Genomic DNA, 72,089 nt, shown 5'->3' with positions numbered 1-72,089 from the left:
CCTATAATTACCCGTTTTCTCTCTCCCTCCTTTTTTAAAAAGTGGTGTTACATTAGCTACCCTCCAGTCTATAGGAACTGATCCAGAGTCGATAGAATGTTGGAAAATAATCACCAATGCATTCACTATTTCTAGGACCACCTCCTTAAGTACTCTGGAATGCAGACAATCAGGCCCTGAGGATTTATCGGCCTTCAATCCCATCAATTTCCCCAACACAATTTCCTGCCTAATAAGGATATCCTTCAGTTCCTCCTTCTCACTAGACCTCGGTCTCCTAGTACATCCGGAAGGTTATTTGTGTCTTCCTTCGTGAAGACAGAACCAAAGTATTTATTCAATTGGTCTGCCATTTCTTTGTTCCCCATTATTAATTCATCTGAGCCCGACTGCAAGGGACCTACGTTTGTCTTCACTAATCTTTTTCTCTTCACATATCTATTGAAGCTTTTGCAGTCAGTTTTTTATGTTCCCAGCAAGCCTCCTCTCGTCCTCTATTTTCCCCCTCTTAATTAAACCCTTTGTCCTCCTCTGCTGAATTCTAAATTTCTCCCAGTCCTCAGGTTTGCTGCTTTTTCTGGCCAATTTATATGCCTCTTCCTTGGATCTAACACTATCCCTAATTTCCCTTGTTAGCCAAGGTTGAGCCACCTTCCCTGTTTTATTTTACTCCAGACAGGGATGTACAACTGTTGAATTTCATCCATGTGATCTAGAAATGTTTGCCATTGCCTATCCAACAGCAACCCTTTAAGTATTATTTACCAATCTATTCTAGCCAATTCACGTCTCATACCATCGAAGTTACCTTTCCTTACGTTCAAGACCCTAGTCTCTGAATTAACTGTGTCACTCTCCATTTTAATAAAGAATTCTACCATATTATGGTCACACTTCCCCAAGAGGCCTCGCACAACAAGATTGCTAATTAGTCCCCTTTCATTACACATCACCCAATCTAGGATGGCCAGCTCTCTAGTTGGTTCCTCGACATATTGGTCAAGAAAACCATCCCTAATACACTCCAGGAAATCCTCCTCTACCGCATTGCTACCAGTTTGGTTAGCCCAATCTATATGTAAATGAAAGTCGCCCATGATAACTGCTGTACCTTTATTGCACACATCTCTTATTTCTTGTATGATGCTGTCCCCAACCTCACAACTACTGTTTGGTCGGCCCTCTTGCTATAGAGAGCATCAGTGACTTCCCATATCGATGTATGGGCTGCTAACTGCGAGATGTTGCATATGTCCACAGTGGCAGTTTGGAAGGAGCCAGTGGGATATAAGTTCAGGGTGATAGTCACCTTGGAGGCCATGTTCAGGGCTGTCCTCGCCCCTGTCTGTGGCTCCAATTCTGCCTGCAGGAGATTACAGAGCTCAGTCATGACTTCCTTCCAGAATCTCAGTCTGTGCAGTCAGTGATCATCATTCATATCAGTGTATGAGAATTGCTGGTGGAAAATCCTTTCTCAATATGGCCTGTCGCCCCCTACATCTGTGCGACCATCTTGCTCTGTGAGGTGGCTCATTGGCTTCTCTCTGTTGCTCTGCAGCCTCCTCCATCTCTGCAGGCTACTGCTGCCCAGCATCTGGCTCCACTGCAGGCTGCCTTCTGGCCTGCTGGCCCAGTATCTGGGTGTGGGGCATCGACGTACCTGACTCTCTTTCTTGGGGGAACGCCCTTGCTGAGGGCCTTCATGTGGCACCTCTCTTTCCTCCTCTCTGTGGCCATCTCCCTTACCCTCTCGAGGCTGGTCCGCCATGATGGCTGCAGCTCTTGCCCGTTGCCTCTGCAGCCGTTGTCCCCGACCCCGCCTTCTTCTCCATGCCTTGGCGGCACGCTCAATGTGCGGGAGGCGTTGGCCTTCTGCCACTGCCCCCATATCTAAGCCCTCCACAAGCCCAGCCTCCTCAAAGTGGCCTCCCTCTTCTACAGGTGTAAGGTGCCTCCAGCACTTGCAAAGCAGTGTGCACTGTATCCTTGCACTGCTAGTGAAACAGTGCGAAAAAGTCTCCGACACAAATTCCATTGAATGCAACACACCTTTAAGGCACTCCGGCGGTGTGCATCAGGGACTACGCACCACCTGAAAAAAACAACTCTTGGCACCGCCCAGCGGTCAGACGACTTTTAGAGGAAAATGGGACATCCGGCCCGGGACTTCGGGGGTGTGCGCAGTGATGACACACTTAGGAGTGCTGGCCAGCACCCCCGCAGATGTGGAGGGAAAGTGGTGCGGAGCTGTACACCGCTGCAATACCAGGGCAATTGGGATATTGGCGGCCATTTCATGAAAGCTCAATGCCCACTGCATTTCGCAGCATGGCCGCCGATTTGTGGTGCTTACAGGCTTTAAGGAAAGGGGCAATTTCAGCCCCAAGGTGTCTTCCAGGAGCCATCCTTCCAGACTGGCTTCAAACTTAAATAACCTGGGAAGGGAGGATTGCCTTTAAAATCCTTCTTCTTAAGCAGTCACCGGAATCGAGCATGACGTACTTTCATACTAAAATGAGTTCTAAGGTGACTGATGAGACCAATACGGGATCTACAGTCTCTGTCACAGCTGGGCCAGCTGGTGGTTGGAGGGACAGGTGCGGGGGGGGGTGCTTGGTTTGTCGTACGTTCCTTCCACTGTTTATACTTGGCTTCCGCATGCTCCCGGCAACAGCCTTAAAATAAAGGTATCATGACTGCTGCCGAGGAAGCAGGCACTCACCATCGTGATCCTGTGTTGCTGGTCACTACCCACCCAGGCACTGATGGAGTCAAACCCCTTGCAGTGCATGAATGCCATGCGACTGTGTATAGAAATGCAGACATCCACATGGGTGCCATTAATAACCTTCTGGACTTCGGGCAATCCTGCACAGCATAAAAATTGTAATATTTTTTCATTCTGCTGCTGCTTTTCCCTGGGAAAAGTGATGAAGGTCTTTGCCCTGAAACAACATGGCGCTAATCTGCTCGATTCATATGTTCACTGCAGATTGACGGATGCTGTAGACATCCCCTGATAGTTTGGAAGAAGACGTAAATTTTCAGTGCTGTGATCACCTTCACAGCCAATACAAGGCCATCAGTGCTCTCCGTCGGCTAGGTTCCACAACTCAGTTGCTGCCTACCTAGTAAGATAAGTCATAATCAATGCATTTACTGAGGCCTTACGCTAAACATCCGTAAGACAAAGGTTCTCCACCAGCCTGTCCCCGCCGCACAGCACTGCCCCCCAGTCATCAAGATCCATGGCGCGGCCCTGGACAACGTGGACCACTTTCCATACCGCGGGAGAAAATTATCAGCAAGGGTAGACATTGATGATGAGATTCAACACCACCTCCAGTGCGCCAGTGCAGCCTTCAGCCGCCTGAGGAAAAGAGTGTCCGAAGACCAGCCCTCAAGTCTGCCATAGGGCTGTAGTAATACCCGTCCTCCTGTATGGCTCAGAGACATGGACCATGTACAGTAGACACCTCAAGTCGCTGGAGAAATACCACCAACGATGTCTCCACAATATCCTGCAAATCCCCTGGGAGGACAGACGCACCAATGTTAGTGTCCCCGAACAGGCCAACATCCCCAGCATTGAAGCACAGACCACACTTGATCAGCTCCGCTGGGCAGGCCACATTGTTCGCATACCAGACACGAGACTCCCAAAGCAAGCGCTCTACTTGGAACTCCTTCATGGCAAACGAGCCAAAGGTGGGCAGAGGAAACGTTACAAGGACACCCTCAAAGCCTCCCTGATAGAGTGCAACATCCCCACTGGCACCTGGGAGACCCTGGCCAAAGACCCCCCGAAGTGGAGGAAGTGCATCCGGGAGGGCGCCAAGCACCTCGAGTCTCATCGCCGAGAGCATGCAAAAATCAAACGCAGGCAGCAGAAAGAGCATGTGGTAAACCAGTCCCACCCACCCCTTCCCTCAACGACTATTTGCCCCACCTGTGACAGGGACTGTTCTCGTATTGGACTGTTCAGTCAACTAAGGACTCATGTTTAGAGTGGAAGCAAGTCTTCTTCGATTCCGAGGGACTGCCTATGATGATGATGATGGTAAGATTGGGCTTGCAAATGCAGTTGTCCGAGCACATCATTTGTAGGTGTGCCTGGATTTGTACAGAGAGCTTTGTACATAAGGGCAACCTGTGTTGCACTCAAAACTCTTAAACTTTTTCTTCCATCGCCATAAAAAAAAACTATGAGAGAGGAATATGACCTAAACATTAGAGCCAAGCCTTACATGAGTGAGGTTAGGCTGGTAGAAGTTTGGAACTCTCTTCTGCAAATGGCAATCGATGTGAGATGAATTGTCAATTTTCAATCTGAGATTGATCGATTTTGGTGAACCAAAGGTATTAAGGGATATGGGCCAAAGGTGGGTATATGGAGTAAGGTCACCGATCAGCCATAATCTCATTGAATGGCGGAACAGCTCGAGAGGCTAATTGGCCTACTCTTGTTCTTATGTTTCGAACAGAAACTCTAATACTCATTTTAATAATTTTGACCGCCGTAATAAAAAATCCAGTCGCACAGCTTTAATAGTCACTTCCTGGAAACCAAATGTACCTGCCCGTTATTGCCAACTTTATATGGGCAAACTGAGGGCATAGCACATTCTCATAGAGAAAACTGGGGAATCATTTCCATAGAAATCAGGGCTTTAATGAAACATAGAAACATAGAAAATAGAATAAGGAGTAGGCCATTCGGCCCTCCGAGCCTGCACCATCATTCAATATGATCATGGCTGATCATGCAACTTCAGTACCGCATTCTTGCTTTCTCTCCATAACCCTTGATCTCTTTAGCCGTAAGGGCCATATCTAACTCCCTTTTGAATATATCTAACGAACTAGCCTCAACAACTTTCTGTGGTAGAGAATTCCATTGGTTCACAATTCTCTGAGTGAAGAATTTTTCTCCACATCTCGGTCTTAAATGGCTTAACACTTATCCTTGGACTGTGACCCCATGTTTCTATGAGATCCCCTCTCATTCTTCTAAATTCCAGTGTATATAAGCTTAGTCGATCCAGTCTTTCTTCATATGTCAGTCCTGCCATTCTGGGAATCACTCTGGTGAACCTTCACTGCACTCCCTCAATAGCAAGAATGTCCTTCCGCAGATTAGGAGACCAAAACTGTACACAATATTCAAGGTGTGGCCTCACCAAGGCCTGTGCAACTGCAGTAAGACCTCCCTGTTCCTATACTCAAATCCCCTTGCTATGAAGGCCAACATGCCATTTGACTTCATCACCGCCTGCTGTACCTGCATGCCAACTTTCAATGACTGATGTACCATGACACCCAGGTCTCGTTGCACCTCCCCTTTTCCTAACCTGTCACCATTCAGATAATATTCTGCCTCCCTGTTTTTGCCACCAAAGTGGATAATCCCACATTTATCTACTTTATACTGCACCTGCCATGCATTTGCCCACTCACCGAACCTGTCCAAGTCAACCCACAGCCGCTTAGCATCCTCCTCACAGCTCACACTGCCACCCAGCTCAGTGTCATCTCCAAACTTGGAGATATTACATTCAATTCCTTCGTCAAAATCGTTAATGTATATTGTAAATAGCTGGGGTTCCAGGACAGAACCTTGCGGTATCCCACTCGTCACTGCCTGCCATTCTGAAAAGGTACCGTTTATTCCTACTCTTTGCTTCCGGTCTGCCAACCAATTCTCTATCCACTTCAATACATTACCCCCAATACCATGTGCTTTCATTTTGCATACCAATCTCTTGTGTTGGATCTTGTCAAAAGCCTTTTGAAAGTCCAAATACACCACATCCACTGGTTCTCCCTTGTCCACTCTACTCGTTACATCCTCAAAAAATTCTAGAAGATTTGTCAAACATGATTTCCCTTTCATAAATCCATGCTGACTTGGACCGATTTTGTCACTGCTTTCTAAATGCGCTGCTATTACATCTTTAATAATTGATTCCAACATTTTCCCCACCACTGATGTCAGGCTAACCGGTCTATAATTCCCTGTTTTCTCTCTCCCTCCTTTTTTAAAAAGTGGGGTTACATTAGCTACCCTCCAATCCATAGGAACTGATCCAGAATCTATAGAATGTTGGAAAATGACCACCAATGTGTCCACTATTTCGAGGGCCGCTTCCTTACGTACTCTGGGAGGCAGACTATCAGGCCGTGGGGATATATCGGCCTTCAATCTCATCAATTTCCCGAACACAATTCTTGATTAATAAGGATTTCCTTCAGTTCCTCCTACTCTTTAGACCCTCGGTCACCTAGTATTTCCGGAAGGTTCTTTGTGTCTTCCTTAGTGAAGACAGAACCAAAGTATTTGTTCAATTGGTCTGCCATTTCTTTGTTCCCCATTATAAATTCACCTGAATCCGACTGCAAGGGACCTATGTTTGTCTTCACTAATCCTTTTCTCTTCACATATCTATAAAAGCTTTTGCAGTCAGTTTTTATGTTCCCTGCAAGCTTACTCTCATACTCTCTTTTCCCCATCCTAATTACACCCTTTGTCCTCCTCTGCTGAATTCTATATTTCTCCCAGTCCTCAGTTTGGTCAGAAGCCTGCAAGCAATGCATATTTCTCAGCCCCCTGTATGCACATTCCATATCTGAAGCACAGCTTCTGCTTGCTGGAAAATGCATCTGATAGTTTTATCATTGCTCTTGTACACACCATACTGAGCTGATCACACCTCCCTCCATATCCGTTGGAGTGACAGGAGTGATGGTGAACCTGTCACATCTGGTGCCATATTAGTACTAGCTGGGAATACAACTGAAACTGCACCGCCACAGCCTGCTCAGTCTAACCACATAAAAAACAGTTTAGTGGTTTTTTTATATGGCAGTTAACTAGAGGTCGAACAGTAATATCTGTGATTTGGGTATTAGCAACACCAATTAAAGTATTCTGCTCCTTTAGAAAAAGAAAGACTTGCATTTCTATAGCGCCTTTCATAGAAACATAGAAACATAGAAAGTAGGTGCAGGAATCGGTCATTCGGCCCTTCGAGACTGCACCATCATTCAATAAGATCATGACTGATCATTCACCTCAGTAACTCTTTCCTGCTTTCTCTCCATACCCCTTGATCCCTTTAGCCGTAAGGGCCATATCTAACTCCCTCTTGAATATATCTAACGAACTGGCATCAATAACTCTCTGTGGCGGGGAATTCCACAGGTTCACAATTCTCTGAGTGAAGAAGTTTCTCCTCATCTCGGTCCTAAATGGCTTACCCCTTATCGTTGGACTGTGACCCCTGGTTCTGGACTTCCCCAACATCGGGAACATTCTTTCTGCATCTAACCTGTCCAGTCCCGTCAGAATTTTATATGTATCTATGAGATCCCCTCTCATTCTTCTAAACACCACTGAATACAGGCCCAGTTGATCCAGTCTCTCCTCATATGTCAGTCCTGCCATCCCGGGAATCAGTCTGGTGAACCTTCACCACACTCCCTCAATAGCAAGAATGTCCTTCCTCACATTAGGAGGCCAAAACTGAATACAATATTCCAGGTGAGGCCTCACCAAGGCCCTATACAACTGCAGTAAGACCTCCCTGCTCCTATACTCAAATTCTCTAGCTATGAAGGCCAACATACCATTTGCCTTCTTCACTGTCTGCTGTACCTAGATACCAACTTTCAATGACTGATGTACCATGACATCCAGGTCTCGTTGCACCTCCCCTTTTCCTAATCTGCCGCCATTTAAATAATATTCTGCTTTCATGTTTTTGCCACCAAAGTGGATAACCTCACATTTATTCACATTATACTGCACCTGCCATGCATTTGCCCACTCACCTAACCTGTCCAAGTCACCCTGCAACTGCTTAGCATCCTCCTCATAGCTCACATCGCCACCCAGCTTTGTGTCATCTGCAAACTTGGAGATATTACACTCAATTCCTTCATCTAAATCATTGATATATATTGTAAATTGCTGGGGTCCCAGCACTGAGCCCTGCGGCACCCCACTAGTCACTGCCTGCCATTCTGAAAAGGACCCGTTTATCCTGACTCTCTGCTTGCTGTCTGCCAACCAGTTCTCTATCCACGTCAATACATTGCCCCCAATACCATGTGCTCTAATTTTGCACACCAATCTCTTGTGTGGGACCTTGTCAAATGCCTTTTGAAAGTCCAAATGCACCACATCCACTGGTTCTCACTTGTCCACTCTACTAGTTACATCCTCAAAAATTTCTAGAAGATTTGTCAAACATGATTTCCCTTTCATAAATCCATGCTGTCTTGGACCGATCCTATCACTGCTTTCCAAATGCACTGCTATTTCATCTTTAATAATTGATTCTAATATTTTCCCCATTACCAATGTCAGGCTAACCAGTCTATAATTCCCCGTTTTCTCTCTCCCTCCTTTTTTAACAAGTGATGTTACATTAGTTAACCTCCAGTCCATAGGAACTGATCCAGGGTCGATAGACTGTTGGAAAATTATCACCAATGCATCCACTATTTCTAGAGCCACTTTCTTAAGTACTCTGGGATGCAGACTATCAGGCCGCGGGGATTTATCGGCCTTCAATCCCATCAATTTCCCTAATTTCATGACCACCGGATGTCTCAAAGCGCTTTACAGCAAATGAAATACCTTTAACCAAGTATAATGCTCTTTTGATACTCTTTAACCAAGTTTTTGGTGATCCGCCTTAATTTCTTCTTATGTTGCTCAGTGTCAAATGTATCTGTTTTGTCTTATGAGACTCCTGTGAAGCACTTTGGGACATTTTATTACGTTAAAGGTGCTCGAAATAAAAGTTGTTGTTGGTGTTGTTGTTGGAGTGTAGTGTGGGAAATGTAGCAGCCAACTTGTGCATAGCAAGCACCCACAAACAGCAACGTGTAAAATGTTTAATCTTCAATACCTCCAGATCGCCTAAATATTGAGCCAGATCACATTTTAAAGATCGTATCAATGATTTACAATTTGCGAAAGCCTGATTTATAAAATATTGCTAAGCCAAAATATAAATTATATTTTTTTTATACCCTACTGCTGTCGTATGTACTGTTAGAAGACAGATTAAGAGGAAAACTAAATGGCTCTGTATGTGTACACTTAAAGAAGTTTTCTTTTATCTGATCAGGAGATTTGATTGTATTGGAAGTGTTGTCAACCCCACAGTGATATTAAAGGTTACAGAAATAAATAGATTCCAGAATGATGTACCTTATAGACTATATATAGATACCCTAGTGAGTCTGCAAGGACTTGCATGTGGCAGCTAAGGCTTGATGTGTTAAGTCTACTCACGTCTATGAGTTTCAGCTGTTTGCAGTGAAGCTCTTGTCAAAAAGAAATCACAGGAAGTGAACTGTTTTTCCTCAGAGGTCTTTTCTGTCTTCTCGTAGAGAATTCTGCAGGGATGCTGTGATAACCTGGGATTGGATGTTATATTTGACCCAGAATCCATGTTAGCGATTATATAACAAAGTAATAAGTCACGGGGCATCGGGGGTAAAAAGAAAGTCACCATGCCCTTTTCTGGAACAGTTTCTGTGAAGTTTAAAAGAGTAAACGGAGCCAAAAAATAACAGCGGGAGTATTTTCTGTCATAAAGATGTAGCTGCTGTATGTTTTGAAGCCCTGATGAGGGAAAGCTTACAGCACTTCAGTCATGTTGGTGTACAATGATTATTCACATATTTAGCTATTCCCTTGATACTCAAACCATTGATTACGGACTGAACATTCAGGGCAAGATTTCTCTTGTGCGATATTTGCAGTGAAATTGTGAAGAAGTCTTGAAAGCATGTGCATGCCATTTTGCTATGAATATTGAACAGAGGAAATCTTCCCCATCAGTCTTCTAAAAAGGTTAATTTATTCAAAACTCCTGTTTAAATCGAGAAACAATGTGATAAATAGAGGGTGTAGGTACAAGATACACACACTGCCCTTACAATTAAGCTGTGGGATACTAACATCAGAGTACCGAAAGCTCATCTTACATGAGTGAATGCATTCATTAAAATAGCTGGGAAAGGTATTACATATGAATATGCTAGGCATTCATACCCAGGTAACCACAGAATGCTTTTGGGATCATTCATTTCTTCATTGATGAGGGAAAAGACCATAATTAAAAGGTATTGAAAAGCGACTCTTCTTGTTTGGCAAAGCTGTTTTTTTTCTGAAAACACACAATGCAATGACACAAACCACTTCAAAACGTTTCACTGTGGCACATGTGTATTTTATAAACCATTATACAGTTTTCTTCTAGTTTTCTCTTGACAGAAAATAATAGCGAAGACTTTTTCATGAAGGCAGTGGTCTTTTAATTAAGGGGCTGGATTTTCAGTTGCGGGCTTTTTAGGACGTCAATGGCAGCGAGTGGGTAAATTTTGCGTTGGGAAATGGTTTGTGACGGCAGCCAACAAATTCGGTTGCTGCACCCTGTGTGTGGGGTGGAGCGCAAAGGGAAGCGTTCCACACCTCTCTTAGGGGCTGGGCTATATGAGCAACTGAAAATCTGTTGCTAAAGTGCCAGCTTCGGAGCGTTCTAAGAGAGGCCTCCCTGCAAAAAAGAAATCGGGACAAAAACAGAAAAAACATTCCTGATAAAGAACTCCCCCCAAATTAAGGGGAATCGCAAAAAATCCCAAAGAAATATCAATTTCACTTACCTTTCTCAATCATTCCTTCCCTTAGCGCGTGGGACAGCTCTGACTGCCAGCTTTCTCTTGCAGTCTCATTACGGGGGCCGCTCCAAGTAAATATCACATCGCTGTTGAAACCGAGGGCATTGCACACCAGTGCGACGCTCCCAGGCAGTATGCTCAGCGCCGCCACAAAACCAGGCAACAAATTTCCAGGCAGGGTGCTGGAAGCTGAACACCCAGGTGCTAAGCATTTTGTGATGCATTACTGCCCCTCTGGGACACTAACAAAGGCACAATCCAAATGAAAATCCAGCCCAAGGTCTTTATTTTCAGGTGAAATCATGACCTTGGTCTTTAAGGAGATGAATGGAGATCGAGATATTTTGAAGTTGACTGTTGGATAAAGAAGAGATCATGATCAGAAAGGTTACATGGCTCAGATCAGAAGCCATTTATAGTTTAGGTTAGATTGCACGGAAGGGTAGGACCAATCACAGAAGCTACCTTATTGCCCTCATATTGAGGCAATCCACCATCTTAACAATATTTTACCCAGTATGGCTTCTGGGTGATCAAGGCTATCCAGTGCAACATGGTGTATGACGCTTGTGTTCTATTTCAGGACAGCAGCTGAGCACAGGTACAATGAGGTTCTGGCATCCATCAGAGGAATCATGGAGCACATCATTGGCACACCAAATGAACACTGCAGATACCTGGACAAATTCTACAATACTGGTCAGGTAACATTTCAGGGATTGCTGTTATGTGACATGTGCTGCACAACTTTGTCCAGGAAAAGTATATTATCAGGGAGGCCCCAGAGCAGGAAGTCCACTAGGGAACAACAAGGGACCAGGAAGGGTAACAGGAAGTGTATGAAGAGGCTGCAGCACAGAACCTTATGCCAACTGCAGGAGCCATCTGACAAGCTCTCATCCAGTATACCTCTTAATTCGGAAATGTAGACAAAGCATTAATAGTGGCCATGGGGAGGCAGCGCTCAATAACAAGTGTATAACTAGAATGGGCACAGATGATGATATTGTCTCCCAGGGTTCCAATCCACCAGCCACTCTGCTGCCTACAATGGTGCTAGAAAACACACCAACTGCCCAAACAATAGTGGAAAGAGCGCAACCTGCAACAAGTCAATAATGGGGCTGTCAACATCTTCCCACTGCCCTGCTCTTTTATCTTTTATAACTCAACCTCTTGCAGGTCGGGGGGCCATGATGTTCCAGGACCCGCTTAAAACCTGTTCAATCTCTAACTACTTCCAGTTCTGATGAAAGAACATCAAGCTGAAACGTTCGCCCTAATATTTACGGGGAGATGGGGAGGGAGTGGGGTTGGGGGTGGGGATATGTAGCGGTGGGAACATTAGAATATAAGAACATAAGAATTAGGAGCAGGAGTAGGACATTTGACCCCTTGAGCCTGCTCTGCCATTCAATAAAATCATGGCTGATTTTTACATCAACTCCACTTTCCTGCACTGTCTCCATATCCCTTGATTCTCTTAGTATCGCGAAATCTATCGATCTCTGTCTTGAATATACTCAAAGACTGAGCCTCCACTGCCCTCTGGGGTAGAGAATTCCAAAGATTCACCAACCTCTGAGTGAAGAAATTTCTCCTCATTTCAGTCCTAAATGGCTGACCACTGATTCTGAGACTGAGACCTCTGGTTCTAGACTCCCCAGCCAGAGGAAACTTCCTCCCTGCATCTACCCTGTCAAGCCCTGTAATCAAGCCCTGGGAAACCCATAAATACAGGTAATGGTGAGGTCTTGCCAGACTTAAGAACGGAACTGCATTTGAATTTTTTTCCTCCATTTCCCGACCGGCAGCCGGCCAGATTGAGAGGATGATTGGCTGTCAGGTGGGAAGGTCTGCACTGGAAGACCGCAGCCTTTGAGCGGAGAGGAGGGAAGGTGGAATCGTGAGGGAAGTGGGGAAGACATCATGGGGCGAGATCGCAGTGGCTTGGGATCATGGGCGTGGGCAGGGTTGGCGGATCTTGGGGGTGTCAGCAGATTACAGGGGCGAGTGGTCCACCACAACCTGTAAATTGGGGGGCTGGGGGATGGGGGAAGCACTCCTGCTGCTCCTGGCTTCACAAGCACTGCCAGAAAAACAAATACCTGCTGCATCCTGCTGTTTTTGCCTCAATTCAGTTGCTGGGTTTCCTGAGTCCTGGGAATCCCAGCCTGCAACCGTTAAATGTCTGTTAAAATTTGCGGCTCGCAGCCTCATTGGCATAATTAACTTACTGACCCGCCCCTTGAGAGCAGGTTACTCACACAAGCCCCTCCAACCAAGCCCGGTTAAACCGGAAGTAGACGCGCTCAAGGTGTGTTGGGGTCGGCTTTCAGATTTTTCAGAATTTAACCATCTCCCATCCCTCTCCCCCCATCCTGGGGAATTAAATTCCCTCCATTAACTCTATTTCTCCCTTCACAGATGCTGCTTCACCTGCTGAGTGCTTTCTGTTTTATTTGAGATTTCTCGTAGCTGCAGTGTTTTAGAGACATAGAAAATAGGTGCAGGAGTAGGCCATTCGGCCCTTCGAGCCTGCACCACCATTCAATAAGATCGTGGCTGATCATTCCCTCAGTGCCCCTTTCCTGCTTTCTCTCCATACCCCCTGATCCCTTTAGCCGTAAGGGCCATATCTAACTCCCTCTTGAATATATCCAATGAACTGGCATCAACAACTTGCAGCAGGGAATTCCACAACTCTCCAAGTGAAGAAGTTTCTCCTCATCCCAGTCCTAAATGGCCTACCCCTTATCCTAAGACTGTGTCCCCTGGTTGTGGACTTCCCCAACATCGGGAACATTCTTCCCGCATTTAACCTGTCCAGTCCCATCAGAATCTTATATGTTTCTATGAGATCCCCTCTCATCCTTCTAAACTCCAGAGTATAAAGGCCCAGTTGATCCAGACTCTCCTCATATGTCAATCCAGCCATCCCTGGAATCAGTCTGGTGAACCTTTGCTGCACTCCCTCAATAGCAAGAACATCCTTTCTCAGATTAGGAGACCAAAACTGAACACAATATTCCAGGTGGGGCCTCACCAAGGCCCTGTACAACTGCAGTACGACTTCCCTGCTCCTATACTCAAATCCCCTAACTATGAAAACCAACATACTATTTGCCTTCTTCACCGCCTGCTGTACCTGCATGCCAACTTTCAAGGACAGATGAACCATGACACCCAAGTCCCGTTGCACCACCCCTTTTCCTAATCTGCCGCCATTCAGATAATATTCTGCCTTCGTGTTTTTGCCCCCAAAGTGGATAACCTCACATTTATCCACATTATACTGCACATGCCATGTATTTGCCCATTCGCCTAACCTGTCCAAGTCATCCTGCAGCCTCTTAACATCCTCCTCACAGCTCATACCGCCACCCAGTTTCATATCATCTGCAAACTTGGAGCTATTACACTCAATTCCATCATCTAAATCATTAATATATATTGTAAAGAGCTGGGGTCCCAGCACCGAGCCCTGCGGCACTCCACTAGTCACTGCCTGCCATTCTGAAAAGGACCCGTTTATCCCGACTCTCGGCTTCCTGTCTGCAAGCCAGTTCTCTATCCACGTCAGTACATTACCCACAATACCATGTGCTTTGATTTTGCACACCAATCTCTTGTGTGGGACCTTGTCAAACGCCTTTTGAAAGTCCAAATACACCACATCCACTGGTTCTCCCTTGTCCACACTACGATTTACATCCTCAAATAATTCCAGAAGATTTGTCAAGCATGATTTCACTTTCATAAATCCATGCTGACTTGGACCAATCCTATCACTGCTTTCCAAATGTGCTGCTATTTCATCCTTAATGATTGATTCCAACATTTTCCCCACTACTGATGTCAGGCTATAATTACCCGTCTATAATTACCCGTTTTCTCTCTCCCTCCTTTTTTAAAAAGTGGTGTTACATTAGCAACCCTCCAGTCCATAGGAACAGATCCAGAGTCGATAGACTGCTGGAAAATTACCACCAATGCATCCACTATTTCGAGGGCCACTTCCTTAAGTATTCTGGGATGTAGATTATCAGGCCCTGGGGATTTATCGGCCTTCAATCCCGTCAATTTCCCTAACACAATTTCCTGCCTAATAAGGATATCCTTCAGTTCCTCCTATTCACTAGACCCTCGGTCCCCTAGTACATCCGGAAGGTTATTTGTGTCTTCCTTTGTGAAGACAGAACCAAAGTACTTGTTCAATTGGTCTGCCATTGTTTTGTTCCCCAATATAAATTCACCCGAATCCGACTGCAAGGAACCTACGTTTGTCTTCACTAATCTTTTTCTCTTCACATATATATAGAAACTTTTGCAGTCATTTTTTAATGTTTCTGCCAAGCTTCCTCTCGTACTCTTATTTTCCCCCTCTTAATTAAACCCTTTGTCCTCCTCTGCTTTCTAAATTTCTCCCAGTTCTCCGGTTTGCTGCTTTTTCTGGCTAATTTGTATGCCTCTTCCTTGGATTTAACGCTATCCTTAATTTCCCTTGTTAGCCATGGTTGAGCCACCTTCCCCATTTTATTTTTACTCCAGACAGGGATGTACAATTGTTGAAGTTCGTCCATATGATCCTTAAAGGTTTGCCATTGCCTATCCACCGTCAACCCTTTAAGTATCATTTGCCAGTCTAATTTAGCCAATTCGCGCCTCATACCGTCAAAGTTACCTTTCCTTAAGTTCAGGACCCTAGTTTCTGAATTAACTTTGTCACTCTCCGTTTTGCTTTGGCTTTAAGATAAACTTTACGATGGGCATTGGTTGGGACCTGCCCCATGGGGGGAAAATTGCGATCGGAGGCTTCCTTCGTACGAAAGCCTCCGACCTAGAAAAAATCGACAAAAGTACCTGGTGAACCTATTGGAACGTAGGATTCTGGTTGGAGGCCCAGATTCCCTGCGCAGCCCATGGGGAGATGTCTTTCAGGTACGTACATATAAGCAGGAGTCACGTGGGCCTGAACCACCAATCACAATGCAGTATGCTCATTGATAAAAATGGGAACTCCGTTTGTACGGGCTCCCATTACTATCAATGCAAAAATCCCCTAAAATAACAGAACACAGCACAATAAATAAATACAACACCTCACATATTTCAAATTAATTGAAATTAAATGTAATTAAATGTTTAAAAAAAATTGGGGATTTTTTTTTAACGTGTATTAATAGGATTAAAATAAACTTATCTTAATGGATAGGGTTTTTAATATAAAAATGAGTGTTTAAATTTAATTTTTATATGTTTTAAAAGTGTTACATTGGTAAAAGTAACCTACGCACCTGCTTTTACTAGGCATAAAAGTTTGAAGGACATTCGCTGGGCATGAGTTGGGCAAATAGCCCAATCTCTCCTGCATGGAAGTCCTTCTCCCGGGGATGCGTAGGATCTGTACGGAGAAATCTTAACAGATTGGAAAAGCCGGTTTTCGGTGCGTGTGCATCACGTTCCGAGAATTGGCTTTTGCAAGGCCTTGCCGGGTGTGTGCGCACTTTGTGCAGACCTTGTGAGGCTGCAATTTCTGGCCCAATATTTCACGGCTGAAGTGAAACAAGATGAAAGAAGGTGTTGCGAGTTGACCAGCAGATACTTAACCCACATTATCCACAACTGTCATTATGCCATCAAACAATTCTGCAGGCATTGGAGCTTTGACCTGCAGTGACAAAGGGCATTGTCATGTATTTGCTTCGTGGTTCTTTGCTTAAGAATTCAGAGCAACACATTGCTATTAAGAACTAGGTGGTTTATTAGAAAAAGTTTTAACAATCACACTACAAATTACCAGTTCATTCATTAGACTCACAATCACCCACCTCGTCGTGGATCCCCTGAACCCAACTGGCTGGGGTTTTATTGATTTTTTGAACATCACGTGACTGGCTAAGCTGCTCCCAACTCAACAGCTCTACAACTATTTTGGCAAAACTTTTAAATCAAGTGCTCCTTTTTTAATGGCACCAAAACCCACAACTTAACATTTAAACATTAAAGGGCACCTTGTCAAATAAAATACAATTAAAATTTTGTTTCCTGTTAAAATGATGCACTCCAGTCCCTTGGGTGCCCACTTCTCGTTGAAGACCGCGAGCGTACCAGTGGACACTGCGTCTCCATCTCCAGTGTCACTCTGGCTCGGATGTAACCGCGGAAGAGAGGCAGGCAGTCAGGCTGAACAACCCCCTCAACTGCCCGCTGCCCACTGCCTGGGCCTGTTAATGGCCACGTTGGCCAGGCCCAGGAGTAATCCTATGAGGAAGCCCCCCGAGCTGCAACAGCTCTACAACTATTTTGTTGTGAACAAAAATAAACAATTAAATCAAGTGTCCACTGATTAAAGGGGGGGGGCACTCCAAAACTTTCAAACAAGTGCCCTTTTTTGGGGGGGTTTTTGTGTTTTTTTGGGGACTTTTTTGGCACTAAAGCCACAAATTATACAAGTGACCCTGGCTAAAAGGGGAGGGGGACACTAAAACCCGGCAATTAAAACAAATTAAACTTTAAAACATGTCAAATCAAATAAAAATTTGGTTGCCGGGGGTGATAATGCACTCCAGTCCCTCCGGCGCCCACCTCTCGCGGAAGGCCGCGAGTGTACCGGTGGACAACGCGTGCTCCATCTCTAGGGACACCCTGGCCCGGATGTAAGCGCGGAAGAGAGGCAGGCAGTCGGGCTGAACGACCCCCTCGACCGCCCACTGCCCGCTGTCCACTGCCCGGACCTGTTAATGGCCACGTTGGCCAGGCCCAGGAGTAATCCTATGAGGAGGCCCCCAACCTGTAACAGCTCTACAAACCTGTGAGCATCCTCACAGGTGCATACATTACAGGCAACTCGTCCTGAAAGCCTCAGATCAACAGGAGTCCAATTGTAAAGCTTTGTCATATTACTGCAAGGTCACTTGCAGCAACCTACGAAATAGAAAGAAAGACTTGCACTTATATTGCATCTTTAATTACCTCAGGATGTCTTAACAATGAAATATTTTTGAGTGTAGTTGCTATTGTAATGTAGGAAATGCAGCGGCCAATTTACGCACAGCAAGCTTCACAAACAGCAATGTGATAATGACCTGATAATCTTTTTTGGTGATGTTGGTTGAGTGATAAATATTAGCCAGGACACTGGGAAAAATGCCCCTGCTCTTCTTACAAATAGCACCGTGGGATCTTTTACGTCGACCTGAGAGGGCAGACTTGTTCTCGGTTTAACGTCTCATCAGACAGACGGCACCTTGGATTGTTCAGCACACCCTTAGCACTGCATTGCAGCATCAGCCTAGTTTATGTGTTCTAGTCGCTGGAATGGCCTCGAACCCATGGCCTACTGACTCAGAGGTGAGACCGCTACCAACTGAGCCATCGCTCACACACAGGCACAGCACTGCTCATAACTGTGAACTGCAATTCAGATTTACCTTTTATGTCTCAAGTTTATTGCATAAATCCTGTACTGCTGCCCTATGTTGAGGGTACTCAGAGGCCAAAGAAGGAAACCTTACTTGGATGCACCTCATGCATCATATTGTCCACTTCATGGAGTCATAGAAATTTACAGCACAGGATGAGGCCATTTCGGCCCATCCTGTCCGCGCCACCCGACAAAGAACTATCCAACCTAATCCCACTTTCCATCTCTTGGCCCGTAGCCCTGTATGTTACGGCACTTCAAATCCAAGTAGTTTTTAAATGTGGTGAGGGTTTCTGCCTCTACAACCCTTTCAGGCAGTGAGTTGCAAAACCCCACTACCCTCTGTGTGAAGAAATTTCCCCTCAAATCCTCTCTAAACCTTCTACCAATTACTTTAAATCTTTTCCCCTTGTTGTTGATCCCTCTGATAAGGGAAATATGTCCTTCCTATCCACTCTATCTAGGCCCCTCATAATTTTATACACCTCAATCAGGTCTCCCCTTGACCTCCTCTGTTCCAAAGAAAACAAACCCAGCCTATCCAATTTTTCCTCATTGTTAAAATTCTCCAGTCCAGGCAACATCCTCGTAAATCTCCTCTGTACCCTCTTTACTGCAATCACATCTTTCCTATAATGTGATGACCAGAACTGCACACAGTACTCTAGAAAATTTGCAGCAAGGAAGATCGAAAAGAGCGTTGGTGCGATGATGCAGCCCTGCTTGACCCCGGTCCGGACATGGATTAGGTCTGTGGTGGATCCATTGGTCAGGATCAGTGCTTGCATGTCATCGTGGAGCAGACAGAGGATGGTGAAACTTTTGGGGCAGTCAAAGTGGAGGAGGACGCTCCATAATCCCTCACGGATTGTGAGGTCAAAGAAGGCCATGTACAAGTGTTGTTACTGTTCCCTGCATTTCTCTTGTAGTTGTTGCGCGATGAAGATCATGTCTGTTGTACCCCTCACTGGGCGGAATCCACATTGCGACTCTGGGAGGAGCTCTTCAGCCACAGGGAGAAGATGCACACAGTACTCTAGAAAATTTGCAGCAAGGAAGATCGAAAAGAGCGTTGGTGCGATGATGCAGCCCTGCTTGACCCCGGTCCGGACATGGATTAGGTCTGTGGTGAATCCATTGGTCAGGATCAGTGCTTGCATGTCATCGTGGAGCAGACAGAGGATGGTGAAACTTTTGGGGCAGTCAAAGTGGAGGAGGACGCTCCATAATCCCTCACGGATTGTGAGGTCAAAGAAGGCCATGTACAAGTGTTGTTACTGTTCCCTGCATTTCTCTTGTAGTTGTTGCGCGATGAAGATCATGTCTGTTGTACCCCTCACTGGGCGGAATCCACATTGCGACTCTGGGAGGAGCTCTTCAGCCACAGGGAGAAGATAATTGAGGAGGATTCTTGCAATGATTTTCCCTGTGACCGACGGCAGGGAGATTCCTCTGTAGTTACTGCATTCGAACTTGTCCCCTTTTTTGAAAACGGTCCTGATTACGGCATCCCTGAGATCTCCTGGCATGCTCTCCTCCTTCCAGATAAGAGAAATGAGGTCATGTATTCATGCCAAAAGTGTTACTCCGCCATGTTTTACTGCTCCTGGGGCCTTGTTATTTTTCAGCTGATGGATGGCCTTTTCTACCTTGTGCAGGGCTGGAGTTGTGCTGAGATGCTGGCGGGTAGCATGCTGCGGGATGGAGTCAAGGACACTCGTGTCGAAGACAGAGTCTCGGTTAAGGAGATCCTGAAATGCTCTTTTCAATGGGTACTGACTGCCTCTCTGTCCTTGATGAGCACCTCTCCATTCTTGGCCAGCAGTGGTGTACGGCTTTGGGTGCTTGGGCCGTAGGTGGCCTTGACTGCACTGAAGAATCCACGCACGTTGCAGTTGTTGGCTAACTGCTGGATCTCCTGTGCTTTCTCCACCCACCATCTGTTTTTTAGGTCACATGTTTTTGTTGGATCTCAGCCTTCAGCCATCTGCTTGCTCTCGGTATTGGGTTGCTGTTTTAAGTTCAGAAATGCCTTGTGTTGCGGCTAATTAGCTCCTGGATCTCATGGTCATTCTCATCGACCCAGTCTTGGTGTTTCCTGGTCGAGTGACCGAGCGTCTCTTCACAGGTGCTGATTATGGAGGCCTTCAGGGCAGACCAGGCGCTGAGGGCACTCTGCATCCCTGGGTTATCGAGGGTCGTCAGATTAGCAGGCTCTTTGAGTGCCCCAGCGTTGATTTTTCTGTGGCATTGTTTCTGTTGCCGTTGCTGTTTCGGAGCTACACTGATGTTAATGATGGAACGGATTAGGCGGTGGTCCATCCAGCAGTCTTCGGCTCCTGTCATGGCACGGGTGGTGTGCACGTCCTTGCGGTCCCTCGCTTGGACGATGATGTAGTCGGACAGATGCCAGTGCTTGGAGTGAGGGTGCTGGCATGATGTCTTATACTTGTCCCTCTGGCGAAACAGCATCATCATCATCATAGGCAGTCCCTTGAAATCGAGGATGACTTGCTTCCACTCCAAAAATGAGTTCTCAGGTGACTGTACAGTCCAATACGGGAATTACAGTCTCTGTCACAGGTGGGACAGACAGTGGTTGAAGGAAAGGGTGAGTGGGGTGTCTGGTTTTCCACAAATTCAGGGCATTTTATCAGGAGCAGGGTACCACTGGAGTTGGTTTTCCCTACCCCCTCTCTGCTGATCCCACCTCCCCAGAGGTCTGTGTCCTTTCCTGTCCTTTTGCTCCCCCACTGGATGTGACCGAATCAGCTGCTCCACTCGTTCCCTGACGGTGTCCGGTGAGCCTCCAACCAGCTCCGTCCACAGCTTTGGTCACTACCTTCTCTTGCCACCCTCACACTCGATCCCGGTGGCGTTCTGGACTGTACCCTCTCTCTCCACCTTCACAGTACTCTAGCTGTGGCCTGACTCGTGTTTTATACAGATCAAGCGTACTTCATCAGCCATGAAGTAACGAGTCAAGTGTTGTGTTACTTCATCACTTGGCTCAAGACTCTATTTTGAATCCACATTAGATTCCCTTTCACTTCATCTTTCCCTGGAGCTTCTTCCTCCCCTCTCCTCCTTCATCACTGGCAAAATGACAGAAATGTATTTTGAACCTCTCCAAAGGCTGTAAGAATTTTTGCCCCCTTTTGTGGTGATTGATTTTTACCTTTAAGTGGCTACATCCCTTTAAATTTAACCTAAAGAAAGACTTGGATTTTACAGTGCCTTTCTTGACCACCAAACGTCTCAAAGTGCTTTACAACCAATGAAGTACATTCACTGTTGTAATGTAGGAAATGCAGCAGCCAATTTTCATAAAGCAAGCTCCCACAAACAGCAATGTGATAATAACCAGATAATCTGTTTTTTTGTTATGTTGATTGAGGGATAAATATTGGGCAGGACACCGGGGATAACTCCCCTGCTCTTCTTCAAAATAATGACATGGGATCTGTTATGTCCACTTGAGAGAACAGACTAGGTAGACAAGAGAGGGCCTATGTTTAACATCTCATCCGAAAGACAGCACATCCAATTGTACAGTGCTCCCTTAGATTTATGTGCTCAAGTCCCTGGAATAGGACTTGAACCCACAACTTTCTGACTCAGAGGTGAGTGTGCTACCCATTGAGCCAGAGCCACCACTATCCTGGAACTGTGACCTCTGGTTCTAGACTCCCCAGCCAGAGGAAACATCTCCCCCCAGCATCTGCCCTGTCAAGCCCTGTAAGAATTTTGTAAGTTTCAATGAAATCACCTCTCATTCTTCTGAACTCTAGAGAATATAGGCCTAGTCTACTCAATCTCGTCTCATAGGACAACCCCCCCCCCATCCCAGGAATCAGTCTGGTGAACCTTCAGTGCAGTCTCTCTATGGCAAGTACATCCTTCCTTAGGTAAAGAAACTAAAACTGTTCACCATACTCCAGGTGCGGTCTCACCAGGGCCCGATATAATTGCAGTAAGACGTCTTTACTCTTATACTCAAATCCTCTTGCAATAAAGGCCAACATGCCATTTGCTTTCTTAATTGCTTGGTGTACCTGCATGTTAACTTTCAATGATTTGTGTATAAGGACATCCAGGTTCCTCTGAACACCAACGTTCCCAATCTCTCATCATTTAAAAAATACTCTGCTATTCTATTTTTCCTATCAAAGTGGATAACTTCACACTTCTTCACATTAGATTCCATTTGCCATGTTCTTGCCCATTCACTTAACCTGTCCATATCCTCTTAAGTCTCTTTGCATCATTCTCATAACTCACATTTAAAACTGAGATGAGGAGAAATTTCTTCTCTGAGGGTTGTAAATCTATGGAATTCTCTGCCACAGAGAGCTGTGGAGGCTAGGTCATTGAATATATTTAAGGCAAAGAATTACAGATTTTTGAGCGATAAGGGAGTGAAGGGTTATGGGGAGCGGGCAGGAAAGTGGAGCTGAGTCCATGATCAGATCAACCATGATCTTATTAAATGGCAGAGCAGGCTCGAGGGGGCAAATGGCCTACTCCTGCTCCTAGTTCTTATGTTCTTATGTTCTTATTCCTACCTAGCTTTGTATCATCAGCAAAACTTGGATGTATTACATTTGGTCCCCTCATCCAAATCATTGATACAGATTGTGAATAGCTGGGGCCCAAGCACTGGTCCTTGTGGCACCCCACTAGTTATAGCCTGCCAACCTGAAAATGACCCGTTTATTCCTACTCTCTGTTTTCTGTCTGTTAACCAATCCTCTATCCATGCTCGTATATTATCCCCAGTCCCATGAGCCTAATTTTGTTCATTAACCTCTTGTGTGGCACATTATCAAATGCCTTCTGATACCTTACATACCTATAGAAACTTCTACAGTCTGTTTTTATGTCTCTCGCTAGTTTACTCTCATGAAGCATTGGGTGCAGTGATGTGTACATTCGGGAGGACCATGTAGTTATGTTATCCAGAAGAGGAAGAGGAAAGTGAAGAATGATAGCAAGCTAAGGAAGCAATTCAGAAAGGAGCTGGACATACTTCATGAGGAATATCTTCACCAAGATAAGCTCCACGCTGAGTAAAAAACAATCTTGTCATCATGATATTGATTTCACATCTATATTCATCTCGTGACCTTTAGCTGTCTTGCCTAACCACCAAAGCACCCATTAGGTGCAACTTCTTCTTATAGGTGTTGCACAATTCATTCCCACATTATCCTATCCATGCTAAAACCATTTGCCGGAAAACAAATCTGTGTACCTTACTACTCTTCTTTACCATCTGGCATCCCCTTGGAGCCTACAATTTTTCAATGTTTGGAAAGATCACTCAGTGGCAGGAGGTTGTGAAGGTGGCTGGCTAGTACTTTGCAGCAGAAGCACGAGTTGTCTGAGGTGACTCTTAGCAGTGACTCAGTGGGTAATGCTCTCACCTCTGAGTTAAAAAGATTTTGGGTTCAAGTAGCACTTCAGACACCGAATCACAAAATCTAGGCTGACACTCCAGTGCAGTACTGAGGCAGGGCTATATTGACGGAGGTGCTGTATTTTGGATGACACTTTAAACCCAGGGCAAGTCTGCCCTGTCAGCTGGATGTAAAAGATCCCATGGCACTATTTTGAGGAAGAGCAGGGGAGTTACCCCGGTGACCTGGCCAATATTTATTCCTCAATCAAACACATTATCCGGTCATTATCACATTGCTGTTTGTGGGATCTTGCTGTTCACAAAATGGATGCACCATTTCCTACATTACAACAGTGACTACATTTCAAAAGTATTTAATTGGCTGTAAAGCACTTTGGGACGTCATGCGACCATGAAAGGCACTATATAAATGCAAGTTATATTTTTCTTTGTTGTTTTAGGCCATTTCCCCCTTTAAGGAAGAAGTAGAGAACGTGAAGGCCCTCTGCTTGTCATCATCTAGAATGCAACTGAGGTGTGAGAAAACAATCCTTAATGGGGATGAGAACAGGTACAGGAAATGAGCACATGTCTCTTATAGAAATCTTTAATTGTTTCCTTCACATTAGGCTGTGAACAGAGGAACAGTTGCAGAAGAAGGGAGTGTGTGGGCAGGGTCTTGTATTCCTTTGTGGTTATTTCAGGAAAATGGTATCAAAGAATCATAGAATTTTACAGCACGGAAATGTGGTGAGGGTTTCTGCCTCTACCACCCTTTCAGGCAGTAGTTCCAGACCCCCACCACCCTCTGGATGAAGAAATTCCCCTTAAATCCCCTCTAAACCTCCTACCAATTACTTTAAATATATGGTATATGGTGTCCAAGACAGGGAAGGCAAGATAAGTGGACAGGTGAGGCATGCCTCTGACATTGCATCCGTGCAAAATCTGACTGCCTCCTCTTACCCTTACTAACCTGGCGCGGTTTTTGAGCTTCTTGCAGTACTGAGTATCTATCTAGGTGTGCTTCTTCTTCTTCTTTCTTCCTTTGCAATGATAGTAGCAAAGCAAATCAAATGTTAATATCTAAGTTGGATATCTATGCCAAAGTTTTCCGGTGTAACAAGAAGAACTGCGACATACGGAATGGATTCCTTATTGAGGAAAATAAAGTGAGGTCACTTTGGGGTCACCCCGGCGGGCAGAAGTGAAGTCTGGTTCTCAGATCTGGTGGTGTCCCCATGTGAAGAAACATCTGAACCTAAATGTCTTTCGTGTTTTTGTAAATCTTGTTCCTTTAGAACCAGATACACACTGAGATTACGATCTTTACCTTCAACAAGAAAGAAGAACAAAAGTGCTAATGAGCTCAAATCAGAACTGTTTAATTATGTCTTCTGACTCATCCTAGTGATTTTTCCCCTCTTCAATTTGAGAAAAACTGCTAATTAAACTGATGAGGTGAGGGAAAATGGTTGTCAATGTTATAAATAGCATGAGTTTTTGCATATAAATTATACATTAAAGTAGTTAGGGTAATTCTTGTAACGCTCAGTGACATTCTGAATAAGTTGGGAGTTTAATCACAAAAGAGCAAAGGGTATAACTTTGATACGTTCTGCTACTAAATGACAAGAAATAGAGCTGTTAGAAATGTACCTTGTTTCAAGATGGCTTCAAGGACTAAAATTTTTGAATAACATTTGAAAGCTAAATTTGAACCGATGTAACAAAAGAGGTGTAATACCAATTAACCTTATCTAATTCTTTCACTTCAACAGGATGACTTGAGCTATAATGAGCATCAATCATCCTTCCCGGTAATGCCGAGAGGTAAATGCCTGAATTCTTGACAAGATATTTGTCAAAAAAATAGGAGAGAAGGGAGTTTATGACTGAACCAGGAATAGAGGAGAAATGTTACATTACAATGATCATGGTAAAATCAAAAACACACTGAAATTAACTAAGTTGATGCACGGATAACTAGTTAATGTAATACATAATAATATTAAAGGCTAGAAGGCTGCTGGGATTATAATGCCTGAATTTTTAGTTTACTAGAATCCAATGAACTGTCTTGTTGGTCAGCAGGCACTAAATCCCAGGTGAACACGGGATTGTCAGAATGTATTTTAGCTGCTGTATTCTGAGGGTGTCTTTAAAATTGTAAATCTAGCAGTGCATACATTAGAGAGCAATAGATATTTTGCCTGAAACTGCAGATGCTGTTTTGGAGTAGGAGCTCTTAAACTAGTGAGCCCACTTCAACAATCGCCTAATTGCATAATCAGACTTGTGTTTTCTCGGGTAGAAGCGGCATATACAGGCAGAAGGCCACTCTCTGCCTCTGCAAGGAATTTATTCTAGTCTCTAACCTATTTGATCCACTGCGTGCCCACCAGCAGTATTAACAGCAGGCAATTATTCAATGTGCAGAACATCAGAGGCCAAGAGTCGTGGCGTCCCTGCTTTTTTGATGTTGCTGTGCGGTGGATGTAAACTAACAGGAAACAATGAATAGGTAGTGTTATGTATGCAACACCATGTAACCAGCATTCTACCACCACCAGAGGGCTTTTTTGTTGGTGTCCCAAGGGATTGCAACATCCCTTGAGAGCACTGTATACAAACAGGTCTCCCATGCTGTACCAGCACTCTGGAGTCAGAATAAAGAGACTAAGGTCGCACTTACTCAAGTCTACAGTACTCAGTCACATTGCTTTATTCGAGACATAACAAGTGGCGACGAGATAATGAACCATCACGTGAAAATACAGAGAACTGTTGGTATCCTGGAGAAATTCTCAGAAGGTGACAATTGAGAAGTCTTCGTGGAACGACTTGACCAATACTTCATGGCCAATGAGCTGGAAGGGAGTGTGAATGCTGCCAAACAAAGGGTGATCCTCCTCACCGTCTGTGGGGCAACAAGCTATGGCCTCATGAAGAATTTTCTTGCTCCGGTGAAACTAACAACCAAACCGTATGAGGAACTGTGTACGCTGGTCCGGGTGCACCTACATCTGAAGGAGAACGTTCTGATGGCAAGGTATCGATTTTACACATGTCAACGGTCTGAAGGCCAGAAAGTGGTGAGCTACGTCGCCAAACTAAGGCGCCTTGCAGGACATTGCGAATTCGATGGATTCCTGGAACAAATGCAAAGAGACTTTTTTGTGCTTGGCATTGGCCATGAGTTTATCCTTCACAAACTATTGACTGTTGAAACAACGAACCCAAGCAAAGCCGTAACGATAGCCCAGGCATTTATGTCCATCAGAGATAACACCAAACAAATGTTGCAGCATAAAGATGCTTTGACAAGTACTGTACACAAAGTAACGTCATTTTCAGGCAGGAATGCATATGGAAGAATGTACACACCTGCAGCTGCACGACCTCAGATGACTCGGAATCCGCCATCGAGTGTGAATGCGAGGCAATTGACACCTTGTTGGTGTTGCAGAGGTGAGCATTGAGCCGCTTTAAATACTATGCGTGCAAAGGCTGTGGAACAGTGGGACACCGCCAGCGAATGTGCAGACGAGCTGCAAACCCTGCAAACCACTACGTTGCAGAGGAAGACTGATCCATGGCGGATCAAACTGAACTATAGACTCGAACCAAGGAGGCAGAAGTGTATGGGGTACACACCTTCACCACGAAATGTCCACCGATCATGTTAAAAGTTGAACTGAACGGAATTCCAGTATCCATGGAATTGGACACGGGTGCGAGTCAGTCCATCATGAGCAAAAAGACCTTCAACAGGCTGTGGTGCAACAAGGCACAAAGGCCCAAGCTGAGCCCTATTCATACCAAGCTGAGAACTTACACTAAAGAGCTGATCCCTGTAATTGGCAGTGCAGCAGTAAAAGTCTCCTATGTTGGAGCAGTGAACAAACTACCACTATAGATTGTACTCGGAAATGGCCCCACACTGTTCGGCAGAAGCTGGCTGGGAAAAATCCGCTGGAACTGGGACAACATCCGAGCGCTTTCGTCCATCGCCGACGCCTCATGTGCCCAGGTTCTGAGCAAGTTTCCATCGTTGTTTGAGCCAGGCATCTGAAATTTCTCTGGGACAAAGGTGCAGATCCACTTGATTCCCAGTAAACGACCCATCCACCACAAGGCACGTGCAGTGCCATACATGATGCGAGTAAAAGTGGTGATCGAGCTGGACAGGCTGCAATGAGAGGGCATCAGTGCGCCGGTTGAATTCAATGAGTGGGCCAGTCTGATTGTTCCGGTCCTCAAGAGCGATGGCACAGTCAGAATTTTTGGGGACTATAACGTAACGATTAACCGTTTTTCGCTACAGGACCAGTACCCGCTACCCAAGGCAGACGACCTATTTGCGACCCTGGCTGGAGGGAAGATTTTCACCAAGTTGGACCTGACCTCGGCCTACGTGATGCAGGAGCTGGAGGAATCTTCGAAAGGCCTCACCTGCATCAATATGCACAAAGGTCTGTTCATCTACAATAGATGCCCGTTTGGGATTCGTTCGGCCGCAGCTATTTTTCAAAGGAACATGGAGAGTCTGATAAAATCAGTTCCTCGCACCGTGGTTTTTAAGGACGACATATTGATCACAGGTCAGGACACCATCGAACACGTGCAGAACCTGGAAGAGGTTCTAAGTCGGCTAGATCATGTGGGACTCAGGTTGAAATGCTCGAAGTGTGTTTTGCTAGCGCCAGAGGTCATGTTCATAGGTAGAAGAATCGCGGCAGGCGGCATCAGACCCACCAACACCAAGGCGGAGGCCTCAAGAACGTGCAGAGACCACAGAACGTGACGGTGCTGCGGTACTTCCTGGGACTCCTCAATTATTTTGGTAATTTCCTACTCGGGTTAAGCACCTTGCTGGAACCTCTACATGTGTTGTTACGCAAGGGAGGTGACTGGGTATGGGGGAAATCACAAGAGACTGCTTTTGAGAAAGTCCGAAATCTGTTATGTTCCAACAAACTGCTTGTTCTGTATGACCCATGTAAACGTTTAGTGCTAGCTTGCGATGTGTCTTCGTACAGGGTCGGGTATGTGTTACAACAAGCAAATGAATCAGGAACATTGCAACCGGTCACTTATGCATCCAGGAGTTTGTCCAAGGCGGGAAGGGCCTACAGCATGATTGAAAAAGAAGCTCTGCCATGCGTTTACAGGGTAAAAAAGAATGCACCAATATCTGTTTGGGCTTAAGTTCTAATTAGAAACTGACCATAAGCCGCTCATATTGCTATTCTCAGAGAGCAAAGGTATTAATACCAATGCTTCTGCTCACATCCAAAGATGGGTGCTCACACTGTCTGCATATAACTATGTAATTCGCCACAGGCCAGACAGAGAACTGCACTGACGCCCTCAGTTGGCTACCATTGCCCACCACCGGGGTGGAAATGGCACAGCCTGCAGACTTGCTCTTGGTGATGGATGCATTTGAAAACGAAAAGTCACTCGTTATGGCCCGCCAGATCAGGACCTGGACCTGGACCAGCCAGGATCCTTTACTGTCCCTTGTAAAAAAACTGTGTCTTCCATGGGAGCTGGTCCAGCATCCCAGCGGAGATGCATGAAGAGATCAAGCCGTTCCAGCGACGCAAAGACGAAATGTCCATACAGGCTTTTGTGGGGTATGTAGTGTATATAGGCACCTTTAGTAATGACTCCAAGAGGCAGTGTATGATACTTAAACTGTGTAGACCTGTATTTGCAGCTCCTGAGTGAGGACAACAAGCTGTGAATTCCTTTTTATACTGGGTTACCTGCAGTGTGCAGGTAATCCTTAAGTCTCGAGCCACAGCACCCTCTGGTGTACAGGTAAGGTGTGGGTGTGTACAGTATAAAGGTACATTCAGTGTGGCATAACAGTGTTACAGACATCTCACAGTAAACAGGCATGCATACACAACAATACTCCCCCCTAAGCATTTTTCATATCGTTATTGTCATGACCAGGGGAGGTGATCTGTGGTGGGCTTTGGGAGGTTGTGCTGAGGGCTGTGTGGGTGTCAGGTGTGAGCCCTGTGCTTGAGGCTGGCCTTGTACATTTCCCCTCCCTCACACACAGACCAAGTGTGTATCACTGTTGTGAGATCCCTCGGGGGGAGTGGGGGGGGCCAGCCACGGCAGCAGTGGGTGGTGTGTATACACTGTGATGTGGGTAGTTGTGGGGTGGTGGGCAGGGCCACAAGACTGGGTGGGCTCCTTGTCCACCAATTGGGATGAGGGTCAGGTCATCCCAGGGTTTACCATGGAAGCTGGAGGGTATTGGCCTCATGCTCCTGCTGTTGGCCCTGGTGGCCAGTGGGTGTAAGGCTGTCTGGTGCAGGTTGCCATTGGTGGTGGCTGGGCTGCCCATTGACCACTGTACCTGTAGTGGGTCTGCTCCCACTGGGTGTGTGTGTATCCTCGCAAGGGGCATCACATTAGTTCCAAAGGTCCAGGCTATATGGTCAGGTAGCCTGCTGGACCTGGGGATCTCCCACAGGAGGATTCTATTGGCATCAGCATGGTCCCTGTAGGACCCAATGTCCTTTGGCAGTGTCCTACCGGTATACATGACACCTTGGCTCTGATCACACATAGTCGAGCCTGCATTGTACATTCTAGCATTTGCATCACTTTTGGGTGTTCTGGTTTCAACAGACATGATTACATTAGGCAGTTCACATTCTCTTTCATTATTGTTAAGCATAATAAACTTGTTCTTAACCTTACTGACACCTGCATTCATCTCATTCGTCACATTAGTTAAACCTGCATCACAATTCATGGTTACATTGCATACATTTTCATACTTGGACCCTTTAATTGCATCTTTAGCTTTAAAGTTCCTGCACTCAAATAGTTGAAACTTCCCCTTTAAATTTTTTTGGTTACCGGTCTCCTTTAAGGGAGCCTTCAAATCCGATTGGCCGCCCAGTGTCACGTGATGATCCTCCAATGTTCCTCGTGGCATGGCCGTGGACATTTTGAGTGCAAGTTTTTCTCCTCATGGTGCTGGTTTTGCAGCGATTTCCTGGTTTTCCTGCAGATGGGCTGTGGTGGTCTTTTCTTCCATAGGGCCACTTCGCCTGCCTAGCAGCGTGGGACCGTCGCCAGTTACAACCCGCAGGGGGAGTTTGTTCAACACGCCGCACTGGGAGACCTGGACGTTCACGCTGCCAATAATTTGGATTTTACCTTTGGTATAGGTGAGCAACTTCACCTGGACAGGAGACAGTTTTGGTCGAGTGGCGGGATTCATCCAAATTTTTTCAAAGGTCATTTGGCTCATCACAGATTGGCTCGCCCCTGTGTTGATTTCCATGGAGACCTGGACCCCATCGATGTACACATCCATCATCCACGTTGAACTTTCAGTGGAGCAGGTAAAGATTCCATACTCTTCTTCCAGGGTTTGAGCAACTTCCTCTTCATCTGTGTCGGAGCCCGGTTGATCAGCCAGCTCATCAGAGACATGGTGAGTAAAGCGTTTTCTGCACATTCTCTGAAGGTGTCCTTTCTCTTTGCAGCCTTTGCATGTATAGTCTTTGTAGCGGCACTGGTGGGCCTTGTGGTTTCCTCCACAGCGCCAGCACGGGGCCATCCGGTTTGCCCCATGTGGCGGACTCCGGATTGCGGGACTTGGGGCAGCTGTAGCTTTAACAGTATAAGGGTACATTCAGTGTGGCATAACAGTGCTACAGACATCACACAGTAAACAGGCATGCATACACAACAAGGTAATCGTGTGGTTTTGCCGAAGGAAGGCAGATAAACGTTCACACGCGACGCACACACTACCCACCCAGGCATAGTAATGGTGAAAGCTATAGCCAGATCCCATGTGTGATGGCCTGGCATCACCTCAGATTTGGACTCTTGTGTGTGCCAATGCAACACTTGCTCACCACTGAGCAATGCACCCAGGGAGGCACCACTAAGTTTGTGGTCATGGCCCTCCAAACCGTGGTCTAGGATCCACGTTGACTTCGCTGGCCCGTCTCTAGGCAAAATGTTCTTGGTGGTTGTGGATGCTTATTCAAAATGGATTGAGTGTGTAATAATGTCTGGAAGCACGTCCACTGCCACCATCGAAAACCTACGAGCTGTATTTGCCACGCACTGGTGTCCTAGTCAGTGACAATGGACCGTGCTTCACCAGCACTGCATTCAAGGAATTCATGACCCGCAATGGGATCAAGCACATCACATCTGCCCCGTTCAAGCCCGCATCTAACATCCAGGCAGAACGGACAGTCCAAACCATCAAGCAAAGCTTGAAATGCACGTCGGAAGGCTCCCTGCAGACCCGCCTGTCCCGAGTCCTGCTCAGCTACCGCACTAGACCCATTCGCTCACCGGGGTTCCCCCTGCTGAACTGTTCATGAAAAGGGCACTCAAAACAAGGCTCCGTCTCGTCCACCCTGATCTCCATGATCATGTCATGGGCAGGTGGCATCAACAAAGCATGTACCATGATCGCACAAATTTGTCACGCGATATTGAAGTCATGACCCTGTATTTGTACTCAGCTATGGACATGGTCCCAAATGGTTTGCTAGCACTGTCATAGCCAAAGAAGGGAGTGGGCTGTTTCAGGTCAAACTCGCAAATGGACTAACTTGCAGAAAGCATTTGGGCCAAACCAAACTGCGATTCACAGACAGCCACGAGCAACCTGATGAGGACACCACCAACTTTGATCCTCCAACACACACACAAATGGCAACCGACATCACGGTTGACCACAAGGCTGAACTCATCATCCCCAGCAGCCCGGCAAAGCCAGCTGTGCAGCAGCCCACGGAAGGCCCAACGAACTCACCTGCACCTGTGTTTGTACCGAGACGATCGACTAGGGAGCGGAAAGCCCCAGATCGTCTTACCCTGTAAATAAGTGTACTACTGACTTTGGGGGCAGGGAGTGATGTTATGTATGCAAAACCATGTAACCAGCATTCTACCACCACCAGAAGGCATATCTGTTGGAGTCTCAAGGGATCCCAGCATCCCTTGGGAGCACTGTATATAAGCAGGCCTCCCATGCTGTACCAGCACTCTCGAGTCAGCATAAAGGCCCCAAGTTTCGTCCCGCGGCGAAAACGGCGCACCTCCGAGCTGGGCGCCTGTTTTTTGCGCCGAAAACTGCGCCTAAAACAAAATCCATTATTCTCGAGCTTCTTGGAGCTCGATGTCTGCTTGGCGTGGCGCGCTCTTCGCAGCAGGGGGCGGAGCCTAACACTCACGCCGATTTTCTAAGTAGCAGGGGGCGGGTACAATTTAAATTAGCCTTTGTGGTGCCGGCAACCCTGCGCGTGCGCGTTGGAGCATGCGCGCACGCGCAGTCTCACACAAACATTGGCACTCGGCCATTTTTAAAAATACTGCAGAAAAAGTGAAAATTTGTTTCTTGGACCCCTGCAAAGGCTTGTAATTCAATTTTTTTTGATATTTGTGTGTGAGGGAGTGCTTTTAGCAGCACTGCTGAATAAATCACCTGCTGAAATCAGTGAGTTCAGCTTTTTACTGCTAAACTTGCAGAACCGGTACTGCATTGGTGCATGCAAATTAAGGACTGTGTGTTTGGAGAAATAAGAGTGCCAATTCAACTTTGCAATAATACGTGGTGTTGACAATGCAGCACCCATTCTGCAATTTAAATATAAAACTTTCGATGTGGCTGCCTCTCCCTGTCCAAATGGCCTCAGTCCCCCTCACAGCTCAAAGGCTGCTGCTGTATCTTCGGCTGCCGGCCAGCCACTGACGCCGCTGATATCCTATGGCCGAATGGCCTCATGTCCGTCCGCTGCTGATTCTTTGGCTGCCAGCCAGCCACTGACGCCGCCCCTAAAGTGTGGCCGAATGGCCTCAAGAACCTTAATGAGCTGCGTGTGTCCTGCGTTGATTCTTCGGCTGCCGGCCAGCCACTGACGCCGCTGCTATCTCATGGCCGAATGGCCTCGGGTCCGTCCGGTGCTGCTTCTTCGCGGCCAGCCACGAAGAGAATGAAGGCCTGCCTCAAGCACTGCAGCTCAGCTCGAAGCTTGCTGCCGCTGCTGTCGAGACACTGACGCCACACCCCTGCCTGTCTCCAACATGAAAGGCCTGCCTGAAGCACTTTCACACAGGTAGGAACATGGTTTATTTAATCTTTTCTTTGCTTATAAATTTTTATTCAGGTTGGATTTATTTGTATAATATTTGTATTAGTATAACTAAGGATTGATTGTAGAATTTAATGACTTCCTTTCCCCCCGCCCCCCCATCTCATTCCCTACGCCTAATTTGTAACCTACGCCTGATTTTCTAAAGTGTAGACAAGGTTTTTTCGAGCGTACAAAAATCTTCACTTACTCCATTCTAAGTTAGTTTGGAGTAAGTTTTCACTCACGAAACTTTGAAATCAGGCGTAAGTGGCCGGACACGCCCCCTTTTGAAAAAAAGATTCTGTTCTAAAGTGAAACTGTTCTAACTGACTAGAACTAGAGCAAACTAAATGTCGAGAATTCCGATTTCTAAGATACTCCATTCTACACCAGTTGCTCCTAAAAATCAGGAGCAAATCATGTGGAAACTTGGGGCCAAAGAGACTAAGGTCACACTTACTCAAGTCTACAGTACTCAGTCACATTGCTTTATTCGAGAAATAACAGGTAGATTGACGCAAAATGTCTTTCTTTCAAGTGACAGCTCATGTATTAGCCCAGCAGGGTCCAAACTGCAGCCCATGGGCCACATATCCGGAGCAATCCAGCATTTAAAGCTTAGGAAACTGCGTCCTTATTTACAAATCCCTCCCTAGCCTCGCCGCTCCTTGTCTTTGTAATCTCTTTCAGCCTCACAACCCCAAGAGATGTCTGTGCTCATCAAATTCTGCCCTCTTGTGTGTCCCTGATTATAATCGCTCAACCATTGGTGGCTGTGCCTTCAGCTGCCTGGGCCCTAAGCTCTGCAACTCCCTGCCTAAGCCGTTCCACATCTCCACCTCTCTTTCCTCCTTTAAGACGCTCCTTAAAACCTACCTCTTTAACCAAGCTTTTGGTCATCTGTTGTAATTTCATCTTTGGTGGCTCTGTGTCAAATGTATTTGTTTTTCTTATAACACTGCTGTGAAGTGCCTTGGGATCTTTTACTACGTTAAAGGTGCTATATAAATATAAGTTTTACTTGTTCTTCTTGTCTTATTTGTGCTATTTTCTGAGTTGTCAATTTTGTGGGCCTGAGGATTGAAAGGTCGATTCACAGTACTGTTGTGTCAGTAACAGATTGATTCTAAGTATGAATAGCAACATCGTTAGTATCAGCAGCTTCAGATCTGACAAATTAATGGCAACATGAATTTAAACTTGATGGGGTTCATTATCAGAATGTACGCTTTTGAAGGGGGAACCTAGCCCTCCATCAGCTCTCATTGGATAATCGGAGCGTGCATCTTAAAATATTCGAATGCGCACTGATGGTGGGCAAGGTTTTTCGTTGCCAACATATGGCTCAGTGAATAGTACCCTCGACTCTGAGTCAGAAGGTTGTGAGTTCAAGTTCCACTCCAGAGAATTGAATGCAAAAATCTAGGCTGGCACTCCAGTGTAGTGCTGAGGGAGCACTGGACTGTCGGAGGTGGCGTCTTTCGGATGAGATGTTAAACCGAGGCCCCGTCTGCTCTCTCAAGTGGGACGTAAAAGATCCCATGGCACTATTTCAAAGAATTAAAAAGCAGGACCTCAAATGTAGTAATCTCAGGATTGCTACCAGTGCCACGTGCTAGTCAGAGTAGGAATCGCAGGATAGCTCAGATGAATATGTGGCTTGAGGAGTGGTGCAGAAGGGAGGGATTCAAATTCCTGGAACATTAGAACCGGTTCTGGGGGAGGTGGGTCAAGTACAAACCGGACGGTCTGTACCTGGGCAGGACCGGAACCAATATCCTAGGGGGAGTGTTTGCTACTGCTGTTGGGGAGGGGGATGGGAACATATGCAGGGAGACAGAGGGAAGTAGAATGGAGGCAGAAGCAAAAGATAGAAAGAAGAAAAGTAAAACCGGAGGACAGAGAAACTCAAGGCAAAAAGCAAAAACGGTCACATTACAGCAAAATTCTAAATGGCCAAAAGTGTTAATAAGACAAGCTTGAAGGCTCTGTGCCTCAATGCGAGGAGTATTCGGAATAAGGTGGATGAATTAACTGTGCAGATAGCAGTTAATGGATATGATGTAATCGGCATCACGGAGACATGGCTCCAGGGTGACCAAAGCTGGGAACTCAATATCCAGGGGTATTCAACATTCAGGAAGGATAGACAGAAAGGAAAAGGAGGTGGGGTGGCATTACTGGTTAAAGAGGAAATTATTGCAATAATAAGGAAGGACATTAGCTTGGATGATGTGGAATCGGTATGGGTGGAGCTACGGAATACCAAAGGGCAGAAAACGCTAGTGGGAGTTGTGTACAGACCACCAAACAGTAGTAGTGAGGTTGGGGACAGCATCAAACAAGAAATTAGGGTTGCGTGCAATAAAGATACAGCAGTTATCATTGGCGACTTTAATCTATATATTGATTGGGCTAACCAAGCTGGTAGCAATGCGGTGGAGGAGGATTTCTTGAAGTGAATTAGGGATGGTCTCCGAGACCAATATGTCAAGGAACCAACTAGAGGGCTGACCATCCTAAATTGGGTGATGTGTAATGAGAAAGGACTAATTAACAATCTTGTTGTGTGAGGCCCCTTGGGGAAGAGTGACCATAATTATTAAGTTGGAGAGTGACACAGTTAATTCAGAGACTGGGGCCCTGAACTTTAGGAAAGGTAACTTCGATGGTTTCGACATGAATTGGCTAGAATAGACTGGCGAGTGATACTTAAAGGGTTGACAGTGGATAGGCCATGGCAAACATTTAAAGATCACATGGATGAATGTCAACAATTATACATCCCTGTCTGGAGTAAAAATAAAACGGGGAAGGTGGCTCAACCGTGGCTAACAAGGGAAATGAAAGATAGTGTTAAATCCAAGGAAGAGGCATATAAATTGGCCAGAAAAAGCAGCAAACATGAGGACTGGGAGAATTTTGCAATACAGCAGAGGAGGACATAGGGTTTAATTAGGAGGGGGAAATAGAGTATGAGAGGAAGCATGCTGGCAACATAAAAACTGACTGCAAAAGCTTCTATAGATATGTGAAAAGAAAAAAATTAGTGAAAACAAATGTAGGTTCCTTGCAGTCAGATTCAGGTGAATTTATAATGGGGAACAAAGAAATGGCAGACCAGTTAAACAAATACTTTGGTTCTGTCTTCACGAAGGAAGAGACGAATAACCTTCTGAAATACTAGGGGACCGAGGGTCTAGTGAGAAGGAGGAACTGAAGAAAATCCTTATTAGGCAGGAAATTGTGTTAGGGAAATTGATGGGATTGAAGGCCGATAAATCCCCGTGGCCTGATAGTCTGCATCCCAGAGTACTTAAGGAAGTAGCCCTAGCAATAGTGGATGCATTGGTGATCATTTTCCAACAGTCTATTGACTCTGGATCAGTTCCTATGGACTGGAGGGTAGCTAATGTAACACTACTTTTTAAGAAAGGAGAGAGAGAGAAAACAGGGAATTATAGACCAGTTAGCCTGACATCAGTAGTGGGGAAAATGATGGAAGAATTTATTAAAGATGAAATAGCAGCGCATTTGGAAAGCAGTGACGGGATCGGTCCAAGTCAGCATGGATTTATGAAAGGGAAATCCTGCTTGATAAATCTTCTAGAATATTTTGAGGGTGTAACTGGTAGAATGGACAAAGGAGAACCAGTGGATGTGGTGTATTTGGAGTTTCAAAGGCTTTTGACAAGGTCCCACACAAGAGATTGGTGTGCAAAGTTAAAGCACATGGTATTGGGGGTAATGTACTGACGTGGATAGAGAATTGGTTGGCAGATAGGTAGCAGAGAGTTGGGAGAAATGGGTCCTTTTCAGAATGGCAGGCAGTGACTAGTGGGATGCTGCAGGGTTCAGTGCTGGAACCCCAGCTATTTACAATATGCATTAATGATTTGGATGAGAGAATTGAGTGTAATATCTCCAAGTTTGCAGATGACACAAAGCTGGGAGGCAGTGTGAGCTGTGAGGAGGATGCTAAAAGGCTGCAGGGTGACTTGGACAGGTTAGGTGAGTGGGCAAACGTGTGGCAGATGCAGTATAATGTGGATAAATGTGAGGTTTTCCATTTTGGTGGCAAAAATACAAAGGCAGAATATTATCTGAATGACGGCAGATTAGGAAAAGGCGAGGTGTAACAAGACCTGAGTGTCATGGTCCATCAGTCATTGAAAGTTGGCATGCAGGTACAGCAGGCGGTGAAGAAGACAAATGGTATGTTGGCCTTTATAGCTAGGGGATTTGAGTATGGGAGCAGGGAAGTCTTACTGCAGTTGTACAGGGCCTTTCTGAGGCCTCACCTGGAATATTGTATTCAGTTTTGGTCTCCTAATTGGAGGATGGACGTTCTTGCTATTGAGAGAGTGCAGTGCAGGTTCACCAGACTGATTCCTGGGATGGCAGGACTGACATATGAGGAGAGACTGGATCGACTGTGCCTGTATTCGTTGGAGTTTAGAAGGATGAGAGGGGATCTCATAGAAACATTTAAAATACTGACGGGGCTGGACAGGTTAGATGCAGGAAGAATGTTCCAGATGTTGGGGAAGTCCAGAACCAGGGAACATAGTCTAAGGATAAGGGGTAGGCCATTTAGGACTGTGATGAGGAGAAACTTCTTCACTCAGAGAGTTGTTAACCTGTGGAATTCCTTACCACAGAGAGTTGTTGATGCCAGTTCATTGGATATATTCAAGAGGGAGTTATATAGGGCCTTTACGGCTAAAGGGATCAATGGGTATGGAGAGAAAGCAGGAAAGGGTTACTGAGGTGAATGATCAGCATGATCTTATTGATTGGTGGTACAGGCTCGAAGGGCCGAATAGCCTACTCCTGAATCTATTTTCTATGTTTCTATGTTCTATTTTCTAAGAACAGGGGTGTTATCCCCAGTGTCCTGGTCAATATTTATCCTTCAATCAACATCACTAAAACAGATTATCTGGTCATTGTCGCATTGTTGTTTGTGGGAGATTGCTGTGTGCAAATTAGCTGCCGTGTTTCAACAGTGACTACACTTCGAAATGTACTTCATTGGCTGTGAAGCACAAGGTAAATGCTGGAAGCTGGGGGACAAAGGGTATGGCCTCGTCACCTGGCACTTGACACCCACTGCGGAACCTTCACACACAAGCCGAGCAACGATATAATAAAGAGCCATATTGACACACATAATATAATCGAAAAGAAAATTGGAGTGCTGAAGCAGCGCTTTCAATGCTTGGACCACTTGGGAGGCAGGCTGCAGTACCACCCTGAACAGATTGCTCAGTTCACAGTAGTGCGCTGCATGTTGCATAAATTAGCAATCATTCCAGGACAGGAATTGCCACAGGAGACTGCGGGACCACCTGAGGAGAGTGCAGAAGACAGAGGAGGAACAAGAGGAAAATGAGGGGAAGGAGGATGATGTGGAGCTTCAAGATAAACCAATGGTATGTCCCCCAACACCACAGCGGAGGGCACGCGGAGCCTATGCCACTGCAAAATTGTTACGTTAGCAGCTCATAAATGAACGCTTTGCTTGAATGTGGAGAGCTGCGTTTTGGGACCCTGATGACTGTTACCCCAAAAGTTTGACACTGTACAAGAATGCTTAAATTGAATTCAAAAATTTATGTAAAAATCTCAAAAATGTACATCAAGTTTAAAACTTTGTAACATTTATAACTATAAAACAACTGTAACAACTTTAACAACTTTAATAACGACTTTAACAAAACTATAACAACTTTAATAACAACTTTAACAACATTTTTCTTCTCTCAGAGGGTTGTAAATCTATGGAATTCGCTGCCTCAGAGAGCTATGGAAGCTGGGTCATTGAATAAATTTAAGCAGAAATAGACAGTTTCTTAACCGATAAGGGAATAAGGGGTTATGGGGAGCGGGCAGGGAAGTGGACCTGAGTCCACGATCGGATCAGCCATGATCGTATTAAATGGCTGAGCAGGCTCAAAGGGCCATATGGCCTACTCCTGCTCCTATTTCTTATGTTCTTATGTTCTTATGTACACCTCTGCCTCCTATGATGGTGCTCGCAGGCCAATATGGGTACACTCAACAGCACCCTGCACCTTGGGGATGCTGGCAATGCTTGCAAATCCCCAAACCCTGTCACTCTGTGCCTCCCTCATTGGGAAATTTATAAATTCCATCCAGCATGCATACAGTGCTTTGGTTAGCTGTCGAATGTACCATTGAGTAGCGTACTAATAAATAGAGCATATGTCCCCAGTTGATGCCTGAAAAGAGCCAGATGCATAAAAGGAAAGTGCCGCAGTCACCTTCATCTCGACAGAGAGTGCCGTAATGTTGGTAGTGATGGACTGTAGGTCTGCCTTAATGAAGTGGCAAATCTCATTAATCACCTCCTTTCGGAAATGAAGCCTTCGAACGCACCGTCGATTGGTCAGGTCCAAGTATGAACGCTTCTCCCTGAAAATCCTTTGGGGTAAGGCCTCCTCCTCCTCATCATCATTCTGCGATCTCCTCCATTATCCTTATAACTTTGATCAATAAACCTTCTCATATCTGGTTCCTCCATTAGACAGGATGTCAGCAATCCAGGCTGAGATAGTACAGGCCCCATTCTTTTTAAATCTCCACAATAGTTGTCCATGAAAAAAATATAACTAAAATGCCCTCTATCTTAATAAGTTACTCAGTAACAATAAAAATACCGTTTCCACTCTAAATTGCACTGTAATATCACTGTTTTCCTCACAAATACAGAGGTGCTGCTTTAGCTGACAGTTCCCGATTTCCAAAATGGCGGATCTGTGCACTCCGCCCATTCCCGTCCACTTAACATTGCATAAAACCACCTTTTCCAGGATGGTATGCAGCTCCAGTGGTATGTCGGCAGTATGCGATGAAAACTAAACTTTTTGGGCGGTATGCGGGCGGTCCTGCATGGCGGACGGTCTGCATACCGCTCAGCGGTATTTCAATGAGGAATATTTTGCAACGCGGTATGTTGGCAGTATTTCGGTGTTTTTTGACCAAAATCGCAGCAGTAGGAGGCGGTATATTTACCAACTTTCGGCCCAATTAATTCAATAAATCTAGAATTAAAAAGCTAGTGTCAGTAATGGTGACCATGAAACTACCGAATTTACGCGAAAACCCAGCTGATTCACTAATGTCCTTTAGAGAAGCAAATCTGCCGTCCAAACCGGTCTGGTCTGTTTGTAACTCCAGACCCATAGCAATGTGGTTGACTCTTAACTGTGCTCTGCCACTCAGTTGTATTCAAGAAGGCAGCTCACCACCAACTTCTGAAGGGCAATTAGGGATGGGCAATAAATGCTGACCTTGCCAGCGACGATCACATCCCGTGAATGAATAATTTTTTAAAAATCCAAATTCATTGGTAGGTGGATGTAGTCTGTTGCTCTTTTAATAATGATTCTATCATGCTCCATTTGCATCTTTATGCAACTGTTCTTGATAAATTGCTGATGTCAACACTTGCAGCCTGAAAGGCTTCAGCTACTTAGAGGTTTAGGGCTAAAGTAACATTTACTTCCACTGAGTGTGCCGTTGGGTTCCTTGAGACAGTTCTGTAATCCATGTTGAACATCCTGCATACTTCCCTAATTGTTTCCTTTGGGAACTTCATTCTCTCCCAGTATAGCTGGCCACGAGGCCTTGAAAGTTACTTCTGTCTCTGGAGTGGGAGCTTCAGGTATATGGGTTGCAAATGGCTCCAGTGCTTTCACATCCATACCTTCTCTCTTTTCTGACTCCTCCTTGTCCTCCATGTCAACCAGCAATAATGTGATTCTCAGGGGAATGTCATAGATGCCTGGTTTTCAGCAGTATAATTGGAAGGGGAAGGATGGTAAAAATGAAAATTGATCACTGCTTTTGAGCACTAGGTCCTGTAGATAACAGAGGTTACGGCATTAATTGTGACATTAAGCATATGTAGCAATAACAGAGATACATTCTGTTATGTATGGAGAAAGAGTCAGACTGAACATTGTGAGCACAAAGTAAAGTATGAACTTAATGGGATTATGGGATCCTTTGGGACTCCAGGGGATGAGCCCTCTGGTGGCTGTACAGAGTAAATACAAGTTTACATATATAACAACACTCCCCCGCAAAGTCAATAGTGTAATTATTTACAATGTGAGTCGATCTGAGGCCCTTCTTGCCCTGGTTGATCATCTCGATGTGAAAGCTGGTATTGTTGAATCATTTGTTGGGCCCACGCTGGGCTGCAGTGCAGCTGGCCTTGCTGGGCTGCCTGGTGAGTTGGATCCTGCTGGGCTGCTGTGGATGATGGGTTCTGCTTCGTGGTCAACCGTGGTGCCGGTTGCCACTGGTGTGTATGTTGGGGGATCAAAAAAGGTAGGGTCCAAGATGGGTAGCTCAGGATAGTCCGTAAATCTGAGTTTGATTTGATCCAAGTGTTTCCAGTGAACGAGTCCATTTGAAAGTTTGACCCGAAACACCCAGCTCCCGTCTTTGGACACGACAGTGCCGGGAAGGCACTTGAGACCTTGTCAATACAAATACATGATCATTGATTTCAATTTTGCGTGGCACATTTGCGCTATCATGGTATGCACTTTGTTGAAGCCGCCTGCTCTCTACCTGTTCATGTAGATCAGGGTGAACTCACGAGAGCCTTGTCTTAAGTGCTCTTTTCATGAGCAGTTCAGCAGGTGGGATCCCAGTGAGCGAGTGGGATCCCATGCGGTAGCTAAGCAGGATTCGGGATAGGCGAGTCTGCAGTGAGCCTTCAGTTAACTTCTTCAAGTCTTGCTTGAGGGTTTAGAAACATTGAAACATAGAAAATTGGTGCAGGAGTAGGGGTTCGGCCCTTCGATCATGGCTGATCATTCACCTCAGTACCGCTTTCCTGCTTTCTCTCCATACCCCTTGATCTCTTTAGCCGTAAGGGCCATATCAACTCTCTCGTGAATATATCCAAGGAACTGACATCAACAACTCTCTGCGGTAGAGAATTTCACAGGTTAACAACTCTCTCAGTGAAGATGTTTCTTCTCATCTCAGTCTTAAATGGCTTACTCCTTATCTTTAGACTGTGTCCCCTGGTCCTGGACTTTCCCAACATCGGGAACATTTTTCCAGCATTCATTCAGTCCCGTCAGAATTTTATAAGTTTCTATGAGATCCCCCTCATCCTTCTAAACGCCAGTGAATACAGGCCCAGTCAATCCAGTCTCTCCTCATATGTCAGTCCTGCCATCCCAAGAATCAGTCTGGTGAACCTTCGCTGCATTCCCTCAATAGCAAGAATGTCCTTCCTCAGATTAGGAGATGAAAACTGAACACAATATTCCAGGGGAGGCCTCACCAAGGCCCTGTACAATGGCAGTAAGACCTCCCTGCTCCTATACTCAAATCTCCTAGCTATGAAGGCCAACATACCATTTGCCTTCTTCACCGCCTGCTGTACCTGCATGCCAACTTTCAATGACTGATGTACCATGACACCCAGGTCTCGTTGCACCTCCACTTTACCTAATTTGTCACCAGTCAGATAATATTCTGCCTTCATGTTTTTATCACCAAAGTGGATAACCTCACATTTATCCATATTATACTGCATCTGCCATGTATTTGCCCCCTCACCTGTCCAAGTCACCCTGCAGCCTCTTAGCGTCCTCCTCACAGCTCACACCGCCACCCAGCTTCGTGTCACCTGCAAATTTGGAGATATTACACTCAATTCCTTCATCTAAATCATTAATGTATATTGTAAATTGCTGGGGTCCCAGCACTGAGCCCTGCGGCACCCCATTAGTCACAGCCTGCCATTCTGAAAAGGACCCGTTTATCCCGACTCTGCTTCCTGTCTGCCAACCAGTTCTCTATCCACATCAGTACATTACCCCCAACACCATGTGCTTTAATTTTTCACACCAATCTCTTGTGTGGGACCTTGTCAAAAGCTGGTTTTCCCTTGTCCACTCCACTAATTACATCCTCAAAAAATTCCAGAAGATTTGTCGAGCATGATTTCCCTTTCATAAATCCATGCTGACTTGGACCGATCCTGTCCCTGCTTTCCAAATGTGCTGCTATTTCATCTTTAATAATTGATTCCAACATTTTCCCCATTATTGATGTCAGGCTAACCAGTCTATAATTACCCGTTTTCTTTCTCCCTCCTTTTTTAAAAAGTGGGGTTACATTAGCTACCCTCCAGTCCATAGGAACTAATCCAGAGTCGATAGGAAAATGATCACCAATGCATCCACTATTTCTAGGGCCACTTCCTTAAGCACTCTGCGATGCGGACTATCAGGTCCCGGGGATTTATCGGCCTTCAATCCCATCAATTTCCCCAACACAATTTCCTGCCTAATAAGGATTTCCTTCAGATCCTCCTTATCACTAGACTCTCGATCCCCTTAATATTTCCGGAAGGTTATTTGTGTCTTCCTTTGTGAAGACAGAACCAAAGTATTTGTTCAATTGGTCTGCCATTTCTTTGTTCCCCATTATAAATTCACCTGAATCTGACTGCAAGGGACCTACGTTTGTTTTCACTAATCCTTTTCATGTATCTATAGAAGCTTTTGCATTCAGTTTTTATGTTCCCAGCAAGTTTCCTCTCATACTCTATTTTGCCCCTCCTAATTAAACCCTTTGTCCTCCTCTGCTGAATTTTAATTTCTCCCAGTCCTCAGGTTTGCTGATTTTTCTGGCCAATTTATAAGCCTCTTCCTTGGTTTTAACACTGTCCTTAATTTTCCTTGTTAGCCACGGTTGAGCCACCTTCCCCGTTTTATTTTTACTCCAGACAGGGATGTACAATTGTTGAAGTTCATCCATGTGATCTTTAAATGTTTGCCATTGCCTATCCGCCGTCAACCCTTTAAATATCATTTGCCCATCTATTTTAGCCAATTCACGTCTCATACCATTGAAGTTTCCTTTCCTTAAGTTCAGGACCCTAGTCTCTGAATTAACTGTGTTACTCTCCATCTTAATAAAGAATTCTACCATATTATGGTCTCTCTTCCCCAAGGGGCCTCGCACAACAAGATTGCTAATTTCTCCTTTCTCATTACACATCACCCAGTCTAAGATGGCCAGCCCTCTAGTTTGTTCCTCGACATATTAGTCTAGAAAACCATCTCTAATGCACTCCAGGAAATCCTCCTCCACCGTATTGCTACCAGTTTGGTTAGCCCAGTCAATATGTAGATTAAAGTCGCCCGTGATAACTGCTGTACCCTTATTGCATGCATCCCTAATTTCTTGTTTGATGCTGTCCCCAACCTCACTATTACTGTTTGGTGGTCTGTATACAACTCTCACTAGCGTTTTCTGCCCTTTGGTATTCCGCAGCTCCACCCATACAGATTCCACATCATCCAAGCTAATGTCCTTCCTTACTATTGCGTTAATTTCCTCTTTAATCAGTAACGCCTACCCAACCTCCTTTTCCTTTCTGTCTATCCTTCCTGAATGTTGAATACCCCTGGATGTTGAGTTCCCAGCCTTGGTCACCCGAGAGCCATGTCTCTGTGATGCTATCCTTAATTGCGGCTTGTGCAGTTACTTCGTCCATCTTATTATGAATACTCCTCGCATTGAGGCACAGAGCTTTCAGGCTTGTCTTTTTAACACACCTTGCCCCTTTAGAATTTTGCTGTAATGTGGCCCTTTATGATTTTTGCCTTGGGTTTCTCTGTCCTCCACTTTTACTTTTCTCCTTTCTATCTTATGCTTCTGCCGACATTCTACTTCCCTCTGTCTCCCTGCATAGCTTCCCATCCCCCTGCCATATTAATTTAAACCTTCCCCAACAGCACTAGCAAACACTCCCTGTAGGACATTGGTTCCGGTCCTGCCCAGGCGCAGACCATCTGGTTTGTACTGGTCCCAGCTCGCACAGAACCGGTTCCAATGCCCCAGGAATTTGAATCCCTCCCTTCTGCATCACTCTTCAAGTCACGTATGCATCTGAGCTATCCCGCGATTCCTACTCTGACTAGCTCGTGGCACTGGTAGCAATCCTGAGATTGCTACCTTTGAGGTCCTACTTTTTAATTTATCTCCTCGCTCCCTAAATTCAGTTTTTAGGAGCTCATCCCGTTTTTTACCTATATCGTTGGTACCTATATGCACCACAACAATTGGCTGTTCACCCACCCCCTCCAACATGTCCTGCAGCCATTCCGAGACATCCTTGACCCTTGCACCAGGGAGGCAACATACCATCCTGGAGTGTCAATTGCGGCAGCAGGAACATCTATCTATTCCCCTTACAATTGAATCCCATGCCACTATAGCTCTCCCACTCTTTTTCCTGCCCTCCTGTGCAGCAGAGCCACCCATGGTGCCATGAACTTTGCTGCTGCTGCCTTCCCCTGATGAGTCATCCCGTCCAACAGTACCCAAAGCGGTGTATCTGTTTTGGAGAGGGATGACCGCAGGGGACCCCTGCACTACCTTCCTTCCACTGCCCTTCCTGTTGGTCACCCATCCCCTATCTGTCTGAGTAACCATTACCTGCGGTATGACCAACTCACTAAATGTGCTATTCATGGCATCCTTAACATCATGGATGCTCCAGAGTGAATTCACGCGCAGCTCCAGTGCCGCAATGCAGTCTGTCAGGAGCTGCAGCAGGATACACATCCCGCACATGTAGTCGTCAGGGACACTGGAACGGTCCCTGAGTTCCCACATAGCACAGGACGAGCATAACACATGTCTGAGCTCTCCTGCCATGACTTAACCCCTAGATTAACTTAATTTGGCAACAACAATGATAAAGTTTACCTACTGATAAAGAAAAGAAAAACTACTCACCAATCACCAGCCAATCACTTACCCCTTAGGCTGTGACATCACACTTCGATTTCTTTCTACTTCTTTTTTGCCTTCTCACCCTGCACCAGCTGGCCTCCAGACGCTGCTGCTCTACCTCCTCGATGTCCCGCTGGCCTCCCGACGATGTTGGGCCTTTTATAGGCCCCCCGACGCTGCCACTCTGCCTCCTTGATGTCCTGCTGGCCTCCCGACGATGTTGGACCTTTTATAGGCCTCCCGAAGCTGCCGCTCCGCTGCTCTCTCTGCCTGACCATTGGACGCTGGATTAAACGGGGCAGATGTGACATGTTTGATCCTGTTACGGGTCATGAATTCTTTGAACTCAGCACTTGTGAAACATGGCCTGTTGTCGCTCACTAGGACATTGGGTAAGCCGTGAGTGGCAAACGTGGCTCGCAGGCTTTCAATAGTGGCAGCGGACATGCTAGCCGACATTATCTCACATTAAATCCACTTGAAATATGCGTCTACAACCAGAAGGAACATTTTACCCAAGAACGGGCCTGTATAGTCGACGTGTACCCTAGAGCACGGTTTGGAGGGCCAAGACCAGAAACTTAGCGGCGCCTCCCTGGGTACATTGCTTAACTGCGAGCATGTATTACATCTGTGAATGCAGGACCCTAAGTCCGCATCGATACCGGGCCACCACACGTGGGATCTAGCTATCGCTTTCATCATTACGATGTCCGGGTGGATACAGTAGAGGTCACTGATGAAGGTGTCTCTGCCCTTCATGGGGACCATTACTCGATTGCCCCACAGAAGGCAGTCTGCTTGGATAGACATTTCATCATTGCACCACTGGAACGGCTTTATCTCTTCCTGCATTTCCACTGGGACACTGGACCAGCTCCCGTGAAGCACACAGCTTTCAACTAGAGATAATAAAGGGTCCTGGCTTGTCCAGGTTTTGATCTGCCGAGCAGTGACGGGTGATTGCTCACTCTCAAATGCTTCCATAACCATGGCCAGATCTGCGGGCTGCGCCATTTCCTCTCCTGTGGTGGGCAATGGCAGCCTACTGAGAGCATCGACGCAGTCTTCTGTGCCTAGCCTGTGGCGGATGGCGTAGTTGTATGCAGAAAACGTGAGCGCCCATCTGTGGATGCAGGCCGATGCATTGGTATTTTCCCTTTACTCTCGGAAAACAGGGATATTAGTGGCTTATGGTCAGTTTCCAATTCGAATTTTAGCCCAAACAGGTATTGATCCATTTTCTTTACCCCATAAACACACGCTAACGCTTCTTTCTCAATCATGCTATAGGCTCTCTCAGCCTTCGACAGACTCCTGGTTGCATAAGCAACCGGTTACAGTTTCCCGAAATCATCAGCATGTTGCAATACACACCCGACGCCACATGACAACGCATCACATGCTAGTACCAAATGCTTGCATGGATCTTACAACACAAGCAATTTGTTTGAGCATAACAATTTTCTTGCTTTTACAAAGGCATTTTCTTTGCTTTTGTCCCAAACCCCACGTGTTTGAGGTGACTAAGAATCTCCTCCAGGTTCTGCAAATGCGCAACTGTGTTCCGACCTGTGACCAAGATTTTGTCCTGGAAGACCACGGTGTGCGGGACCGACTCCAGTAAGCTTTCCATGTTTCTCTGGAATATCGCTGCCGCTGATCAGATTCCAAACGGGCAACGGTTATAAACAAAAAGACCTTTGTGTGTGTTGATGCAGGTGAGGGCCTTCGACGATTCCTCCAGTTCCTGCATCATGTAGGCTGAAGTCAGATCCAGCTTCGTGAACGTCTTTCCTCCCATCAGCGTTGCAAAGATGTTGTCGGCCTTTGGTAGTAGGTATTGGTCCTGCAGAGAGAAATGATTGATAGTTACTGTGTAATCGGCACAGATTCTTATGGTGCCATCTCTCTTGAGGACTGGGACGATAGGACTGGCCCACTCGTTGAACTCAATCAGTGAAATGATGCCCTCTCTTTGCAGCCAGTCTAGCTCGATCTCTACCCTTTCTCTCATCATGTACGGTACTGCTCTCGCCTTGTGGTGGATGGGTCGCGCCCCCGGAATTAGTTGGATCTTCACTTTTTCTACTTGGAATTTCCCGATGCCTGGTTTGAACAGCGAAAGATATTTGTTTAAGACCTGGGCACACAAAGTGTCGTCAGCAGGCGATAGCGCTCAGACGTCGTCCCAGTTCCAGCGTATCTTTCCCAGCCAGCTCCTGCTGAGCAGCGTGGGACCCTCGCCTGGTACCACCCAGAGTGGTAGATTGTGCACCGCTCCATCGTAGGAGGCCTTTACGGTAGCACTGCCGATTACAGGAATCAGTTCTTTTGATTAAGTTCTTAGTTTCGTGCGAACTGGAGTTAAGACTGGCCTTGAGGCCTTTTGCACCACAATCTTTCGAAAGTCTTTTTGCCCATGATGGACTGGCTTGCGCCCATGTCTAGCTCCATTGACACCGGGAGTCCATTTAGTTCAACATTCGGCATTATTGGGGGACAATTCGTGGTGAATGTGTGCATCCCATGTACCTCTGCCTCCTCAGTCTGAGGTTCTGGTTCATCATGACCCTCCGTGGATCTGTCCTCCTCTGCAACATGGTTGTTTGCAGGTTTAACAGGATTAGCAGCTCACCAGCAAACTAGTAGGAGGTGTCCCATTGTTTCACAGCCCTTGCAAACGTACCCTTTGAATCGATATGAATGGAAACGATGATCACTCCCGCAGCACCAACAAGGTGTTAATGGCCTTGCATTCGTCACCCTTGATGTTGGACTCTGAGACATCTGTGGACGTGTGACCTGTCCTGTACATTACGATTTGAAAACAACATCACTTTGTTCACTGTACTTGTAGCAGCACTTGTGTGCTGAGAGATTTGCTTCGTATTGTCACTGGTGGCAATGAACGTCTGGGCTGTCGCTATGGCCTTACTCAAGGTTGGGGTCTCTACAATCAAAAGTTTGCGAAGTATGGTTTCGTGGCCAATGCCAAGTACGAAAAAGTCTGTGAGCATGTGCTCCAAATGTCCTTCAAATTCGCAATGTCCTGCAAGGCGTCTTAGTTCAGCGACATAACTCTCCACTTCCTGACCTTTTGTAGGTGTAGAACCGGTACCTCGCCATCAGAACGCTTTCCTTCGGGTTCAAATGCTCTCAGACCAGTGTGCACAAATCATATTATGATCGCTCAGTGGGTTTCACTAGAGTGAGCAGATTCTTCATGAGGCCATACGTTGGTGCCCCACAGAAAGTGAGAAGGACCGCCCTTCATTTGGCAACATTCTCTTCGTTATCTAGCTCATTGGCCACGAAGTATTGGTTGAGTCACTCCACAAAAGTTTCCCAATCATCTCCCTCCCAGAATTTCTCCAGGATGCCCACTGTTCTCTGCATCTTTGGGTTCGCTATCTGTATCTCGTCGCCAGTTGTTATGTATGAAGAAAGAGTCAGACTGAACACTGTGAGCTCAAAGTAAAGCGTGACCTTAGTCTTTTATTGCAGGTCTCCAGAGTGCCTCTCCTACCTATGAGGCCTCCTTAAATTCCTGTGCTCCCAAGGGATTATGGGATCCCTTGAGACTCCAGGGGATGAGCCCTCTGGTGGTTGTACAGCGTAAATATAAGTTTACATATATAACACATTCAATCAATAGGAGAGCTTCTGGTGTCAATATACACATCCCCCATTCACTGCCTCCAGTCAGCAATGATTGCCTATTTTATAAAGACAAGCCCTCCATCTGGCACCCAACGTGGTAGTGTGGTTGAAATCAGTGTGAGTTATTCCATAAGGGTGCAGGACCCTCATTTACATCCTGGCATCCTTGAGTGGTTGAATAAATTGCTGTTATGAGACAGGAAATCCTCAATGGCTCATTCTGGGGTGTTTCTGTAATGCTATGTGATGCCACATTGATTTGTGGACCTTCCTGGAAAACCCAGCCCATATCGCCTTGTGCAAAAAGTTGCTGGTTAACTTGATATTTAGTTAATTTCAGAGGGTGTCTCCAGTGGGAGTGTGAATTACACATTGAGAGTAGGATGCACTTCAATCATTGCATTTGTCAGAAAATAGTTACTTGCTATTTGGTCCTAAAATCTGTTCATGATTCGAGCTGTTTCAATAACTGCTTATACAAAGGAGTGAGGGTTGGGATAATAAATGTTTGTCATTTGCTTATCTCTTGATGCTGTAACTAAATACCTTTAGGAACATCCATTCTACACTCAAAACTGATATTCTGTTTACATACAATGGAATTAATTAGAACCATCGCATAATCTCCAGAATCAGTGAATTTATATGTTTGAATATCAGCTGTGGCTCAGTGGGTAGCACTCTCACCTCTCAGTCAGAAGATTGTGGGTTCAAGTTCCACTCCAAGGACTTGAACTCAAAAAAAAATCTAATCTGATATTCCAGCGCAGTGCTGAGGGAGCTGTCTTTTGGATGAGAGGTTAAACAGAGGCTTTGTCTGCTCTCTCAGGTGGATGTAAAAGATCCCTATTTTGAAGAAGAACAAGGGATCTTTGGTGTTGTTAGTGTTTGCAGCTCTTTAAAGGTTTAAAACACTTACAGCGCAGGTCGCAGACCCACTTCTGGCTCCATCCCACTGAATAAAATGAATTTATGTTGATAGGGCTTGTTAAGCCCGCCCAGAGCATTTTCTCAGCCAATTAGAGGAAACGGGTCTGGTGATGTCAGGTGTCCTGGCAAATATTTATCCTTCAATCAACATAACAAAAAAACAGATTATATGGTCATTGTCACATTGCTGTTTGTGAGAGCTTGCTGTGCGCAAATTGACTGCTGCGTTTCCTACATTACAACAGTGACTACATTCCAAAAGTACTTCATTGGTTGTAAAGCGCTTTGAGATGTCCGGTGGTCATGAAAGGTGCTATATAAATGCAAGTCTTTCTTTTCTTTCTTTTACTAATTTTTCCAATTTTCTGTTATATTATAAATTGCTCATCAAACAACATTACTGTGAGGTGAATTCATATTACAAGCACAAGCCATACCTTTTGTCTGAACATTATAATAACCCTATACCAATATCATAGTGTACACTATGCTGATTTTGGGAAGTTCTCCTTCTGGGACATAGCCTCACTCGGGATATGAGAGTTATGAAAATGAATCACTTGCTGGATTTGACATCTTTTCCTCTGTTGTGTCCCAGCTCTGAGTTCACCCCTCTGAAATCGTTGCATGAACAATCCTTTGATTCGTAAACTTGAGGTAATTCAAAACTCTGCAGCCCATGTCCTAACTCATACCAAGTCCCACTCACCCATCACCTCTGTTCTTGCTGACCTACATTGGCTCCCAGTTAAGTAACGCCTCGATTTCAAAATTCTAATCCTTGTTTTCAAATCCCTCCATGGGCTTGCCCCTCCCTAATCTCCTCCAGCCCCACACCATTTTGGGATATCTGCGCTCCACTAATTCTGGCCTCTTGGGCATCCCTGATTTTAATCGCTCCACCATTGGTGGCCATGCCTCCAGCTGCCGAGGCCTTGGCTTTATAAACAGAGTCATAGGCTGGGATTCTGCTCACCTCGGCGGGTCGGGGGTGGGAGAAGTCGGTGGCGGGTAGCGGTCCCACTGCTGGCTCCCTCTTGCTGCCTAAAATTAATTTATGCCGGCCCAGTGCATTTCCTCAGTCAATTAGAGGAAGCGAGTCTGGTGATTTAATTCATGACTCATCATCAGCTGGTTTCCTTAAAGGGACCATGGCCAACTTACTTTTGACGTTTGTGCTGTCAGTGTTCTACAGCATTGAGGTATTGAAAGCACTGCACAGAGGTGCATGGCTGCATCCACGTTCTCCCATGACTCCCTCCATATGCTTATGTAGGGAGCCAGAGCATGCAGGGAACTCCTCTTCCCTTCACATGGGTGGAAGAGACCTTCCCAGGAGACCAGCACAGCCTGGCTGCATATTGCACAGGACGGCACAAGCAGAGATGTGGTCAAAAGGACCTGATTGTATTGGCGCAAACCTTTCAATTACCTCAGTAGATCACAAAACATTAGTACAAAGTCACACTCATTACATTCCCATCATTCTACCTTCCCTATCCTACTCCTGCACATCCTTACTCACACCAACTTACCTTGCACATCCACCCATCCCTCTCTCTCTATCTACAGTATCACATCACCATCTCACTAGCCACCACTCTCACACTCATTTTCATCCTTGTCCAATCATACCAAATAACAACACACAAGGGCAGGCACTAGGTTGTTTTATCCATTTTTAGAAATGGCTTAGTGAGTTGCAGTGAATGGTGAGACATAATGGTAACACCCCTGTCCACCCCCACAATGGAGCTGAGTGTGAAAGAAATGGCTTGGGCATTGTAAGGATGCTTTATGGTGGTGGTTTGGGATGGTGCTTGGTGAATCATGTGGCATCGAGGGTGTACAGAGTCAAGTGAAGCAAATCTGACCATGGTGAGGCCATCCCTGGCCTCCTGGGCAGCAATGTGGTCAGGTGCTGATGCCCTGTGTCCTCTGTAGCATCAGGTGATTGAGGAGAAGGTTGGTGTGGTTGTTGGTATTGCTGGTGTGCCTGGTGCTGCTGGTGTTAGGGCTGATCGTGGTGGGATTCTAAGGACCAATGTGAGACAGTATAAAGGACACCCATGTTGATGGAATAGATGGCAGGTTAATTAGAGATGACAGAAGCATTCTGTCAATGGTGAGAGAGTTCTTCCAATGAGGTGAGAGTGCATGGAGCTGCAAAGTGGAAACCCTGCAGAATCTGTGCGGAAATGGACTGAGAAACAGCGTGTGCATGAGGAAAGTGATGATCGGTCATGTTATGTATTTAACCCCTTGTAACCTGCATCACACCTGTCCACCAGAGGGCCTACCTGTTAGAGTTCCAAGGGATCCCAGCATCCCTTGGGAGCACAGTATATAAGCAGGCCACCCACGAGGTACCTGCACTCTAGAGCCTTAATAAAGGAGCCAACATCACACTTGCTCATTATACACAGTACTCAGTCTGACCATTTATTATGAGTGTAACAATTGGCGACGAGGTAACGAACAACCGCATGAAAATGCAAAGAACATTCGGCATCCTGGAGAAGTTCTCAGAGGGGGATGATTGGGAGGCCTTCATAGAGAGACTCGACCAATACTTCGTGGCCAACGAGCTGGAAGGGGACGACAACGCAACCAAATGAAGGGCGATCCTCGTAACTGTCTGTGGGGCAACAACCTATGGCCTCATGAAGAATCTCCTGGCCCCAGCAAAACCAACAGAGAAATCCTGCGAAGAACTGTGTACGCTGGTCCGGGAGCACCTAAATCCTAAGGAAAGCATTTTGATGGCGAGATATCGGTTCTATACGTGTCAACAATCGGAGGGTCAGGATGTGGCGAGCTACATCGCTGAACTAAGGCGCCTTGCAGGACATTGTGAGTTTGAGGGATTCCTAGAACAAATGCTCAGAGACTTTTTTGTACTGGGCATCAGACACGAGACAATCCTTCACAAACTGTTGACTGTAGAAACTCCGAATCTGAGTAAAGCCATAATGATAGCCCAGGCATTTATGTCCGCCAGCGACAACACCAAGCAGATTTCGCAGAACAAAGAAGTTTTGGCCAGTACTGTGCATAAAGTACGTCGGTTTTGAGCAGAAATGTACAGGGCAGAACGTACATGCCAGCTGCTCAATTGAACCAGATTCCGCCATCATCTGTTAATGCTGCGGGAGTGATCATCGACCCCATCAATGCCGCTTTAAGCACTATGCGTGCAATGGCTGCAGAACAATGGGACACCTCCAACGAATGTGCAGGTGAGCTGCAAACCTTGCAAACCACCACGTTGCAGAGGAAGGTTGGTCCACAGTGGATCAGACGGAATTGGAAGCTTGTACTGAGGAGGCAGAAGTGTACGGGGTACACACGTTCACGACGAAATGCCCACCAATAATGTTGAAAGTTGAACTGAATGGTATTCCTGTATCTATGGAGCTGGACACGGGGGCAAGACAGCCCATAATGAGTAAAGGCCTTCGACAGGGTATGGGGAAAGAAGGCACACAGGCCCAAGCAGAGCCCCATTCACACTAAACTAAGGACTTACACCGAGGAACTAATCCCTGTAACTGGCAGTGCAAAAGTCAAAGTCTCCTATGATGGAGCAGTACATGAACTCCCACTGTGGATTGTGCCAGGGGATGGCCCCACGTTGTTTGGCAGAAGCTGGCTGGGGAAAATCCGCTGGAACTGGAATGACATCAGAGCACTTTCGTCCGTCGATGACATCGCATATACCCAGGTTCTAAGCAAGTTACCTTTGTTATTCGAGCCAGGCATTGAAAGATTTTCGGGGGCGTAAGTGCAGATCCATTTGGTTCCCGATATGCAAACCATCCACCACAAGAATCGTGCGGTACCGTACATGATGCGTGAAAAAGTGGAAATTGAGCTGGACAGGCTGCAATGTGAAGGCATCATTGTGCCGGTGGAATTCAATGACTGGGCCAGTCCAATTGTTCCGATACTCAAGGAGGATGGTACGGTTAGAATTTGCGGGGACTATAAAGTAACGATTAACTGTTTTTCGTTGCAGGACCAGTACCCGCTACCCAAGGCAGATGACCTATTTGCGACCTTAGCTAGAAGGAAGATGTTCACCAAGCTGGACCTGACCTCGGCCTACATGATGCAGGAGCTGGAGGAGTCTTCGAAAGGCCTTACCTGCATCAACATGCACAAAGGTCTGTCCATCTACAAATGGTGCCCGTTTGGGATTCGGTCGGCCGCAGCGATCTTCCAGCGGAACATGGAGAGCCTGCTAAAGTTGGTTCCTTGCACAGTGATCTTCCAGGACGAAATATTGGTTACAGGTTGGGATACCTTGGAGCACTTGAAGAATCTGGAGGAGGTTCTTAGTCGGTTGGATCGTGTGGGGCACAGGTTGAAATGCTCGAAGCGTGTTTTCCTGGCACAGGACATCGAATTCTTAGGAAGGAGAATTGCAGCAGACGGCATCAGACCCACCGACGCCAAGACGGAGGCCATCAAGAATGCACCGCGACCACAGAACGTGACGGAGCTGCGGTCGTTCCTGTGACTCCTTAACTACTTCGGTAATTTTCTACCTGGGTTAAGCACCCTGCTAGAACCCCTACATGTGCTACTGCGCAAGGGAGATGACTGGGTATGGGGGAATTCACAAGAGGCTGCCTTTAAGAAAGCCAGAAACTTATTGTGTTCAAACAAACTGCTTGTCCTGTATAACCCATGTAAACGATTGGTGTTAGCTTGCGATGCGTCGTCATACGGGGTCGGGTATATGTTATAACAGGCTAATGATTCAGGGATTTTGCAACCAGTTGCGTATGCATCCAGGAGTTTGTCCAAGGCCGAAAGGGCCTACAACATGGTTGAAAAAGAGGCTCTGGCATGCATTTACAGGGTAAAAAAAATGTACCAGTAATTATTTGGCCTCAAGTTTGAGCTTGAAACTGACCACAAGCCACTCATATCACTATTCTCAGAGAGCAAAGGGATTAATACTAATGCCTCTGCTCACAAAAATGGACGCTCATGCTGTTGGCATACAACTATGTAATCTGCCACAGACTGGGCACAGAGAACTGCACAGATGCTCTCAGTCGGTTACCATTGCCCACCACCGGGGTGGAAATGGCACAGCCAGCGGACTTGCTCAAGGTCATGGAGGCATTTGAGAATGAGAAATCCACCATTTTGGCCCACCAGATCAGGACCTGGACCAGCCAGGATCCTTTACTGCCCTTGGTAAAAAACTGTGTCCTCCATGGAAGCTGGTCCAGTATCCCAGGAAGCGATTAAGCCATTCCACAGATGCAAAGATGAGCTGTCCCTGCAGGCGGACTGTCTCTTGTGGGGCAATCATGTAGTCTTGCCCAAGAAAGGCTGTGACACATTTATCTGTGAACTGCACAACACCCACCCAGGCATCGTAATGATGAAAGCCATAGCCAGATCCCACGTGTGGTGGCCTTGCATCGACTCAGATTTAGAGTCCTGTGTGCGCTAGTGCAACATTTGCTCTCAGTTGAGTAATGCACCCAGAGAGGCAACGCTAAGTTTGTGGTCATGGCCATCCAAACCGTGGTCGAGGATTCATGTCGACTATGCGGGCCCATTCTTAGGCAAAATATTTTTGGTTGTCGTGGACACTTACTCAAAATGGATTGAATGTGCAATAATGTCTGCAAGCACATCCGCGGCCACCATTGGAAGCCTACGAGCCATGTTTGCCACGCACGGCTTGCCTGATGTACTAGTCAGCGACCATGGGCCGTGCTACACCAGTGCTGAATTCAAAGAATTCATGACTCGCAACGGGATCAAACATGTCGTATCTGCCCCATTCAAGCCTGCATGCAACGGCCAGGCAGAACGGGCAGTTCAGACCATCAAGCAAAGCTTGAAACGCGTGTCGGAACTCTCCCTGCAAACCCGGTTGTCCCGAGTACTGCTCAGATACCGCACCAGACCCCACTCACTCACTGGGATTCCCCCAACTGAGCTGCTCATGAAAAGGACACTTAAAACAAGGTTCTCTCTTGTACACCCTGATCTACATGATCACGTGGAGGACAAGCGGCATCAACAAAGTGTGCATCATGACCGCACAAATTTGTAACGCGATATTGAGATCAAGGATCCTGTGTTTGTGTTCAATTATGGACATGGTCCCAAATGGCTCGCTGGCATGGTCACAGCCAAATAGGGGAGTAGGGTATTTCAGGTCAAACTGACCAATGGACAAATGCATAGAAAACACTTGGACCAAATCAAATTGCAGTTCACCAACAGCTACGAACAACCTGAAGAAGACACCACCAACTTTGACCTTCCAACACACACACAAGTGGCAACTGGCATCACAGTTGACCACAAAACCGAATTCATCATCCCCAGTAGCCCGGCAAAGCTGGCTGCCCAACAACCCAGTGAAGAACTGACCAACGCACGCACACCAGCATTTGTACTGAGGCGATCAACAAGGGAACGCAAATCCCCAGATCGTCTCACCTTGTAAATAAGTGTACTGTTGACTTCATGGGGGAGTGATGTTATGTATTAAATCCCTTGTAACCTGCATCACATATGTCCACCAGAGGGCCTACCTGTTGGAGTTCCAAGGGATCCCAGCATCCCTTGGGAGCACAGTGTTTAAGCAGGTCACCCACGAGGTACCTGCACTCTGGAACCTTAATAAAGGAGCTAAGGTCACACTTGCTCATTACACACAGTACTCAGTCTCACCATTTATTATGAGTGTAACGGTCAGGTGGGAGCTTTTACTGTACATTTGAAGCTTTTAAGTAATCAGCTGGAGCAATGGCCACAGAACTCCCGCCTCAGGTTGACAGCTGTGGTCTCCGAAAAGCCTAGATGGTAATGAGTTCAATTGGGTTGCCCGCCACTGTCTGTTGGGTCTGCCCAGCACGGACAGACTCGACATTGGGAAAGGAGCATTGTGGCGGCTTGACAGCGGGTTCCCAACCCATTGTCAAATAAAACACTTTCCCACCCAACCTGCCACGGATCTCATCAGCTGAGATCCCAGAAAATTCTGGCCATAGAGTACATGATATGCTAAAACACTATAAATCATTGGCTCGGCCTCAGTTGGAGTATTGTGGCCAATTACAGACAGCACACTTTAGACAGAATGTCAAGGCCTTAGTGAGGGTGCTGAGGAGTTTTAATAGAATAGTATCAGGGATGCGGGATTTTAGTTATGTGGAGAGATTGCTGAGGAAATTTATTAGAGGTGTTCCAAATCTTGAAGTATTTTGATAAGAGTAACTGTTTCCAGTGGCAGATGGGTCGGTAACCAGACAAAGTAAGATAGACTTGCATTTCTATAGTGTCTTTCATGACCACTAGACATCTCAAAGCACTTTAAAGCCAATTAAGTAATTTTGGACTGTTGTCACTGTAGTAATGTATCAGCCAACTTGCGCACAGCAAACTCGCACAAACAGCAATGTGATAATTACCAGATCATTTTTTTTTGATATGTTGATTGAGGGATAAATACCCTAGGCACCGGGAAGAACTCCCTTGCTATTCTTTGAAATAGTGCCAGGGAAACTTTTACGTCAACCTGAGAAGGCAGACAGGGCCTCAATTTAACATCTCATAAGAAAGACGGCACCTCCAACAATGCAGCAGTCTCTCAGCACTGCATTGGAGTGTCAGCCTTGATTTTTGTGCTCAACTTCCTGCAGTGGGATTTGAACATACAGCCTTCTGACTCAGAAACAAGTCTGCTATTCACTGAGCCACAGCTGACACAGATCTAAGGGAATTGGTAAAAGAACCAGAGGCGAGATGAGAAGTTTTGTTTACGCAGAAGTTGTTATGATTTGGAATGCATTGCCGTGAAAGGACAGTGGAAGCAGATTCAGTAATGACTTTCAAAAGGGAATTGGATAAATACTAGAAGGGGAAACGTTTTCTGGGCTATGGGAAAAGGGATTAATTGGATAGCTCTTTCAAAGAGCTAACATATGCACGATGGGCTGAATGGCCTCCTTCTGCGCTGCATCATTCGATGATTCTATCTCCAGTATTTGAAGATTTTTCTTTTTCTTTCTACCTCTTCATTTAATGCACTTCTCTTCCAAGAATGCCAGCTGTCTTTCTTTGTCGCGATTTCCATTTATCAGCAAAAATGTTTTTATTTATGTCGCATCTTTAATATAAAAAAATGTCCTAAGGCGCTTCACAGATGGACACTGAGCAAGAAAGGGAGAGATTAATACCAACGGATTTTTCATTATATAATTTTTTAGCTGTTGCTGTGTTTACATTATCACTTAAGTATTGTGTTATTTTATTAATGATTGTTTTCAATATTTCTGATGTCTTTTGATATATATGTGTATATTGGGGACGATTTCTATTTACTTATGAGAGTAAATTTGTTTTGAAGCATTCCCTCCCCCCCCCCCCCCTACAGAAAAGTCCATATTTATTTGCATTTTACAAATCCATGCTGGCTTTCCTTAATTAGCCCAAGACCGAGACTTTCCTTTCCTCAGTGGGTCCAGTATGGCTGGGGTTGTTGGTAAATTTGCAGCCCTGCTGCCAAATCTGTCCTGCACTGGAAAATTAATTTCCATTGATAGAGCTTGTTAAGCCCCACCCAACATTATTCCTGGCCTAATTAAAGGGTGACTTCATTCATGATGGGTTATCAGGAAGTTTCCTTAAAGGAACCATGGACAGCCTTATTTTGACAGTTGTGCTGTCAGTGTTCTACAGCACTGAGGTGCTGCAAACACGGACAATCATTGCGCAAAGGTGCACGGCTGCAACCAGGCTCTTCCATGACTCCCTCCATATGTTTATGGAGTGAGTCACAGCATGCAGGAAGGTCCTCTTTCCTTCTGATGGACAGAGATACCACTCCAGGAGCCCAACACAACCTGGTTGCACATTGCATAGCAGGGCACAAGCAGGGATGTCATTAGGAGAATCTAAGTGCAGTTGTACAAGCCTTGCAATAATCTCATAGATCACGAAACGTTACTGTAAAGCCACACTCACCTTCATCCTCCTGTGCCTCTCATCACATCCCCATCACTCTGCTTTTCCTACCCTACTCCTGCACATCCTTATTCACACCAACTTACATTGGACCTCCACCCATCCCTCTCTCACTATCTACATTATCACATCTCCATCTCACTATCCAACCCTCACACTCACCCTCATCCTAGTGCAATTGTACCAACTAACAACACACAAGGGTACGCATTTATCCAATGTTCATGTAAAGTTTCTGTAAATGTGTTGTCAAACAGAGAAATCTTTATTTTCAATACTTTTTTGTTCTTGTAGAGATGTATGTAAACTTTTGGAAGTGACTTAATGAGTTGCAGTGAATAGTGAGACATAACGGTATCCCACGCAATGGTGATGAATGTGAAAGGAATGGTTTGGGCATTGTTGGAATGTTTTATGGTGTTGGTGTGCAGTGGTACTTGTAATTGTCTTGAATGAAGACTCAGACTAGATACTGCAAGCTCAAAGTAACGTGTGACCGTAGTCCTTTATTACAGATCTCAGAGTGCTTGTGGGATTGTGGGATCCCTTGGGACTCCGGGGATAAGCCCTCTGGTGGTTAGACATGGTATTTACAGGTTTATATACATAACAGTACTAACCTGGCAAAACTTGTGGTAGCCAGGGTATACAGTGTCAAGTATGGTAATTGTAGCCATGGTGAGGCCATTCCTGGCCTCCCAGGCAGAAATGTGATTGGGTGCTGATGCCCTCTGTCCTGTGCAGCTTCAGGTGATTGTGGAGAAGGTTGGTGTTGTTGTTGGTGCTGCTGGTGTGCCTGGTGATGCTGGTAATGGGGCTGATCGTGGTCGTATTCTGTGGACCAAGGTGAGACAGTATAAAGGGCATCCATGTTGCTGGAATAGATGGCACGTGAATTAAAGATGACAGAAGCGATCTGTCAAAGGTAAGAGAGTTATTCTAGTGAGGTGAGAGTGGATAGAGAGTGGAAAGTGGAAAGCCTGCAGAATCTGTGTTGGAAATGGACTGAGAAACAGCTTGTGCCTGAGGAAAGTGATGATCAGTCAGGTGGGAGCTTTTACTGTACATTTGAAGCTGTCAAGTAATCAGCTGAAGCAATGGCCACTGAACTGCCACCTCAGGTTGACAGCCTTGATCCCCGAACATCGAAGTTACCATGGCCATGAAGTTAAAGTGAAAAGTCAAGTTACAAAAGCCTGTTAATAATCTGTCAACTAGATGGTAATATGTTTAATTGAGTCACCCGCCGCTGCCTGTCGGGTCTGCTCAGCGCTGACAGGCCAGAGATTGGGAAAGGTGCATTGCACCGGGTTGACAGTGGATTCCCAACCCACTGTCAAAAGAACACATTTTCCCACCTGATCTGCCACTGATCCTGCTCGCTGAGCCCCTGGAAAATCTCGGCCCAAGGCTTTCTAGTGGAGCATCTATTGACCAAGGCCAGTAGCACAGGTATAGCCATCATGATGAATGCTATGACTGGAGTAAACACTGGCATCCAGCAATTGTCCATCTTACCTCTTCCTTCTGCTGGTGGAATATTTAGAAAGAGCACACGGTGAGCAGATAGGTGACACGTGGCATACTTTTTCACCAAGTGGAAATACCGGTGTAAAACACACAGAAGACATCTGTATCATACACTGTAAGGAGTGATAAATGGGCTAAAATTTGGCCCTCCTGTTAAAACGGCACACTTGCTTGAGGTGTGCCGACTTTGTACTCCAAATACGGCGGCAAAAATGTAGCTCCATATTCTCCCCACTCAGTGGACCGTCGTAGGCCTTGGTGTGGCATGGCAAAAGCAGAGTGGGGCGGAGCCAGGTCCCGGCGTTGAAAACACTGCCGGGACCTCTGCACAAGCGCGCTAGCATGTGTGCGCATGCCCCCAGAATCTGTGAGTGTACTCTGCAGGCTGTGTGGGAGAGGCCCGAAGCTCATTGCCCCTATCCCTGGCCGAAGGGACTCCCGCACCGACTGAGGCGGGCCCGTTGTGGATCTCTCTTCCCCCCACCCCCTTCACCGATGCCGCATTCAGCCTCTCTCTCCCTCCCCGTTCACAGATACCGCGTTGAGCCTAACCTCCCGGTGTGCGTCTTACCGCCCCTATCCCAGGCCGAATGACGTCCCGCACAGGCCGGCCGCTGCTGAGTTTAGTTGAAGGTAGGATTTATTTCAGTTCTTTATTTGTTAATTGAATTATTTACTTCAGCTCTTTATTTTTTATTGAATGTTTATTACTTTTTGTGCTGTGTTTAGTGCTTTGTAAGTCTTGGTGCTTTAGGTGCAGGTCATCTCCGCTTCCTTCGATTTTTTATTTGTTAATTAATTGCTTATTACTTTTTGTGCTTTGTTTAGTGCTTTGTAAGTCTTGGTGCTTTAGGTGCAGGGCTCCTTCTATTTTTTATTTGTTAATTAATTGCTTATTATTTTTTGTGCTTTGTTTAGTGCTTTGTAAGTCTTGGTGCTTTAGGTGCAGGGCTCCTTCTATTTTTTATTTGTTAATTAATTGCTTATTATTTTTTGTGCTTTGTTTAGTGCTTTGTAAGTCTTGGTAGTAGGTGCAGGTCCTCTCAGCTTCCTTGTATTTTTTATTTGTTATTGAATGCTTATTTTTGTGCTTTGTTTAGTGCTTGTTGCTTTAAAATGTACTTAGCTGCGCTGATTTCTTAACTCTCCTCAAGTGGCCACATACGCTGGCCTAAGTTAGTTTGGAGCAACTATTAGCCATCCAAACTGGCTTAAATGGCCAAAACTGGCATAGGTGGCTGGTAATGTCCCCTTTTGAAACAAAAACTAAACTAAAAAAATCCTAACCAGCTCACTTACACTGGTGCAAATTAAATGGGCAGAATTGCAATTTTTAAGATACTCCAAAAAAATCAAGTTGCTCCAAAATAAAACGGAGCAACTCCTGAGCAAATTTGGGCCCATGTGTCCTGCTACTTGGTTTGGTAGGAGGCAGATAGAGATTGTAGGGAACAAATGGAAATGCATTTATGGGTATTGCTGTCTAAGTGAGCCCATTAGAGGAGTAGTGGACATATGTGGATTGGTAGTTTAAGTTGCTTACTTAAAGGCTTGGTTAATTAGATCTTGGCCTGATAATGCGACCAGACTGAGCAGCTAGTTGTGCAACAAATTCCACTGCCTCCTGATCAGTTCTGTCTTTTTCTCCTGCTTATGAGTATCTTTGACAGCAAGACACGCTTGGAGTCCTTGGCCTGGCAACACTGGAGCATTTTTTGATCTGTCCAAACAATTGAATTGCTGCTTCAGGTTGCCAAATCTGTGATCCACTATGATCCTAGTAGAAGCATGGGTTGTACTGTACCGCTCCTCAGCTCTTGTCCACAGATAATGCAATCGGCACTTGAGCCACCTCTTCAAGGCATATACTTGTCCTCTGATAACTGTTACGAACATACAAACAATCTTCTCCTTCTTAGGCAGTCCCTCGGAGTCGAGGATGACTTGCTTCCACACTAACATGAATTCTAAGGTGGCTAATGAGTCCAATTTGGGATCTAGAGACTCTGTCACAGATGGTGGTTGAAGGGATGAGTGGGTGGGATGCTTGGTGGTTTGTTGTACGTTCCTTCTGCTGTTTGTGCTTGACTACTGTGTGCTTCTGACGAAGAGACTCAAAGTGTTCGGTGCCTTCCCAAATGCTTCTTTGGCACTTTGATCGGTCTTGGGCCAGGGATTCCCAAGAGTCGGTGGGCTGTTACATTTTTTCAGGGAGGCTTTGAGGGTGTCCCCCTGGGGCTCGCTTGCCATGATGGAGCTCGGAGTAGAGTGCCTGTTTCGGGAGCCTTCTATCAGGCATGCTGACTACGTGGCCCTCCCACCGGAGCTGATTGAGTGTGATCAATGCTTCGATGCTGGGGATGTTGGCCTGAGAGAAAACACTGACGTTGGTACACCTATCCTGCCAATGGATTTGCAGAATTCTGCTGAGGCAACGTTGGTGGTACTTCTCCAGTGTTTTATGAACAATGATGGACAGGTCCATCGAGCCTGACCCACACAATTGTGACACTTTGTGTTTCACAGCATATACACTTCACGCCACCTGAAACCATGTGATCTCCTGGGAGTGGCAAAAAAGCAGCTAAAAAACCCAGGCCAATTTGGGGAAAAAAATCTGGGAAATTCCTCTCTGACCCATCTGAGCGATTGAAATTAGTCCAGGAGATCACTCTGGCCTTGAATTCCCTGCAGTACCTACCTTCTGTAAGAGGTGATCGCTGCCATAGCCAGAAATAAATCCAGCTTTCGCTTGAAGGAATACTCCTGCAGTCAGACTTGGAAACCAGTTCCAGCATAGGGAAGGCTCCATCAATGTCTGTCAAGGTTACAGCGATCTGGTCCTGGAATCTTCTCATCCTTCAAATAATGCTGTAACTATCGACTGCTGTAGGATGAAAGAAGCATAGAAACTGCCAAGGAAATAAGTACCTTATTGCTGCAGACCACCCATACCTTTGGGGGAACGGTAGCCTTTTCTGTTCATGAGTGAATTTGCTTTGGGGTTGGGGTATATAGGGCCCCATGAGGTCAGTTATTGGAAGCAGTTCAGAGAAGGTTCACGAGGTTGATTCCTGGGATAAAGGAAGGTTGAGCAAGTTGGGCCTATACTCATTGGAGTTTAAAAGAATGAGAGGTGATTTTATTGAAAAGTCGAAGAATTTGAGGGGGTTTGATAAGGTAGATGCAGAGAGGATGTTTCCCCTCATGGGGAATCTAGAACTTGGTGGAATAGTTTCAGAGTAAGGGGTCGTCCATTTAAAACGGTGATGAGGAGGAATTTTTTCTCTCAGAAGCTCATGAAATCTTTGGAATTTTCTACCCCAGTAAGTTGTGGAGGCTGGATCATTGAATATATTTAAGGTGGAGATTGACAGATTTTTGAATGATAGGGGAGTCAAGGGGTATGGGGAGCGAGCAGGGAAGTGGAGTTGAGGCCTTGATCAGATCAGCCATGATCTTATTGAATGCAGAGCACGCTCGAGGGGCCAAATGGCCTCACCCTGCTCATATTTCTTATGTTCTCATGTTCTTATGCCCTGCATCTGTGGGAATCTTGACATATAACAGAAATGGAGGGTTGTTCCTTGCTGCTGGCTGCTATCCACAGGAAAATTGTTGAAATCTCCGACTGTGACTGATGTGGTGTCAGTGACCTGTTTGATGCAATTATGCCGTGAAGATTGGGAGATTGGACTGAGATCTGCTGCCTTTGTCTGGAAGGAGTTTGCCACACAAAAGGGACATGCCGCTGTAACCTTGACAGACACTGATGGAGCTTTCCCTGTGCCAGAACTGGTTTCCAAGCCTGCCTGTAGGAGTATACATTACTCTGTTGTGGTATCCTCTGGCAATCGTAGTCTGCAAGAGGCAGGTGTCTTTGGACAGATCCGGACACGAGAGGCTGGGCATGTACACTCAAGTGGTGGCATAATAATGATCAAAGAGAGCATCAGAATTGCAATCGAATTTATTTAGCATGCCCTCTCTGATTCATCTCCTCCTCCATTACCTGCAAATGAAAAGTTATTCCCATAGCTGTATGGATATGAACTACAACTTCGGTTAAACAGGTTTTTTTATTTGTTCCTGGGATGTGGGCGACGCTGGCAAGGCCTAACGGTCCTTGAGCCGCTTTCTTGAACCCCTTCAGTCGTTATGGCGAGGGTACTCTCAAAGTGCTGTAAGGGAGGGAGTTCCAGGATTTTGACCCAGTGAAGATGAAGGAATAGCGATATACTTCCAAGGCAGGATGGTTTGTGATTTGGAGGGGAACTTGCAGGTGGTGGTGTTCCCATGCGCCTGCTGCTCTTGTCCTTCTAGGTGTTAAAGACTGCAAGGTTTGGGAGGTGCTGTCGAAGAAGCTTTGGTGAGTTGCTGCAATGCATCTTGTAGATGGTACACACTGCAGACACGATGCGCCAGTGGTGGAGGGAATGAATGTTTAAGGTGGTGGTTGGGATGTCAATCAAGCGGGTTGCTTTGTCTTGGATAGTGTCAAGCTTCTTGAATGTTGTGGGAGCTACACTCATTCAGGCAAATGGAGAGTATTCCATCACACACCTGAGATGTGCCTTGTAGATGGTGGAAAGCTTTAGTGAGTCAGGACATGAAACACTCGCCACAGAATACCCAGTCTCTGACCTGCTCTTGTTGCCACAGTATTTATGTGGTTGGTCCAGTTAAGCTTCTGGTCAATGGTAATGTCATGTATTTACTTTTGGAATCACTAGCCACTAGATGGCGTCACTGTTGGAGGCCATTGGCTGCACACACGTGTGTGCAGCCCAAGTATAAAAGGCCAGTCATTTAGTATATCAGTCACTTTGGGCCTTAATAAAGCAGAGCCAAGGTTATACCTCTTGGAGTTAAACAGTATTCAGTCTAACAGTTATTGCATACACAAATTTGGCGACGAGGCAACAAGAACCTTTACATGCAAAAATGAGCACAATTGGATTGTTGGAGCGATTTGTGGAAGGAGAAGATTGGGAAGACTTTGTGAGGCATTTAAGCCTCAAAATGGAGGAGGTCGGTGACACAGATCGGGGCCGGGCAGTGTTCCTCACGGTTTGTGGTCTAAAAATTTATGGTCTGATAAAGAATCTACTCCTGCCTGTGCGTCCAATAGAGAAGACGTATGAAGAATTGTGTACACTAGCACAGGACCGCCTTAAGCCAGACGAAGGCATCATCATCTCGAGATACAGATTTTACACGCATGTTCGCTCAGAGGGCCAGAATGCGGCGGAATTCGTTGCCGACCTAAGACGTCTAGCAGGACCGTATAAGTTTGGGGCTGTATTGGCAGACATGCTGTGGGACTTCTTTGTAATCGGCATCAATCTCGAGGTGATTGAATATGTTTAACGTGGAGATACAGATTTTTGAATGATAATAGAGTCAAGGGTTATGAGGAGTGGGCGGGGAAGTAGAGTTGAGGCCAAAATCAGATCAGCCATGATTTTATTGAATGGTAGAGCAGGCTCGAGGGGCCAAGTGGCCTACTCCAGGTCCTATTTCTTATGTTCTTATGTTCTTATGTAAATGAAATATGGTCCGTTAATAAACCATTGCAGTGGCTCCTCATGTGCAAAGTGCTTTCTAATTGCGTAGATATGCACATCAGGCATGGGGCAATTCTTAATCCTGCAAGCCTGATTAAAACAAGGCTCTGACACCAAAGTGCTGTAGTATTTTGCATTTTATTCATGGCCCCAAAAGGTTAACAAAATTCCTCTTGCCAAATATACATTCCCTCACTCGTTCCTTCCTCCTACAATTTACAGACATTTAAAATCAAAAGCTTGGTGTCTTCTAATCACTGATTCGTTTAGCCTTGATGCTCTCGTATATTGCGCAACATCACCTCGGTCCTTCAAAATAACTACGTATGGTATTTTTCTTGGAAGATTTGATTACATCGTGATTTATGAATTCAAGGTTCAAAACCTCACAGAGTGATACATACCTCCACCTTCTAGATCACTATCATCTCCTTTCACCCATGTCACGGTGACATGTCATGCAGCATGCTTTAGTGTGCTTGCTAAAAAAGCAACAAATTCAAAAGTGAAGGAAACACAGACTATAATGTTAAAACAAGTAACAAATATCTGGTGATAATTTTGAGCCAGTAATTCAATCTTGGGGTTCGTTGACACTCGTAAGCTGTTCTGATGGTTTATGATATCGTCAGAATCACTCAACTGATTTACTGCATTGTCAATCACCTCTTCACCTGCAAGTGCTGGTGGCTAATGTAAGAAAGATGCGTTTACTTTTCTTCTGCACTGCCTGAATTTAAAAGCAGATCACCAATTTTATTATTACTGACGCTACATGAGAAGTACCTGAAGTAAAGCTTGAATATTTTATTCAGATTTTCAAAGATCAGTACAACAGAGGTCAGAAGTCGTGCCACAGACCGTTGCTAGTGTGATGCCGGAAGATTGCATTGCTTATTGAAATGAAAATCCATTCAAATGAAGCAATTAAGTATTATGGGATACCTTGGGCTGTGTGAATAATTCTCAGTACATTTTGCCTCAACACCTAATCTTTCTCGCCGTGTGGGTTAATTTATATGTTGTTTTGTTTTTGCAATAACTTGCAATTAGTCAGAATTTGTGATGAATCAGATCTGGGTTGGATAAAATTTGTCAATCGATGTCTTATTTGCTCTTCCATGTAACTATTTATCAACGGTACATTGGGCTCAATTTTCCCCAAAGAATTTATTTGCCGTACTTGAAGAGTTACGCCTGTTTTTTTGTGGCCCGAGTACACCAAAAAAAATTGTGTTGTAAGCTACCCCTTAGGATCTCTTCATTTTGGCGTGGCCTAACCCAAGGTGGGTGGAGCCTTGATCTGCACCAAAAAGACCGGTGAGTTTTGCCTGTTCTCTATTACTATTCTTATGGAGTAGTTAATGTCTAATCACAAAGTGATGAACCTATAGAACTGCCAGTATTTTTGAACTAAATAATTCTCATTGGTAAAATAACTGAGTGTGGTGCATTGGAGCACCTATCCGTGCGTTCTTTGACTTCTCCTGCCTGCGGGTGCAATCTCTTGCGTTCTCCTGCCTGCCGGTGATTTCTATCAGTTCTCCTGCCCACCCCTAGCCCTGGTTTATGGCCTCCCGGTCTGCTCTCCCACCCCTAGCCCAGGTTGAGTGGTCTTCTCCCTCCTGGTCAAAGGCTTTCCCCCACCCCCTCTCCTCACCGCGCCCCCCCCCACTCCCTTTCCCTCCCACCACCTCTCTCTTCATCCCCCATCTCTCTCTCCCCCTCTCTCTTACCTTTCCTGCTGCTGCTGTCCGGGCATCTGCTGCACTTTCCTGCGCGATTTCTTTAACTCAGGGTTTTCTCAAGTGGCCACATACGCTGGCCTAAGTAGAAATGGAGTAACTATTAGCTGGCCAAAGTTGCCTAGATGGCCAGAACTGGCGTAGGTGGCTGGTAATGCACACTTTTGAGGAAAAAAACTAACCTAAAAAAAAACGTAACTAAGTGAGCTACGCTGGTGCAAATTGATTGGGGAAACTGGGTTACGCCAGAAAAATCAGCCTACTCCAAAAAAAACGGAGCAATTCCTGGCCAAAATTGAGCCGTGTGCAAAGCCTAGTAGGGCAATGTAATAAGGTAAAGTTTGCTGCCATCAGTTATAAAATGTCTTGTTTTTTTCTTTCTGCATCTTGGAAATCATTCAATCTGCTTATTTGGGTATCTATTTATTGATGACCCCCTTCCTGTCAATTCATCGTGGAAAGTTCATTTTTTCTTTTAAATATTTAATAAAAACTCACAATGTTCTGCAACATTGATCATGGATGCAAAGTCAAGGGTTTAGTGCTTGGGGTTGCAGCACTTTTTCAAATACTTGTCTTGTGAACCCCCTCCCAACCTCCCTCAACAGGTTATCTTGGGGAGCTAGCAGGGAAATGCAGTCGAGGCCAAGATCAGATCAGCCATGATCTTATTAAATGGCTGAGCAAGCTCGAGGAACAAAATGGCCTACTCCTGCTCCTATTTCTTATGTTCTCCATAAAAGGGAAACTATCCTTGTCTCTTTCCCCTTGAGCAACATGTCTTCTCTATCTGAACACCCTCCCAGCAGAGTCTGTCACCCACTGTCTTTACTTCTGCAAACATGGTCTCTCTCTTTCTCTCTCTCTCTGAATTTTCCTGACCACAGTCTGTCTTCCTCTCCTTTCCCTCTCCGTCACTTGGAAGAGGGCCTCTCCCTTTTATTTTGCTCCATCTTTCAATTGTCATTGGCAGTTTTTATTTTACTGAAATTAAATATATCTTAAAGCAGTGACTGTAATTTACGAGAGCTTTACTGCTGTGCCTCTTGGGGCTTCTATTCCCTCAGTGTGCAAATGGTTTGCAATGCTAAGCAAAACTTGCACCTTAAAGCATGTCTGCGCTCTTTCCTTTAGAATCTGGTCCCCATTCATGTGGTGCAGGATTTCAGCAAATGATTTAATTCCGTAAGAGGTGACTAAAATCTCATGAACTCCTGAAACAAAATTACAGCAAACGCAATTTCACTGGATGTATTCTCAGTGGGTTAGAAACTAATTTAGGAATATATGTACAGAGATGAAATTCCTTAAAATATAAGGATTATGAATAAAATGGTTTACTGTAATGCCTTATATTTCTTGCAGAAGATTGGCAGCTCCCTCTGCTGTCTTTATCTTTGGAAAGCAGCTGGAATTCAAAGTACTCAACAACTCTTTCCACCTGATTGCTTTACTTAATTAGTTTACCCATTAACTTGTGTCCTCCTGTTTTTGCTTCTGTTAATTACAGAATTTAATCTAATAAATTTCTGCAGAGGGCATTTTAGTTCTCTCCAGAGATTATTAGACATCTTTCTCTTTTAGTTTTAACTTCCCCTTCATCAGTATTAGTTTGGGTGTTGTGTGGTCCTTGTTAAACATTTATGAAGCTGATGTGCCTGCCTGCATTGCTCTGCCACTGCTATTTGACATAGTCCCTAATTCAGAATAACATTCCAGTTGCTTTAGATATCAGCCTCCATTGGTATAAGAGCACTCTGTGGTCAGGAAAGCTCAGCGAGAGAGAGAGAGAGAGTGACCAAGTTACAGAAGTGAAGACAGCGGGCAACAGTGACTACGCTCCAAAAAATACTTCATTGGCTGTAAAGCACTTTGAGACATCTGGTGGTCATGAAAGGCGCTATATAAATACGAGTCTTTCTTTTTCTTTTCTATGTCAATTTGGGCAATATAGGTTTTCCTATAAAAAGAATGGCTCATTTAAATATAATTATGGCCTGGCAATCAAAGCAATTGTGTTTCCTCGGTCCAGTCTGCATTAATATTGTGAAGTCGGGTTTTTAATATAATAAATGCTTTTGCGAAACATACAGTGTCTTAAAACAATTGTAATCTGTTAAGAAAAATCTAATGGCTACTTTGTATGACAGTATTTTGGTATTGTAATGCTAATATTCTGAAGATAATATTGCACCTAAAGCCTTATTTTTCTAAATTGAGCTTTCTATTTGAAATGTTAAATGCATCAAGTGTGACATAGTATTAGTCCAAATGCTTTGCTATAAAAAATAATGGAGCCCTTCCATCACAATTACTTTCATAGATGACCTTAACTCCACTGTATTTCATTAAATACTTTCAAGGGAGCTTCATTGATAATTTCAATGCTGGAATATACTTTAAATATTGCTAATGGTATTACAGATCCTTAAATCATTTCATTGATCCCCTTGGCAGACGTTAATGGATTATATTCCTCTTTGATTATTTATCCCATTAATTTGTATCACTGTTATGGTCTATTGTATATCATCCAGTGCTAGAAGGCCTAAAGGCCTAACAAGTCTACAGCTGTTATGCGAGCTGTACTATACAATTAGACCTTAGATTGAACACAGATCTATCTTTTCATATATTTTTGAGTGTGTGTGTGTGTGTGTGTGTGTGTGTAATACAAAGCAGCCAATTATGCAAACATAATATTAAACCTATTGCAATTTTCATATTACTCATCCCCGAAAGTTCGTCACCGTCCTCCGTCTGCTCCACGACGACATACGATTCTGACCGACGGATCCATCACAAACTCAATCCATGTCTGGACTGGGGTCAAGCAGTGCTGCATCATCGTGCCAAGCCTCTTCTCAATCTTCCTCACTGCAATGCTCGACCTCACACTCAACAAGCTTCCCGCTGGAGTGGAACTAAACTACAGAACCAGTGGGAACCTGTTCAACCTTCGCTGTCTCCAGGCCAGATCCAAGACTGTCTCTGTTATATATGTAAACCTGTAAATACCTTGGTTAACCACCAGAAGGCTCATCCCCTGGAGTCCCAAGGGATCCCAGAAATTTTCGGAGGGAGATGATTGGGAAACCTTCGTGGAGTGACTCGACCAATACTACGTGACCAACGAGCTGGAAGAAGAAGCGAAAGCTGCCAAACGATGGGCAATCCGCC

The sequence above is a fragment of the Pristiophorus japonicus genome, chromosome 1 (genome assembly GCF_044704955.1).
Source record: "Pristiophorus japonicus isolate sPriJap1 chromosome 1, sPriJap1.hap1, whole genome shotgun sequence".
NCBI lineage: Eukaryota > Metazoa > Chordata > Chondrichthyes > Pristiophoridae > Pristiophorus > Pristiophorus japonicus.
The sequence above is the reverse complement of the archived record's forward strand: the minus strand, read 5'-3'. Positions refer to the sequence as shown.